General features: G+C 42.2%; 1 protein-coding gene and 1 pseudogene across 1 annotated transcript; both read right to left on the reverse strand.

The window, feature by feature from the left end:
- Positions 1-341: 341 nt before the first annotated feature.
- Positions 342-2,170, reverse strand: LOC123946085 (annotated as a pseudogene).
- An 11,015-nt stretch (positions 2,171-13,185) lies between these two features.
- On the reverse strand, positions 13,186-15,012 carry LOC123947448 (cationic amino acid transporter 3-like). Its single transcript, XM_046013667.1, has one exon. It carries the CDS (start codon positions 15,010-15,012, stop codon positions 13,186-13,188), a length of 1,827 nt encoding a protein of 608 aa, XP_045869623.1.
- Positions 15,013-72,089: the final 57,077 nt, after the last annotated feature.

The raw sequence follows: 72,089 nt of genomic DNA on the forward strand, positions 1-72,089 counted from the left end.
TCAAAACCCTGAGATTATTTTTCAGAGTCCATAGTCTCTCATGGCTCATCTATCCTTCGAATTTCCCTCAACTCCCTTCTCCTCCCCATCTCCCCATGTCCTCCATGTTATTTGTAATGTAGACAATTTTTTAAAAAAGGAGAAAGAGCAAAGGCACATCCTTCACTTTACCATAAATAAGGTGAACATCAACACCCAAATCCCAAGGGAGGCCTAGTTCTCCATGTGCAAACAGTACTCCCTATTATTGTGCAGGGGAACCAGATGGCATTCAGGCATGATAATGTCAAACCAAACATGTACTGACACTGCTGAGTTCGAGCATGACCCCTTAAGTGGGGTTAAGAGACCAGGCTTTGCTGGATGCCATAGATGAAGTAGAGAGCAAACCCAATCAGCAACCAGATACCAGCTGGGGCGCAGGTGGCAGCTGTCACCTGCATCATAAGGCAAACATTCACAAAGATGCTTAAGAGTGGGAGGAGAGGCACAGCAGGGACCTTAAAGGACAAGGAAGTGGAGGTCTGTGGCTGCCTCCAGATGACCTCACTAGTCCCAGTGATGAGCACAAGGATGAGCACAACCATGGTGGTGGGCACTGGGTCTCCAGAAAGCAGACCTGGCCACTGGGCCAGCACCAGGCAGAGGAGAGTCAGCAGCAGAGCAAGCAGTGAAGAGCAAACACAGACAATCTGGCCAGAGAGTGGGCTGGGGGTGGGGATGCCTGGAAAAAAATAGTCCCTGTGAACTCAGCTTCTCTGCTGCAGGTGCGGTCTCCTCTTGCATCTGTGCTCCATTTCCCCCATTCTCTTCCTGCACTTGTGCTTCTTTTCCCCCATTCTGCTCCTGTACCTATGCTGTATTTCCCCTATTCCTCCTCTCAGGATGATACCTGAGGATGAGAACCACCAGGGAATAAGATATGAGGGTCCCAATAGATCTGAGGTCCAGAAAATCAGTGAGTCCAAAGAAGAATACCATGATTGCTGTGACAATGCCAAAGATCAGTGTTCATGATACGGGCATATGTGCCAGTACGGATCCTGGCAAGAAAAGGAAACAGGAGGTGATCCTTTGCCATCATCTATATCATCCTATGTATGGGGAACATAAATCCCCAATAGATGCCAATGAAAATACTACAATAAATTGCAAAATCTATAACATAGTAGGCAGGGACACAGCCAAGATGGAATAATGCCTCAGGCAAGGTACTCCCAGGTTGAAGCTGGTACTAAGGAACCAAGAGTGTAAGTGCTGCAGAGACACAAAAATACACAAAAAGCAGATGAGCAGTGAAACCACAAGGCCCTTGGGGATAGAACACATGGGATTGTGTGATTCTTTGACTCTGCTAACAATAACGCTGAAACCTATAAATGCATAGAAACAGTTAGCTGTTTCACGGAGAATTCCCTGGAAGCCAAAAGGCATGAATCCTCCAGAGCCCAGAAAGCCCAAGCTAGAGGTGTCCTTGAGCCTGGCCTTTATGTTGTCCTCGAGTCTGGCCTTTATGTTGTCCTCTTCTGTGAGCTTCCAGTTGCACAGGTCCCCTTTAACAAAACCAGAGATGATGACAAAACCAAGTACCAGAAGTTTCACCAATGTAAACATTTTGAAAACTATATAGATCTCATGATACCTCAGTTTTTTAATTTCTGTGAGCAACAAAAGAAGAACCACAGCAAAATAACCTAGATTGTCTGCAAAGACTTGGAGAACATGTTGTGAAATGCTCTCATGCAGGTCTCAGATCTGGTTCTCAATTTAATATCCATGCCTTAACCACAATGAATGCATCATCAACAAAGGAGAGGATGAGATTCCAGCCTGTGATGAAGGCCTAGATTTCACCTGTGGTGAAATGGGTGTAGAGATATGCAGAGTTAGAATGGGGAACACAGGCACTAAACTCTGCATAGCATAGTCCAGCCAACAATGAAGTTAGGCCAGCCACCAAAAAGCAGATCACAATGGATGGTCCTGCTTGATTACCTACCACCTCATTAGCCAGGAAATACATACCTACAACCACTGTGTGGCCCACACCCAGGGCCACTAGATCCAGAGTGCTCAGTCTTCTGCCGAATTCAAACTCAACCACCTTTTGCTCCAGTGGACGTCTGTGTACCAGCTTTTGACTTAATCTATGAAGTGCCTGACACAGCATTCTAGCTGGAATTGAGGAAGATTCTAAAGATCAGAGAGCTATAGCAAGCCCAGGAGCCAGGAGTGTTGGGTCTGGATCAGTGAGACTGAGTTAAGCCAAGTTGGACAGGGATTGCCAAGGTCCTCTGCTCAGGCTTCAGAGGTGCTGCTTCATATTTCATCTGGTATATGTTATCCTTCCATAATTCCTAGGGAAATAATAAATATTTCCTGAACAATGATGTTCAACCAACCATCCAAAATTCAAAATTCTCATGTAGCTTGTTGCAGCCCAAGTATCACAGAAACTGACACCAAAAGACCTATAGGAAAATCAATCCTACTTTACCACCAGAAAAAGTATCCTATACCTCCCAACAGGATGCTTTTTTAAATTACATTTTTTCAGTAGACTCCAAGCCCAACATGGAGCCCAAGATGTCTCCCAATCTCACAAGCCTGAGATCAAGAACTGGGCTGATATGAAGAGTTGGACTCTCAACTGACTAATTTTCCTGGGCACCCCAATATTTTCTCTTTTTTTTACACAGCACATGACATAATCCTATTTGAGTTCATAAGTGATGTAGTTTCATATACTAATTAAGTGGTAAGACACAACAGGATGTGATGGTGTTGTGTAAGAATTCAAACATAGGATGTGTGTGCAGTGCTTCAGTTATGACACATTAACTCATGGACTAGAGGCCTCCCTGCAATTACAGACCCATTTTTTATATATTGTCAGGGATGAAAATACATATACTTGTCTCTTGGTCTTGAACTCTTAGACCTAGTATCTGCTGCCCAAGGATTGATGTCAATTTGGCCCCCCTTTTCCTCATTCTGCATCATTCATTTATGTATAGTGATGACAAAGAACATACAGTTCACTCCTTTCCTTTCCACCGAGGCCTACATGGGCACTGTGAACCCAGAGGAGGAGGGAGAAAGGGCCAGAGCCTTCATTACTACCTGCAAGGAGAGGACCAGGATGCCTGGGAAGGAAACACTGGAGAGATGGGGTCAGGAGTCAACCCTGGATTGGTGACTGAGAAGGGAAAGGAGGCAAAAAGGCTGTATTGTGAATTCTGACATTCAATAAACTTCACCCAAAGCAACCAGACAAAAATTCACTACCTTTTTTCATACCCATAGTTATGACAGTGTGATGGTTAGGGAGAAAAGAAGTAAGTCACCTAGCTCAGGGGTTCACAACCTAAACAGATTCTCTGTCTCCTCCCTCTCTAGGTTCCAGCTGAGAAGTTGAGCTCACCTCTGCAGACAGTCTCCTCACTGGCCACACTGTATTCCAGACACACACTGCACCATCTGTGATGTCAGCTGTTAGGGGTCTGGAGAAACTGCCTTGCTCTGTGAGCTTGTATTAAAACACTAATATGCAACATCTTATGCATTTTTCACAAGGAGTTATTTTTAACTCACTCAAACTGTTATCTGAATGTTTTCTTAAAGAAAGAATCCTGCATGTGGTTCCCTCTTCCTCCTCCTCCCCTGCTGCTCTTCAAATGGCCCCTTACTCTAGGGGAACAAGGTTTTGGATGAACAACTCACAGCAATGCTCAGGAAATGGATAATACAAAACAGAGAAAACAAACTCATGCAGGCCCTACTCTCATTCTACTCAGGCTGTGGAAAGACAGTCAAGGTAAGACTGACACAAAGAAGTAGAGGAGAGCAAAGAAAATAAATTGCTTCTGATACAGATTATCCAGGAAGGTGTGGACTGGAGGTAACATTTAAATTGTACTGTGATGGTTGTGTACCATTTCACTGTCAGATATTGAGAGGATGGAATTCCAAGGAAAAGATTAGCTACTAGGATGAATTTCTTAACTTTGGGCATCATTTGATATTGAACTTTTGCTCATAATGATAGAATGAAATGCAAGGACCAGTGAAATTCAAGGTAAAACTATGGAATCTGGAGACTTTGAATACAGAAGACAGGAGTCAGGACCTGGGTTCCAGCTCAGGGTCCATTTATCCCCATTCCTCTTGCACCTGATTTCAGTAAAGTGGTGTGAAGTTCAAATGGGACAGGATACCCAGTATGTCTCCATCTGTATGTCTCCCACCTTCTCTCTTCCTCCACTGAGTTCTTGATGAGCAATGAAAGGATTTCTTAATCTCATTACCGAGAATAGCACAAAGCACAGAAAAGCATATACGATACTAATTAAATTAGGTGATTTGTATACCTGGGGAAAGAGAGAAACAGCTCCTCCTTCCATCTCCACAGTCCATTTTCCTAGATCTTCTGACACTATATGTTAATAAATATCTATATTTTCTCCTTCTCTGGACAGATATGCTGTGAAATGTCAGATGGAATGTTTGTCATAAAAATCTCTCATAAAATGTTCTTCTGAGCACTGTCATTGGAAGGTAGAGGAGGAGGTTCCTATGCTCTGTCTTCCTTCAAACCTTGTGCAGGTCATTCTGCCTCCTGCTTATAGAAGCTTTACTTCAGAATTTTTAAAGATGTAAACAAAGTAAAGAGTAAAACAAACAGTCAACTCTTCTTACCAGTCTTGCAATTTTCAAAGCTCATTGCTTTTTTATGAAATTGTTTTCATGGATGACTAGTATCTCACAATCCCAACTCTAGTTTCCTTAATTAGTATAATTTTTAATTCTTTTCTTTCTGGGATGGCTTAAGTACAGAGTCCTACTTGGAAGCAAAGAAGATAATAAAGTAGCTTCTCTTAGTACCTTCCATGAGGGGGTTCTAGGAGAGGGGAGGTGGTTATGCGGGTGGTGTACATACAGGGGTATCTGTGTATTAGGCTGGAAAGAAAGGTAATGAGGGCGTTGCCTCTGGCTGCTGTTTGTCTTTCTCTGCAAAACTGGTCTGATTGTGTCAGATGTATAGGGGCTCCAAGTAGCTCAGCATCTTAGCCATAAACTCCTCAGAAAGAAAATTCACTGATGGTTTCTTGAGAGGTAATGAAAATAAATATCATAGTTTGGTACAAACAAACCAAACAGGGTTTGTGTATACACACACACACACACACACACACACCATACTCACAGAGTCTAACAAATATGCTCATATTTATAGACCTACCAAAATAAACATATCCAACTACTTGGTGCATATTTCCATTCAAATTCTAACATATGTGCACATAGTAGGTACACACACGACTTTGACATACACACATGATTCGTCCCCTTTCCAAGCTCCTCACTGCAGTTTGGGCCATAGTGAAGGTGAAGGAGAGAACATCTAAGTGTGAGTTATATGTGTCATTAAGTGTGTTTCTGACCATTTGCCACATCAAATAGAAATTATTTTTTCATTTTTCACTATTTGTAATTGTCCACTGCCTTCAGTTACCTTTACGCCATCACGTTTCAGTGATCATCTATCCCTTACTGAGTGGCTACTCCATGAAGTGTATAGCCTTTGCTCGATCTTAGTACAGATTCTGGCTTCATCACTTACTCTTTACAAGTGACTTAACCTTTCTGAGCCTTGGTTTCAACTTATGTAATGTGAGCATAATAATACTCACCTTAAAGAAATTTTGTATTAAATAGGTGATCATGTAAAGTGTTTGGTACAAAATATAGGGCATAGTACTAAACAAATGGCTGTAATTATCGTCATCACTTTAGGGACATTGAAGATAAAAGACATCATATATAAAAAAGATGTTCTTTCCTTAGGAGGTTTTTAAATCTCATCAAAGAGACAAGCTAAATACACTGTGAAAGGGAGGCCATAGAAACATAAAATACTTATTTAAACCCTGACATGCAAATTATTCTCCTAAATCCAAGACCTGTTTTAAAATTTGTAGCAGATTTCAATGCTCTATGAAGATTGGTGTTTTTCTTCTGTCACTCATCATTCCTATGCCTCACCACCTTACATACTCCCACACGTTCACCCCAGCCTTTCATTTCAGGAGTTGATTGGAGAATTCTTGGGGTGAAAATATTTTTTTGGAATTCATTTCGTACATTTCCCTGTTTCTGAGTAGGAGCCCTTCTGTGATGTTCCAAACCCAAGTGAGATAGCCAGGCACAGGGCCAGAGGGCCTGCACTCTCCCATCTCCCCTGTCACCCTCTAATCTCAGTAAATTCACCCTTCTGTTCCATCTCTATCTGTTTTCCTTCAATATTGTCTCCCTTTATCACTCATTCTGATTGGAAATGAGGTACACAAACTCTCCAAATCGTAAGAAAATTCTCAAAATCTCAAAACTCTCACCTGATAATATTATTTCATTTCCTGTCACTCCAGATCTGTGGAATTATAGGGCTCTTATGTTTTGTTATTAACCCATTAAAAAGTCATCAAACGATCCCTCAAAAAGTATCAGTTTGGTCCCTACCAGGGTATAACCCCTCATGCACTCATCTGATACCTCCTTAAAGCTTTTGAAAGATGAAAGTATCCTAATTTCCAGGACAAATAGTTAAGGACTCCTAGTTCAATTCCCCCATCCTCCATAGTCTCCTCAATTACTATCATCACATTATCATTCATTTGACAAGGGGACAGTACAAACCTGAGGTGGGGCATGACTAACACGACCTCCTCGATTCCTTTCAGGCCATGATATGAAATAAGGGTAACAGAATTGGCATCAGTCTTGATGCATTCAATGCTTGCCCCCAGGAGAGACCCCTGATGACCTGACAGACACCAGGAGTGGCACAGAAGGCATTTCCCCAAAGTGGGCAGAGTGCTAAACCCTGGCATAGTGACTGTCATGGGAGGCCTGGAGACAGGAGAGTAGCCATGGCCCACACTTCTCCCTCTTCCCAAATTCAACTTCCTCAGCCTAGGTCTCTCCTCTTGCGCTCCAAATTCCTAAGTTTCCAGACCTTCCATAGTGCTCATCTGAGGCCAGACACATATTATGGATTACCTGCATTTCTCAAACTGTAAAGAACACACAAATCATTTGGGAGCCTGTTAGAAATACAGCTTCGGTATCAGTAGGTCTAAGTTGGAGCATGAGATTCTGCATTTCTAACAAGCTCCCAAGGTGATACCCACATTGCTCCTTTATGTACCATATTTTTTTTAAGATTTTATATACTTATTTGAGAGAGAGAGAGAGAGAGAGATTGTGAACAAGGGGAAGAGGTGGACTCCCCACTGACCACGGAGACTGGGACTCAATACCAGGACCCTGGGATCATGACGTAAGCCAAAGGCAGACTCTTAACCAACTGAGCCACCCTGATGACCATGGACCATATTTTGAAGAGCAGGATCTAGATGACTGCAGTAGTTGCTACAAGTGTCTCCCAGAAACAATCCTTCTGTCCACATCCTTCTTCCTGTCTATCCTCCAGATAGCAATTAGAATCATATCTCATCCTTTTCTGATTCAGGAGTCTCACTCCATGGCACAATACACAATACAAACCTGGCTTGTAAATTCTCTTCAAGTGTGGGAACACATCCCTCACAAGTCTCATCTTTCATGACTCTTAAAGGTCCATATAACCCAGAATTACTGTCCTATTTCTTTTCCAACTCACCTATTCCCCCTCTTATATCCCAAGTTGCTCCATAGGCATCCTCCTCCAGGAAGTGTCTCTTAACCAATATCTCTTTCCCAGTTTTTACTCTCACCTTCCTTTCAAAGTAATGATGCCTTAGTCTAACATCCATTTATTAATTCCTCCCATGTTTGTCCATTTTCCTCCTTATTTGGGGTGTAAATTCTCTCTCCCTAAACAATCTTAGATGCTATTGTAAGATTTTTACTCCAATCTCTCAAAAAGTATCTAAGGGAGTCGGTAGTATATGGGTAACCCTGCCTCTAGCAGGCTTCCCTGGAGTCACCCACTCCCTATTGGGAATATGGGAAATTCCACAAGTAACAAAGTAGCCTCCTATCCTTTTCTCCTAGGGGCCTGCCCTGAAAAGGTCTATATAAACACAATAGAAAAGCCCTCCTATACCAAAGCATAAGACTCTGAGTGCATCAAGAAAGATGCGTGTTGGAGTGCCTGTGTGGGTCAGTTTGTTAAGTACCTGATTCTTGGTTTTGGGCTCAGGTCACAATTTCAGGGTCATGAGATCTAGCCCAGAGTTGGGCTCCTTGCTCAGCTTGGAGTCTTCTTAGTCTTCTCCCTTCTTCTCCCTCCCGCTCAGTCTCTACCCCCTGCTCCTGATGCAGGACTGCATGCTCGCTTGTTCTCTCTCAAATAAATATGTATGTATTTATAAATAATAAATTTTAAATTTGTATATATTTCTGTATCATTTATATAAATATATATCATATATAAACATATATAAATATATATTTATAATAAATAAATATAAATAAAATCTAATAGAAAGAAAGAGGAGAGAAAGGAAAGAGAGAAAGGAAAGATGGGACAGAAGGAAGGAAGGACAGAAGAAAGGACAGATGGAAGGATGGTTGGAAGGAAGGGGAAAGGCAGGGAAATAAACCTGTTGTGCTCCTGCTGGAGCCAGTCTCACCTTCAGGGATTCCCTGGAGTCAGAGCAGGTTGGACCCTCTATCAACTTCACTATTACAGGCCTGTCCCTATCATACATTGGAAGAGATAGAGCTGAACAGTGGAGGTCCTTTCAGGCATTCCCTTGTCCCAAGGCTATATTTTCCCTGTTACTTTTGAATGAACAACACTGTTCTTTGTTTCCCTCCCTTCATCTTTATAAATGGAGAGCCTTCAGCTGGAGTTTGGTTTTCAAAGTGGGATCCCTGGACTCTGGGAATGTCACCAGGCATCACCTAGGAACTTGTTAGAAAGACAAGTTCTGGGCCCCATCCAGATGTACTGAATTCCAAAAGCTGGGGATGGCACCCAACAATCTGTGTTCTTGTAAACACTCCAAGTGAGGTGGCACCCACTAATGTTGGAACACCACAGAACAGAGTACTAATCCTGGTCTCTTTCTACCCACCCCTTACTGAGACTTTGGTTAGCGAATTGAAGAGACAAACATGCCCAGCTCAGCCTCTTCATTTTTTGTTGGATTCCCTTTTTTATTCAGAACCATTATGCTGATAGGACACATGCATTCTAATTTAATAAAAGGAGATTCTCTGCTGTGTTAGGGAGGCAGAGGGTACTCAGCACTACTTGTGAAGAGGACTGTATATAATTTGGTGATGCAGGATTAGCAAGCCAATTAGGCTGCAGATCCAAAGCTGATGGTTTAATCATCTGATTCTATGTCATGATTATCAATAGGTTCCAAACACAGGAGGGGGAAATGGGGTGTTATATATTGGACCCCTACAGCTCCAAGTATGGGTTGTAGTGAAAAGTGGGCAAGATGCAGGTTCAGATGGTGTGTAGTAATAGAGAGACCTAGTTGAGAGAATTACAGGAACGAAGAATCAGAGGAATTCCTAGAATTTTTCAAGTAAATGGAACTTCAGAAATCAGTTGTGACCTCTTGCATTATGGATAAATAAGCAAAGCATGGAAGGAACTGAGAGGCTTGCCCAAGGTCATATTGCTAGTTAGTGATGGAAACCACTTGACTCAGGAAACCTGGTTCTTCACTGTACACTCTGTGAGCAGGTGGACCAAGGCAGACAACAGCAGAGAAACTTCACAGCCCAAGAATGAAGATAAGGCCAAGTAGAAGCAACAAACCTGGGGATTTTCAGCATGGGTATTGAGTTCAAAGCCAAAGTGCTTTGTGCTCAGAGGAAATCTCTGGCTCCAGTCCATGTTGCATGGTCTGTCGTCCCCTCACACAGCCAAGGCTCAAGCTACACATTCCACTCAGTGTGCTCTGAGCACTGTTTTGTTTTCTCATGCTTTTTGTAGTGACTTTCTTTCTGCTTACAGTATTTTCCTCTGTGTGTGCCCATGTGTGCCAAGTCCTATCCATTCATGGGGAGAGCCAACTAATCCCAATGCCATTCCTTTATCAAGTCTTCTGATTTCATCAATCAATCCTCATCTCTGTGCCAGCCACAAATGGTCGTCCTCCACTCTAAATTGACAAGACAATTTATTTGTATATTACTAATGATAACACTTTCTACTTTCTGTTACTCTATGCCTTACCCTTTGTATTAGAATATAAGCTTCTTAAGAGCAGAGGTTATATTTCATCTATTTTTTTGTCTTTTCCAGTTTCTTTCATTCTTTCTTTTTTTTTTCTGAAGTGTAATTGACATACAGTGTTGTCATATTATTCTCAGGTGTACAATATGATGATTCAACAATTCCACACATTTCTCAGAGCTCATCAAAGTAAGTGTACTCTAATAGTCTTCATTCCCTTTATCTATTTCACCCATCCCCTTACCCCAACCACTTTGGAAACCTCCAGTTTGTTCCTTGTGTTGAAGAGTATGTTTGGGTTTTTGTTTTCTCTCTTTTTAGTTTGTTATTTTTATTTTCTATATAAGAGTGAAATCATATATTTGTCTTTCTCAGCCTGACTTATTTCATTTAATGTATACTCTCTATGTCTATCTGTATTGTTATAAATGGTAACGTCTCAATCTCTTTTATAGCTAGGTAGTATTTCATTGTGTACGTGTGTGTATGCACATACTACTACATCTTCTTTATCCTTTCATCTGTCAATGGACGCTTGGGTTCCTTACATATCCAATTGTAAATAATGCTTCAATAATTAAAAGGGTGCATATGTCTTTTTGAATTCATGTAAGCACTTCTTCACAGCAAAGAAAATCATCAACAAAACAAAAAGGCAACCTATTGAATGGAAGAAGATATTGGCGAATAATATATCCAATAAGGGGTTAATACCCAAAAGACATTAAGAACTTACAAAAACACATGAAAAACAAATCCAATTTTAAAATGGGCAGAAGACCAAAATATTTTTCCAAGAAGACAAACAGATGGCCAACAGACACATGAAAGGATATTCAGCATCACTAAACTTCAGGGAAACATAAATAAAAACTACCCCGAATTGCTAAGGAAATGTTGAAAAACAAAAGCAAAACTGGTGACATCACGTTACCTGATTTCAAGCTTTCCTACAAAGCTGTGATCACCAAGACAGCATGGTACTGGCATAAAAACAGACACATAGACCAGTGGAACAGAGTGGAGAGCCCAGATATGGACCATCAATTCTATGGTCAAATAATATTCAACAAAACAGGAAAAAATATACAGTGGAAAAAAGACAGTCTCTTCAATAAATGGTGCTGGGAAAATTGGTCAGCTATATGTAGAAGAATGAAACTCGACCATTCTCTTACACCATACACAAAGATAAACTCGAAATGGATAAAAGACCTCAATGTGAGACAGGAATCCATCAGAATCCTAGAGGAGAACATAGGCAGTAACCTCTTCGATATCAGCCACAGCAACTTCTTTCAAGATATGTCTCCAAAGGCAAAGGAAACAAAAGCGAAAATGAACTTTTGGGACTTCATCAAGATCAAAAGCTTCTGCACAGCAACGAAAACAGTCAACAAAACAAAAAGGCAACCCACGGAATGGGAGAAGATATTTGCAAATGACAGTACAGACAAAAGGTTGATATCCAGGATCTATAAAGAACTCCTCAAACTCAACACACACAAAACAGATAATCATATCAAAAAATGGGCAGAAGATATGAACAGACACTTCTCCAATGAAGACATACAAATGGCTATCAGACACATGAAAAATTGTTCATCATCACTAGTCATCAGGGAGATTCAAATTAAAACCACATTGAGATACCACCTTCCACCAGTTAGAATGGCCAAAATTAGCAAGACAGGAAACAACATGTATTGGAGAGGATGTAGAGAAAGGGGAACCCTCTTACACTGTTGGTGAGAATGCAAGTTGGTGCAGCCACTTTGGAGAACAGTGTGGAGATTCCTCAAGAAATTAAAAATAGAGCTTCCCTATGACCCTGCATTTGCACTACTGGGTATTCATCCCAAAGATACAGATGTAGTGAAAAGAAGGGCCATCTGTACCCCAATGTTTATAGCACCAATGGCCACAGTTGCCAAACTGTGGAAAGAACCAAGATGCCCTTCACCGGACAAATGGATAAGGAAGATGTGGTCCATATACACGGTGGAGTATTATGCCTCCATCAGAAAGGATGAATACCCAACTTTTGTAGCAACATGGATGGGACTGGAAGAGATTATGCTGAGCGAAGTAAGTCAAGCAGAGAGAGTCAAGTACCATATGGTTTCACTTATTTGTGGAGCATAACAAAGAACATGGAGGACATGGGGAGATGGAGAGGAGAAGGGAGTTGAGGGAAATTGGAAGGGGAGATGAACCATGAGAGACTATGGACTCTGAAGAACAACCTGAGAGTTTTGAAGGGGCTGGGGTTGGGAGGCTGGGGAACCAGGTGGTGGGTAATAGGGAGGACACATATTGCACGGAACACTGGGTGTGGTGCAAAAACAATGAATACTGTTACACTGAAAAGAAATTTTAAAAAATAAAATACTGATAATAATAATAGTAATAATAATAATAATAATAATTTTTAAAATCTTCTAGAAAAAAAACTATAATGAAATATCCTTTTATACCTGTCAGAATACCTACATCTAGAAAGCCAACAAGTATTAGAGAGGATGTGGAGAAAAAGGAACCCTTGTGTACTCTTCTTGGGAATGTAAATCAGAGCAACCACTAAGAAAATGGTACCAAGATTCCTCAAAATATTAAAAATAGAATTACAATGTGATCCAGTATTCCCACTACTGGATATTTAATGAAAGAAAACAAAAACATTTTTTCTACTTTATTTTAGTTACAATTTTTTTAAGCCAGCAAGCAGCGACACACACAACTGAAAGGAGACAGAAAAAAAAGGCAGGGGAGGAAGAGTAAAGACACATCCTTCACTACACAATGAATACACAGCTCTATTAGTGTTCTCCCACCAAAATGCCATGGGAGGCATAGCTTTACATGTGCTCAGGAGTACTCTCCGTTGTTGCGCAGAGGAGCAGACAGCATTTGGGTGATGATGTCAAATTAAATATGTATTGGCACTGCTGAGTTCAAGGTCTAGAGTTTGGGCCCTAACTTCAGTGGGTCTGTGCAACCTGGCTGTGCTGGATTCCATACGCGAAGTAGATAACAAACCCAATCAGCATCCAGATACTAATTGGGGCCCAGGTGGTAGCTGACATCTGTGTCATAAGGCAAACATTCACAAAGATGCTCAAGAGTGGGAGGAGAGGCACAGCAGGGACCTTAAAGTGAAGGGGAGTAGAGCTCTGTGGCTGTCTCCAGATGACCCCAGTGATCCCAGTGATGAGCACCAGGAGCAGCACAACCATTGTGATCGGCACTGGGTCTCCAGAAAGCAGACCTGGCCAGTGAGCCAGCACCAGGCAGAGGAGAATCAGCAGCAGAACAAGCAGTGAGGAACAAACACAGACAATCTGGCCAGAGATTGGAGTGGGTGTGGGGCTGCCTGGAAAAAATAGTCCTCGTAGAGTCAGTTTGCCTGATGCAGGTGCAGTCTCCTCCTGCTCCTGTGCTTGATTTCCCCCATTCTCCTCCTGTATCTGTACTTCATTTCCCCCCTTCCTCCTCTCAGGCTGATACCGGAACATGAGAACACAAAAAGCCATCATGGAGTAAGTGAGCAGGGCCACAATTGACATGATGAGCAGAAGATCAGCAAGTCTGAAGAAGAATGCCATGATTGCTGCAATAATGCCAAAGATCACAGTGGCCATGACAAGCATGAAGGTGTCAGTATAGATTCTGGCAAGGACAGGGAACAGGAGGCCATCCTTTGCCATCACATATATCAACTGACCTATGGGGAACATATAATCCAAGATGCTGAGAGAAAGACTGCAGAGGAATAACAAAGCTACAACATAGTAGGCAGGAGCCCATCCAATATGGAGAAAAGCCTCAGGCAAGGTGCTCCCAGGTCGAATTTGGTAGTAAGGAACCATAAGTGTAAGGGCTGCAGAGACACCAAAATACACCAAAACACAGATGAGCAGTGAAATCACAATTCCCATGGGGATGGAACGCTTGTGGTTCTGGGCTTCTTCAACTCTGGTAACAATGTTATCGAAACCAGTAAATGCATAGAAACAGGTAGCTGATCCATGGAGAATCCCCGCAAAGCCAAAAGGCACAAATCCTCCAGAGCCCAGAGGGCCCAAGCTAGAGGTGCCATTGAGTTCATCCTTTCTGTAGTCTTCTTCTGTGAGCTTCCAGTTGTGCAGGTCCCCCTTAATGAAGCCAGAGATTATGACAAAACTGAGAATCAAAATTCTCACCAATGTGACCACTTTGGTTAACAGCATCGACTCCCTAAACCTCAAAGTCAGTAATCCAATGAGCAAAAACACAAGGCCCACAATAAAGAAAACTATAATCTTTGCAAGGACCTGGGGAAAATGCAATAAGATGTTTTCACTAAGGGCCTGAGAGACCTTGTACCCAAACATGTTGTCAAAAGTTGAAATCCAGGCAAAAACCATATTGGCTGTATCAGCAACACAAGAGAAGATGAGGTTCCAGCCAGTGATGAAGGCCCAGATTTCACCTACAGTAACATAGGTGTAGAGATATGCCGAGCCAGAAAGGGGAATCTGGGCACTAAACTCTGCATAACACAGTCCAGCCAACAATGAAGTTAGGCCAGCCACCAAAAAGCAGACCACAATGGATGGTCCTGCTTGATTGCTAGCCACCTCACCAGCCAGGATATACACACCTACACCCATTGTGCAGCCCACACCCAGGGCCACTAAATCCACAGTGCTCAGGCTTCTGTCAGAGTCAGTTGTAGCCTCATCTAGCATTCGTCTGCGTACCAGCTTTTGACCAAATCTGTGAAGTGTCTGACACAGCCTTCTAGCTGGAACTGAAGAGGATTCCATATCAGAGAGCTGTAGAAAGTGCAGGTTGCTGAATGTCTCAGGTCAGGTTCGGTGAGGCTGAGCTAAATGGAGTTGGGTTGGGGATGCCAAGTTCCATCGCTTCAAGCTTCAGGCTGCTGCTTCATATTTTTCTTATGTGCTGTCGCTCCATATGCCTAAGTAAACAATAAATATTTACTGAGCAATGGTATTCAACCAGTGCTCAGAAGTCACATGTCAACTCTTGCAGCCTAAGTATCACAGAAACTAATACCAAAGACATCACAGAAGAAACTGGCAGAGCACCCAGGTGGCTCATTCATTAAACATCTCCCTTGGGCTCAGATCATGATCTCAGGCTCCTGGGATCGAGCCCCACATTGGGCTCCCTGCTTCTCCCTCTCCCACTCTCCCTGCTTGTTTTCCTTCTCTTGCTGTCTCTCTGCCAAATAAAAAAATAAAATCTTTTAAAAAAAAGAAAAAGAAAAATCAGCTGACTTTCCCCCAGGAAAGTGTCAACTACCTCCCCACATTCTCCTGTTGTGCACACCACATGACATAATCCTATTTGAGTTCATCTAAGTCATGTTGGTTCATGTACTAATTAAGCTGTAAAACACAACAGGGCATGAGTGTAGTGTGCAGTTATTCATATGCAGGATATGCGTGGTACTTGAGCATGAGTAATGACACATTAATTCACAGACTAGTGGGCTTTGTTATAATTACTGAATCATTTTTAAAATATCATCTAAGGTTAGAATACAGATATTGGTCCACTGGTCTTAAAACCCTTACCCCAGTTCCCCTGGGTGGCTCAGTTGGTTAATCAACTGCCTTCAGCTCCAGTCGTGATCCCAGGGTCCTGGGATTGAGTCCTGCATTGGGCTCCCTGCTTGGTGGGGAGTCTGTTTATCCCTCTGCTTCTGCCTCTCTCTCTGTGTGTGTCTCTCATGAATGAATGAATAAATAAATAAAATCTTTAAAGAAAGAAAACAAACCCTTACACCAACATCAGTTAGCCACGGTCGGGTGGCACTTTCCAACCACTTTCTCCTCATTCTGCATCATAATTTAGCTGTACTGATGGCCAAGAATGTACAGTCTTCCCCTTCCCTTTATCCACTTGGCCCACAGAGGCACTATGAACAGAGAGAAAGAGGGAGAAAGGGGCAGGGCCTTCATAACCACCTGTAAGAAAGAGAGGACCAGGCTATCTGGGAAGGAAATACTGGAGAAATGGTGGTAGCAGCCAACCCAGCATCCAGGACTGAGATGGGAGAGGAGCCAGGAAGATAGTTTTATGAATTTTGAAATTCAACACATCTCGCCTAAATCACCCAGGCAAAATTCACTATAATTTTCATGTCCTCAGCCATAAGAGTGTGATTCAAAGGGAGAAAAATAAGTCATCTAGCTCAGAAGCTCATGACCAAAACAATTGCTTCATTCTCTCCTCTCTGGGTTCCAGGAGAGAAGGTGAATTCACTTCTTTAGACTGTCTCCTCACTAGCCACATTGTGCCCTATACACACCCTGTGATGTCAGCTGCCAGGGTCCTGGAGAATCTGTCCTGCTCTGTGAACTTGTATTAAAACACTCACTTGTAACTCCCTATTAATTTTTCAGATGGAGTTATTTTTAACTCATTCAAAACATGCTCTCAGTATGCCAAACATATTTTCTTAATGGCGGAACTGGCATGAGGGTCCTTCTTCCCACTACTCTTCTACTACATTCAAATGGTTTCCTCCCCAGGGGAGAAAGGGTAGGGAGTAATAATTCATAGCCAAGACCCTCAAAGGAGTAGTGAAGAATGGAGAAAAGAAAGACACGCAGCCCCCACTACCCTCCCTACTCATGCTTTGGTTTGACAGAATTTTAGGAAATATTATCAGAGGATTTTAAAGATAGAAAGATCAAGTCAAAATTGAGAAGGTGTCTCTATAGTGATCAAAAGGAACCCTTGAGTTATGGGTCAGACCTTCTGTCTAGAAATCCATCTATCCAGACTCCTTATTTGCCACTTACCAGCTCCAGTGTTATGATTTACCAACAATAATGTGTGAAAGATAAGGAGAGCCAATTCTCCACTCATGGAACCTGTCTATATTAATAAATGTTACTGAGGTGTCCCCCCACTAGCCCCTAGGCTTCAAACTCTTCAATGGCTCCCCACTGCCTTTCCTTCATAGTCCATCCTTCCTTCATAATCTGACTTGAGCTAATTTCTCTAGCCTCATCTAGCCTCCATCAGAAAGAATGAATACCCAACTTTTGTAGCAACATGGATGGGACTGGAAGAGATTATGCTCAATGCAATAAGTCAAGCAGAGAGAGTCAAGTACCATATGGTTTCACTTATTTGTGGAGCATAACAAAGAACATGGAGGACATGGGGAGATGGAGAGAAGGGAGTTGAGGGAAATTGGAAGGGGAGATGAACCATGAGAGACTATGGTCTCTGAAAAACAACCTGAGGGTTTTGAAGGGGCGGGGGGTGGGAGGTTGGGGGAACCAGGTCGTGGGTAATAGGGAGGGCATGTATTGCATGGAGCAGTGGGTGTGGTGCAAAAACAATAAATACTGTTATGCTGAAAAGAAGTAAAAAAAAAGTGAGAAAAAAATTTGAATGGAAAACCTTGACTACCCATCATTCATGGCAGCTATAAGCCACACATAAGTGATAAAGAATTGCTTCTTTTTGAGGATGCTTGTTTTAAAAATATGAGAATGTCTTGAGTTATAGGCAACTAATAACCCATACACAGTTAGACAAACTTCATGTTCAGGCCCTATAATCCAGGCAGGATGTCCTAAGGCAGAGGTTCTCACTTTGGGGAACAGAGGGAGGCATAATGAAGACACCTGGGGACATTTTCAAACTTCAGATCCTCTCCCTAGGAGATTCTTGTCCACTAGCCCTGCACTTCCTGTGATTACTCTAAACCACACAAGTGACAAGAAATTATCCTCAATTTCATGGGGAAGAGATTCTAGAGTTTCCTTTAAAGGAAGGCAACAAAGTTGAGTCATTAGGAGTAAGGTTCTTCATGTAGACTGTTCAGGTTAAAATCACACCTCAACCTTCCATCTGGTGACTCTGGACTAATTAGTTCTCCTCCTGGGGCTTTAGTTTCCACAATAGTTGAATAGTCAAGTAAATACCACCTAGTATAGTTGTGAGGAGTAAGTGAAATGATGCCTGTAAAGTTCTTAGTTCAGTGCCTACAAACAATATGGACTTAATATAACTTACCTAATATTTAATATTGAAATCTGATCCAAAGTCCCCCAAAGTTGATAATACTTAGTTTTTATAAATGTCTAGCCTCAAAATCATCCACTAAACAGTCAATCCTGTTAGCCCTCATGAGACAATGAAACTAGTATATTCTATATAATTTTCCCTGAAGCTCAAAGGACTCTAACTGGATACCTTCCAACATGCTGTTCCTAAACATTTCGGGGTCCTAGGCTCACTGAGTTAGACCAGGAATCAAAAATGCAAGGCTCAAATACAATGATGATGATGATGATAATGATGATGATGGTAATAGTCTCTTTGCCTGAAGATGCCTCATCTTATTTCTGGAACAGGTAGTGCTGGGTACTATAGGTGTAAGAACAATGAACACTATGGCAGAATTCTGTATGTGAGGTTCTGGCCCTACCTCGTGACTACATGCACTCGGGAATTTGCTCACTCTCTCTAAGCCTCAGTCTCCTCAGCAAAAGGGACCTCACCTGACCTCCCTCATTGGATCAGCATGAGAATTCAGTGAGGAAATAAAAATCATCACACACTGTTGGTGGGAGTGTCACTGGGGCACCATCCTGAAGCGCTATCCCAGTGGAATTAAGAATGCACACACCCTCCCATGATGTGCACACCCTAAAGAGACTCTCTCCTGAGTCCATAAGGAGACCATGTGAGCACATTCATTACAGGATAGTTTGTGTCGGCTGAAAGTGGGAGCTGTGCCAGCAACTATTCCTAGAGGAATGTATAAGTAAAATGTGCCATGTGTGCACAATGAAATGCTACACAGCAGTAAGCGATAATAAAGCAGAATTACAGACAGCAATTTGGGTAGATCTCAGAAACTATGTTACATAGCAAAAGTAAAGACAGAATGAAATGTATGGTACAATGCCTTTTTTTTTTAGATTTTTATTTATTTATTTGAGAAAGAGCATGAGAGTTGGGAGGGGCCGAGGGAGAGAGAGGAGTAGGCTTCCCACTGAGCAAAGAACCCAGTGGACACTTGGGGTTCCATCCAAGATCCCTGAGATCATGACCTGAGCTGAAGGCAGATGCTTGACACACTGAGTCACCCAGGCACCCCTAGTACAATGCCTTTTGTGTACATTTAAAAGACAACCAAAAAACATTGTATATTTGTCACAGATACACATACATCTGTTAAAATGTCAGGACATACCTCTGTTCATTTTCCTCCACTGGTTTCCCTTTTCATTCAGAGTAAAGCTGAAGTCTGTATTTACAATGGCCTGTGAAGTCCAAGTATTTGTCACTGACCCAGATACCACTTAACCTTTGTTTCTCTCTCTTCCTACTCATTTCTCTCTAGGCACTGGGCTCCTAACCATTCTGGCATCCTAACATACCAAGTAAGACCCTACCTCAGGGCCTTTGAACTGGCTGGCCCCTATAAATGCATCACTTCTGGCCCAGATAGCCACATGGTTGCTCTCTTAACTGAATTTGGTGAAATAGCAGGATTATTGGCACAGCTTTCCTGAATCATCAAACACATAACTGCAATCTTCTCCCAACTACAGACAATAGACCTGATCCCCAGCCCTTATTTTTTTCCCCTATTACTTATCACTAAGATACTGTATGTTTTACTTATTTATTTCTTCATGACTTGTCTCACTGAAAAAGAATGTGAGTTCCAAGAAGCAGGGAGATTTTTCCCCACTCTTTTGATCCTGGCTGTATTTCCCATACCTATAATTGTGCCTGACACATAGTCATCACTGTATTTGTTGAATGGACAAGAATATGGGATCCTGGGTGGCTCAGTCATTAAATGTCTCCCTTCTGCTCAGATCATGATTCCAGGGTACTAGAATCAAGCCCCACATTGGGCTCCCTGCTCAGCGGGAAGCCCGCTTTTCCCTTTCCCACTCCCCCAGCTTGTGTGTCCTCTCTCACTGTCTCTCTGTCAAATAAATGAATAAACTCTTTTAAAAATAAAAAAAAAACTGTTAAAGAAAAAAAAGCCACCATGAAAATTGGGGCTGTGAATCAGACAACAAAAGGAAATTAAAGGCATCCAAATCGGCAAAGAAGAAGTCAAACTATCACTCTTTGCAGATGATATGATACTATATGTGGAAAACCCAAAAGACTCCACTCCAAAACTGCTAGAACTTGTACAGGGATTCAGTAAAGTGTCAGGATATAAAATCAATGCACAGAAATCAGTTGCATTTCTGTACACCAACAACAAGACAGAAGAAAGAGAAATTAAGGAGTCAATCCCATTTACAATTGCACCCAAAACTGTAAGATACCTAGGAATAAACCTAACCAAAGAGGATAAGAATCTATACTCAGAAAACAATAAAGTACTCATGAGAGAAATTGAGGAAGACACAAAGAAATGGAAAAATGTTCCATGCTCCTGGATTGGAAGAATAAATATTGTGAAAATGTCTATGCTACCTAAAGCAATCTACACATTTAAGGCAATCCCTATCAAAATACCACCCATTTTTTTCAAAGAAATGGAACAAATGATTCTAAAATTTATATGGAACCAGAAAAGACCTCGAATAGCCAAAGGAATATTGAAAAAGAAAGCCAAAGTTGGTGGCATCACAATTCCGGACTTCAAGCTCTATCACAAAGCTGTCATCATCAAGACAGCATGGTACTGGCACAAAAACAGGCACGTAGATCAATGGAACAGAATAGAGAGCCCAGAAATAGACCCACAACTCTATGGTCAACTAATCTTCGACAAAGCAGGAAAGAACGTCCAATGGAAAAAAGACAGCCTCTTCAATAAATGGTGCTGGGAAAATTGGACAGCCACATGCAGAAAAATGAAATTGGACCAGTTCCTTACACCACACACGAAAATAGACTCCAAATGGATGAAGGACCTCAATGTGAGAAAGGAATCCATCAAAATCCTTGAGGAGAACGCAGGCAGCAAACTCTTCGACCTCAGCCATAGCAACATCTTCCTAGGAACAACGGCAAAGGCAAGGGAAGCAAGGGCAAAAATGAACTATTGGGATTTCATCAAGATCAAAAGCTTTTGCACAGCAAAGGAAACAGTTAACAAAACCAAAAGACAACTGACAGAATGGGAGAAGATATTTACAAACGACATATCAGATAAAGGGCTAGTATCCAAAATCTATAAGGAACTTAGCAAACTCAACACCCAAAGAACAAACAATCCAATCAAGAAATGGGCAGAGGACATGAACAGACATTTCTGCAAAGAAGACATCCAGATGGCCAACAGACACAGGAAAAAGTGCTCCACGTCACTCGGCATCAGGGAAATACAAATCAAACCACAATGAGATATCACCTCACACCAGTCAGAATGGTTAAAATTAACAAGTCAGGAAATGACAGATGCTGGTGAGGATGCAGAGAAAGGGGAACCCTCCTACACTGTTGGTGGGAATGCAAGCTGGTGCAACCACTCTGGAAAACAGCATGGAGGTTCCTCAAAATGTTGAAAATAGAACGACCCTATGACCCAGCGATTGCACTACTGGGTATTTACCCTAAAGATACAAACGTAGTGACCCAAAGGGGCACGTGCACCTGAATGTTTATAGCAGCAATGTCTACAATAACCAATCTATGGAAAGAACCTAGATGTCCATCAACAGATGACTGGATAAAGAAGATGTGGTATATATACACAATGGAATACTATGCAGCCATCAAAAGAAATGAAATCTTGCCATTTGCAACGACGTAGATGGAACTAGAGGGTATCATGCTTAGTGAAATAAGTCAGTCGGAGAAAGACAACTATCCTATGATCTCCCTAATATGAGGACGTGGAGATGCAACATGGGGGGTTAGGGAGATAGGAGAAGAAGAAATGAAACAAGATGGGATTGGGAGGGAGAAAAACCATAAGTGACTCCTAATCTCACAAAACAAACTGAGGGTTGCTGGGGGGAGGGGGGGTTGGGAGAGGGGAAGTGGGATTATGGACATTGGGGAGGGTATGTGCTATGGTGAGTGCTGTGAAGTGTGTAAACCTGGCGATTCACAGACCTGTACCCCTGGGGATAAAAATACATTATATGTTTATAAAAAAAAAGAAATAAATAAAAAAAAATTTTAAAAATTGGGGCTGTGTATCTTGTATCCAAGGTTAGCAAAAATTATCCAAGAAAATCAAATGAAAATAGAATCTCTATATTTTCTCTTTCTGGTTGCATCTTCTCTAGAAGTCTGTGTCCAATCAGGGTCATTAATTTATTAATTCAACAAATATATTGGCCCTATTTATTCAGTACTATGGATAAAGCAGCAAAACAAACAAACAAAACAACCCACAAAAATCCCTCCACTCAAATTGCTTACATTCCTGTAGTAGGAAGCAAACAGAAAACAAAAAAAGTAATACAAATATATATTGTGCTGGATATGCAGCTAGTGCAGTAGAGAAAATGAAAGTAAGAAAAGGCTAGGATGTGCTCAGAGTGGGTTTTGTGATTTTAAAATGGGTGGTTCAAGACAGCCTCATGCTCACATTCTTGTGCAGCCCTCATGACCATCCATCATCAGAACTTGTTCATCTTCCTCAGCTGAAGCTTTGTACTCATTAAACAGTAACTCCCCATTCTTCCCTCCCCACAGCTCCTGAAGTCCACCATTCTACTTCGTCTATATGAATCTGACTACTCTAGGTGCCTTCTAAGTGAAATGCTACAATATGTCTATTTGTGACTGGCTTACTTCAATTAGCATAATGTTTTCAAGGTTCATCCATGTTGTAGCAGATGTCAGAATGTCCTTCCTGTCTAAGGATGAATAATATTACATTCTCTGTATGTCCTCCATCTTGTTTATCCATTTATCCACTCATAGGCATGTGAGTTGTTTCACCGATTAGCTATTGTGCAAAATGCTGTTATGAATATGGGTGCACAAATATCTTATGGAGTCCTTGCTTTCAAATACTTGGAATATATATCCAGAAGTAGGATTGCTAGATCACATGAATGAAGTATATTTAATTTTTTGAGAAATCACCAATTGAGAAATTTTCCACAGTGGCTGTACCATTTTACATTCCCACCAGGAATGCACAAACATCCCAATTTATCCACATCCTCATCAACACTCATGTTCCTTTGTTTTTGGTTTTGTTTTGTTTTGTTTTGTTTTGTTTTGTTTTTGATAGCCGCCATCCTAATAGGTGTGAAGTGGTATTTGTCTATTTTTGAGGAATAACAATGAGGCCCGTGGGGCCAGGACACAGTGAATGAGGGGGAAGCAGTAGGGAATGAGGTCAGAAATAAATCAGGAAGCCAGATCCTTCACCTAGAGTCCCTGAGTCACTGTGAGGACTTTGGTTATTACTCTTGGTGTGATGGAAACCCTAAAAAAGTGATAGGTTCACATGTTGTCTATCAATTTTCATGTTCTCAAAGCTAGATATTGGGCTCTCAAACTAAGGAAAGGCCTCCTCCCGGGATTGAAAATAGGGCATGAAGACAGGTTTTTCAGATCCTGTATGTATAGATATTGATGCTTCTGACAACACAATGAGGGCTGAACAAGCTGTGTGCTTCCATCTGTCTCCCTCTCCATGTGCCAAAGAAGAGATGCCACATAGCTACCCATGGGGGAGTGACATGATGGGTTGTTTTCACTGAAGCTGTTCAGTTTATGGATAAACTCTAGGCAGACTTCACAGGTTGCCTCAAATCATAGTCCCCAACTCATTTCCCTTCTCTGTGAGTGATTCAGGGGAGACAAGATGGCAGGGAAGTAGGAGGCTGCACCTTTTCAACCTGTACCCTAAAGTGAGCTGATAACCTACCAAAGAACTCTGATAACCCATGAAATCAACCTGAGATCAGAATTATACACGTCTGGATCTCTACGGGGGCAGAAGACACCAGTGGGCAGGTAAAGTGGAATGGGAATGTCAGACTGATATGGGAAGATAAACAAAAGGGGGAGGGAGCAACCAGAGGCAACAGATTGGAAAGTAATACCCCAATACGAGAGTGCCCTGTGACTAGGGACCAGCATTAACTTGGAGTCTGGTTGAAAGCACTCAAAAAGAGCAAAAGATTGTGGGGGGGGGGGGGATTGTGGGAATTGGGGCGGTCAGGGAAAGGGGCTTAAGTCCCTGGACCCAGGACAGCCTCCCCTGTCCTGAGTCTGTGCTGAGCCAGAGAGAGTGTGGCAGAGAAACCAGGTCTTGGTCCCTGAGTCACCAGCGCGCCTGAGAATGCATGGATCCAGCTCCTGTGAGGGGCTGGGAGCCTTGCCAGATGGCAGAACCTGAGACATGTGCGCCCCACACTCTCCCCCAGGAGAGGTGCGCGCCAGCCCAGCACTCTTAGACCCGGTGCTTGCCACCAGCGCTCTCGGACCCGGAAGGACCAGGCGCAGCCTGGCTCTCTCAGACTGAAAAGACCTGGCACTCCCATCCAGGCCAGCAGGAAAATCTCAGTGTGAGATCACTGCTTGGAACCTCTGTGGTGGTCTTGAGCTGCCCAGACAGCTGCCACCACCATGGTTTTGGGTACAAGGAGGAGATCCTGCATCCCCAGGGACCGCGACTCAGAACCTGCTCTGCCAGCCACTCTGCAACACCCACGGGGAGCAATCTGAGGCTTCTCTCTGAAAGGGAGGTCAGGGTGCAGCTTACTTTCCTCTAAACCTCCAAAAACCATCAAAAACTGTCAAGGCGAGAGAAAAAAAAACCGAACAAACAAACATAAAAACATCCAGAGAACAAAAGCCTAAAAAACTGGTTTCTCCAGAGCCCACCTCCTTGAGGGGGCCTGGAGGACTTAACTCAGGGAACATCATTGACTGAAAACCCACGTGGCAGACCCCTCCCCCAGAAAACCAATCAGGAAGGAAAAAAAAAAAAAGACGACAAGAGAACAACCACCACTACTTCACAGATACAACTTTTATTTTTAACTAGTTGCCACTATTCTGGTTCATTTTTTTTATATATAGATAAATTTTTTAACCTATTTACCATCACAGTGAGATGTCCAGTACATTAAATTCCATAATAACCTTCTAACCTGAACTTTTTTTTTCCATTTTATTTATTTTTCTCAGCGTAACAGTATTCATTGTTTTTGCATAACACCCAGTGCTCCATGCAAAACGTGCCCTCCCTATTACCCACCACCTGTTCCCTGAACCTCCCACCCCTGACCCTTCAAAACCCTCAGGTTGTTTTTCAGAGTCCATAGTCTCTTATGGTTCGCCTCCCCTCCCCAATGTCCATAGTCCCCTCCCCCCTCCCAATCCCACCTCCCCCCAGCAACCCCCAGTTTGTTTTGTGAGATTAAGAGTCATTTATGGTTTGTCTCCCTCCCAATCCCATCTTGTTTCATTTATTCTTCTCCTATTCCCCTAACCCCCCATGTTGCTTCTCCATGTCCTCATATCAGGGAGATCATATGATAGTTGTCTTTCTCCGATTGACTTATTTCACTAAGCATGATACCCTCTAGTTCCATCCACGTCGTCACAAATGGCAAGATTTCATTTCTTTTGATGGCTGCATAGTATTCCATTGTGTATATATACCACATCTTCTTTATCCAGTCATCTGTTGATGGACATCTAGGTTCTTTCCATAGATTGGTTATTGTAGACATTGCTGCTATAAACATTTGGGTACACGTGCCCCTTCGGATCACCATGTTTGTATCTTTAGGGTAAATACCCAGTAGTGCAATCGCTGGGTCATAGGGTAGTTCTATTTTCAACATTTTGAGGAACCTCCATGCTGTTTTCCAGAGTGATTGCACCAGCTTGCATTCCCACCAACAGTGTAGGAGGGTTCCCCTTTCTCCGCATCCTCGCCAGCATCTGTCATTTCCTGACTTGTTAATTTTAGCCATTCTGACTGGTGTGAGGTGATATCTCATTGTGGTTTGATTTGTATTTCCCTGATGCCGAGTGACATGGAGCACTTTTTCCTGTGTCTGTTGGCCATCTGGATGTCTTCTTTGCAGAAATGTCTGTTCATGTCCTCTGCCCATTTCTTGATTGGATTGTTTGTTCTTTGGGTGTTGAGTTTGCTAAGTTCCTTATAGATTTTGGATACTAGCCCTTTATCTGATATGTCGTTTGTAAATATCTTCTCCCATTCTGTCAGTTGTCTTTTGGTTTTGTTAACTGTTTCCTTTGCTGTGCAAAAGCTTTTGATCTTGATGAAATCCCAATAGTTCATTTTTGCCCTTGCTTCCCTTGCCTTTGCCGTTGTTCCTAGGAAGATGTTGCTATGGCTGAGGTCGAAGAGTTTGCTGCCTGCGTTCTCCTCAAGGATTTTGATGGATTCCTTTCTCACATTGAGGTCCTTCATCCATTTGGAGTCTATTTTCGTGTGTGGTGTAAGGAAGTGGTCCAATTTCATTTTTCTGCATGTGGCTGTCCAATTTTCCCAGCACCATTTATTGAAGAGGCTGTCTTTTTTCCATTGGACATTCTTTCCTGCTTTGTCGAAGATGAGTTGACCATAGAGTTGAGGGTCTATTTCTGGGCTCTCTATTCTGTTCCACTGATCTACGTGCCTGTTCTTGTGCCAGTACCATGCTGTCTTGATGATGACAGCTTTGTAATAGAGCTTGAAGTCCGGAATTGTGATGCCACCAACTTTGGCTTTCTTTTTCAATATTCCTTTGGCTATTCGAGGTCTTTTCTGGTTCCATATAAATTTTAGGATTATTTGTTCCATTTCTTTGAAAAAAATGGATGGTATTTTGATAGGGATTGCCTTAAATGTGTAGATTGCTTTAGGTCGCATGGACATTTTCACAATATTTATTCTTCCAATCCAGGAGCATGGAACATTTTTCCATTTCTTTGTGTCTTCCTCAATTTCTTTCATGAGTACTTTATAATTTTCTGTGTATAGATTCTTAGCCTCTTTGGTTAGGTTTATTCCTAGGTATCTTATAGTTTGGGGTACAATTGTAAATGGGATTGACTCCTTAATTTCTCTTTCTTCTGTCTTGTTGTTGGTGTACAGAAATGCAACTGATTTCTGTGCATTGATTTTATATCCTGACACTTTACTGAATTCCTGTACAAGTTCTAGCAGTTTTGGAGTGGAGTCTTTTGGGTTTTCCACATATAATATCATATCATCTGCGAAGAGTGATAGTTTGACTTCTTCTTTACCAATTTGGATGCCTTTAATTTCTTTTTGTTGTCTGATTGCTGAGGCTAGGACTTCTAGTACTATGTTGAATAGCAGTGGTGATCATGGACATCCCTGCCCTGTTCCTGACCTTAGCGGAAAAGCTTTCAGTTTTTCTCCATTGAGAATGATATTTGCGGTGGGTTTTTCATAGATGGCTTTGATAATATTGAGGTATGTGCCCTCTATCCCTACACTTTGAAGAGTTTTGATCAGGAAGGGATGCTGTACTTTGTCAAATGCTTTTTCAGCATCTATTGAGAGTATCATATGGTTCTTGTTCTTTCTTTTATTAATGTGTTCTATCACATTGATTGATTTGCGGATATTGAACCAACCCTGCAGCCCTGGAATAAATCCCACTTGATCGTGGTGAATAATCCTTTTAATGTACTGTTGAATCCTATTGGCTAGTATTTTGGCGAGAATTTTTGCGTCTGTGTTCATCAAGGATATTGGTCTGTAGTTCTCTTTTTTGGTGGGATCCTTGTCTGGTTTTGGGATCAAGGTGATGCTGGCCTCATAAAATGAGTTTGGAAGTTTTCCTTCCATTTCTATTTTTTGGAACAGTTTCAGGAGAATCGGAATTAGTTCTTCTTTAGATGTCTGGTAGAATTCCCCTGGGAAGCCGTCTGGCCCTGGGCTTTTGTTTGTTTGGAGATTTTTGATGACCGTTTCAATCTCTTTACTGGTTATGGGCCCGTTCAGGTTTTCTATTTCTTCCTGGTTCAGTTGTGGTAGTTTATATGTCTCTAGGAATGCATCCATTTCTTCCAGATTGTCAAATTTGTTGGCGTAGAGTTGCTCATAGTATGTTCTTATAATTGTCTGTATTTCTTTGGTGTTAGTTGTGATCTCTCCTCTTTCATTCATGATTTTATTGATTTGGGTCCTTTCTCTTTTCTTTTTGATGAGTCTGGCCAGGGGTTTATCAATCTTATTGATTCTTTCAAAGAACCAGCTCCTAGTTTCATTGATTTTTTTCTATTGTTTTTTGGTTTCTATTTCATTGATTTCTGCTCTGATCTTTATGATTTCTCTTCTCCTGCTGGGTTTAGGATTTCTTTCTTGTTCTTTCTCCAGCTCCTTTACGTGTAGGGTTAGGTTGTGTACTTGAGACCTTTCTTGTTTCTTGAGAAAGGCTTGTACCGCTATATATTTTCCTCTCAAGACTGCCTTTGCTGTGTCCCACAGATTTTGAACTGTTGTGTTTTCATTATCATTTGTTTCCATGAATTTTTTCAATTCTTCTTTAATTTCCTGGTTAGCCCATTCATTCTTTAGAAGGATGCTGTTTAGTCTCCATGTATTTGGGTTCTTTCCAGCTTTCCTCTTGTGATTGAGTTCTAGCTTCAGAGCATTGTGGTCTGAAAATATGCAGGGAATGATCCCAATCTTTTGATACCGGTTGAGACCTGATTTGTGACCCAGGATGTGATCTATTCTGGAGAAGGTTCCATGTGCACTAGAGAAGAATGTATATTCTGTTGCTTTGGGATGAAATGTTCTGAATATATCTGTGATGTCCATCTGGTCTAGTGTGTCATTTAAGGCCTTTATTTCCTTGTTGATCTTTTGCTTGGATGATCTGTCCATTTCAGTGAGGGGAGTGTTAAAGTCCCCTACTATTATTGTATTATTATTGATGTGTTTCTTTGATTTTGTTATTAATTGGTTGATATAGTTGGCTGCTCCCACGTTAGGGGCATAGATATTTAAAATTGTTAGATCTTCTTGTCGGACAGACCCTTTGAGTAGGATATAGTGTCCTTCCTCATCTCTTATTATAGTCTTTGGCTTAAAATCTAATTGATCTGATATAAGGATTGCCACCCCAGCTTTCTTCTGATGCCCATTAGCATGGTAAATTGTTTTCCACCCCCTCACTTTAAATCTGGAGGTGTCTTCGCGTCTAAAATGAGTTTCTTGTAGGCAACATACTGATGGGTTTTGTTTTTTTATCCATTCTGATACCCTGTGTCTTTTGATTGGGGCATTTAGCCCATTAACATTCAGGGTAACTAGTGAGAGATATGAATTTAGTGCCATTATTAGTCTGTAAGGTGACTGTTCCTGTATATTGTCTCTGTACCTTTCTGAGCTACTACTTTTAGGCTCTCTCTTTGCTTAGAGGACCCCTTTCAATATTTCCTGGAGAGCTGGTTTGGTGTTTGCAAATTCTTTCAGTTTTTGTTTGTCCTGGAAGCTTTTTATCTCTCCTTCTATTTTCAATGATAGCCTAGCTGGATAGAGTATTCTTGGCTGCATGTTTTTCTCGTTTAGTGCTCTGAATATATCATGCCAGCTCTTCCTGGCCTGCCAGGTCTCTGTGGATAAGTCTGCTGCCAATCTAATATTTTTACCATTGTATGTTACAGACTTCTTTTCTCGGGCTGCTTTCAGGATTTTTCTCTTTGTCACTAAGACTTGTAAATTTTACTATTAGGTGACGGGGTGTGGACCTATTCTTGTTGACTTTGAGGGGGGTTCTCTGCATCTCCTGGATTTTGATGCTTGTTCCCTTTGCCATATTAGGGAAATTCTCTCCAATAATTCTCTCCAATAGACCTTCTGCTCCCCTCTCTGTTTCTTCTTCTTCTGGAATCCCAATTATTCTAATGTTGTTTCGTCTTATGGTGTCACTTATCTCTCGAATTCTCCCCTCATGGTCCAGTAGCTGTTTGTCCCTCTTTTGTTTGGCTTCTTTATTCTCTGTCATTTGGTCTTCTATATCACTAATTCTTTCTTCTGCCTCATTGATCCTAGCAGTGAGAGCCTCCATTTTTGATTGCACCTCATTAATAGCTTTTTTGATTTCAACTTAGTGAGATTTTAGTTCTTTAATTTCTCCAGAAAGGGCTTTTATATCTCCAGAGAGGGTTTCTCTAATATCTTCCATGCCTTTTTCGAGCCCGGCTAGAATGTTCAGAATCGTCATTCTGAACTCTTGATCTGACATATTACCAATGTCTGTGTTGATTAGGTCCCTAGCCTTCGGTACTGTCTCTTGTTCTTTTGTTTGTGGTGATTTTTTCCGCCTTGTCATTTTGTCCAGATAAGAGGATATGAAGGAGCAAATAAAATACTAAAAGGGTGGCAACGACCCCAGAAAAATGCACTGTAACTAAATGAGAAGAGACCCCAAATTGTGGGGTGGAAGGGGATAAAAAGAGGTTCAGAAAAAAAAAAGAAAAAAATTTAAAAAATAAAACAAATAAGGAAAAAATATAAAAAGAAAGAAAAAATATATATATTTAGATAAACTAGTCAAAAACGTTAAAAAAGAAAAGGGTAAAAGTTTTAAAAAATTTAGCAGAAGAAGAAAAAAGAAAAAAAAATGTGAAAAAAGAAAAAAAGAAAAAAAAATTGAAGTAGCCGCAAGACTAAAGAATCATGGGGAGAAAGCCATGAGTTCCGTGCTTTGCTTTCTCCTCCTCTGGAATTGCTCTGCTGTCTTAGGAATTGAACCTACTTTCCTTGATAGATGAACTTCGTCCTGGCTGGATATTTTGTTGATCTTCTGGGGGAGGGGCCTGTTGTAGTGACTTTCAAGTGTCTTTGCCCGAGGCGGGATTGCACCGACCTTACCGGCGGCCGGACTAAGTAATCGGCTCGGGTTCGCTTTTGGGAGCTTCTGTTCCCTGAACGCTTTCCGTAGAGTTCCGGAGGACGGGAATGAAAATGGCGGCCTCCTAGTCTCTGGCCCGAAGGAGCCGAGAGCCTGGGGCCCCACTCCTCAGTGCGCCCCCAGAGGACAGCACCCAATCACTCCCATATCCTCAGCCTCTAGCCGCGCTCTGAGCTCACCCAGCCCGCGACCAGTTCAAGGTAACCCCGAGCTGAGAGTTCAGTCCTCGGCTCTGTCTCTGCAGCCCGCTTCTCCGTTCTAATACCTGCGAGCTCTGCGACACTCTGACACCCCCGATCCTTCTGTGACCCTGCGGGACCTGGGGCCATGCTGACCCTGCGTGGGCTTCACCCTGCTTTAGCCTCTGGAGCAATGTTCCTCAGTGGAACAGACTTTTAAATGTCCTGATTTTGTGCTCCGTTCCTCCGCCGCTTGCTGGGAGCTGGCCCCTCCCCCCTGGTATATCTTCCCGTCGTTTCAGATTCACTTCTCCACCAGTCCTACCTTTCAGAAAGTGGTTGATTTTCTGTTTCTAGAGTTGCTGTTCTTCTTCTCTTCGATCTCCCGTTGGATTTGTAGGTGTTTGCAATGTTTAGATAAGCTACCGAGCTGATCTCCTGCTACCTGATGTAGTCTCAGCCTGCTACTTCTCTGCCATCTTGACCTAGAACTCCCTAACCTGAACTTTTTGATACATACACCCATGTTTTTCTTTTGCTTTTCTATTTTAAAATTTTTTTTAAATTTTAGTTTAGTTTAGTTTATTCTTTTTTATATTTTTATTTTCTAATATTCATACAGAGTTAAACTTCAAGGTAACCCCCTTTCCCCAATGAATGCTACCCCTATAGGTAAACCAATTTTTAATCCCTCTTTATCTTAGGAAAGTTGAGTCCTTTAACAAAGATATCAAGATACATCCAGGAAGAATCAAAATAAACTTCCCCACCCACACTGAGAATTTATAACCACTCTCCCATCTTTCTCTTCCACCAGTGTTTCTGTGCATTTGTGTTTGTCCTGATAGTATACAAATCTTATACTTGGGGTTTTTTTTTAACAAGGTTCTTCCTTTTTTTTTTTTTTTTTTTGCTTTTATATATATATTTTTTTCTCTTGTCATATACTTTTATCAGTCTTTAAGTTTGTCTGGTTTTGTTTGTATACTTCATAAATCTTTTTTTTTTTTTTTTTTTTTTTTTTTTTTTTTTTTTATACTTCATAAATCTTACCTTGGAGCCCATTTGGGCTGAGCCTTCTCTTTTATCTTCCCTTTTTTTCCTGTATCTCAGTCTCTCTCTCTCTCTCTCTTTTCTTTTCTTTTTTCTCTCATTTGGGTGGGGAATCCTGATTGCTCAGAAGCGTTTCAGGGTGCACCTTGACTGCACCACAGTCAATACATCCAGCTACATCCGTTCAGTCATCTCTCACCAAAATGACTAGGAAGAGGAATGCCCAACAGAAGAAAAATACAGAGGATGGGCCTTCTGCAACAGAGCTAATGGCTATCGACACAGACAATATCTTGGAAAAGGAATTCAGGCTAACAATTATCCATGCAATAGCTAGATTGGAGAAAGCCAGGGATGACCAAATGGAATTGATAAGGGCAGAACTGAAAGCCACCAGGGATGATGTTCACAAAGCTCTCAATGAGTTCCAATTGAATCAAATTCTCTAAAAGCTAGGGTAACTAAGACAGAAGATAGAGTTAGTGATCTGGAGGACAAACAGATAGAGAGAAAGGATCAGGAAGAAGCCTGGAACAAAAAGCTTAGAAGCCACGAAAACAGAATCAGGGAAATAAATGATGCCATGAAATGTTCCAACGTCAGAATTATTGGAATCCCTGAAGGGGAGGAGAAAGAAAGAAGTCTAGAAGATATAGTGGAACAAGATCTACATGAAAATTTTCCCAATCTCACAAATGGAACCAGCATTCATGTACTAGAGGCAGAAAGGTCTCCCCCCAAGATTATAGATTCTTTTTTTTTTAATTTTTATTTCTTTGACAGAGAGAAATAACAACTAGGCAGAGAGGCAGGCAGAGAGAGAGGAGGAAGCAGGCTCCCTGCCAAGCAGAGAGCCCGATGCGGGGCTCGATCCCAGGACCCTGGGACCATGACCTGAGCTGAAGGCAGAGGCTTTAACCCACGGAGCCACCCAGGCGCCCCAAGATTATAGATTCTAAAAAAACATTAAGGCACCTGATAGTAAAATTGAAAAATCATAATTGTAGATACAATCTCTTGAAAGCTGTTAGGACAAAGAGGCTCCTTACCTACAGAGGAAAGCCTATCAGAATAATGTCAGACCTGTCCACAGAGACCTGGCAAGCCAGAATGGGCTGGCAAGATATATTCAGGGTACTAAATGAGAAGAACATGCAGCCAAGAATACTTTATCCAGCAAGACTGACATTCAAAATGGATGGAGAGATAAAGAGTTTCCAAGACCGGCAAGGCTTAAAAGACTATGCAACCACCAAGCTGACACTGCACGAAATATTAAGGGGGGGTCCTATAAAAGAGAAAAAATCCCAAGAATATCATTGAACAGAAATATAGAAACAATCTACAGACAGAAAGACTTCAAAGGTAACATGATGTCAATAAAAACCTCTCTCTCAATAATCACTCTCAATGTGAATGGCCTAAAAGCGCTCATTAAATGACACAGGGTTGCAGATTGGATAAAACGACAGGACCCATCCATATGTTGTCTACAAGAGACCCATTTTGAACCTAAGGATACACCCAGACTGAAAGTGAAGGGATGGAGAAGCATCTTTCATGCCAATGGGCCTCAAAAGAAGGCCAGGGTAGCGATTCTCATATCAGATAAATTAGATTTTAAACTAAAGACTGTAGTCAGAGATACAGAAGGACACTACATAATTCTTAAAGGGACTATCCACCAAGATGATCTAACAATTGTAAATATCTACACCCCCAATATGGGAGCAGCCAATTACATAAGAAAACTATTAATCAAGATAAAGAGTCACATTGATATGAATACATTAATAGTAGGAGATCTTAACATACCTCTCTCAGTAATAGATCATCCAAACAGAAAATCAATAAAGAAACAAAAGCGTTAAATGACACATTGGACCGGATGGACCTCATAGATATATACAGAACATTCCACCCTAAAACAACAGAATACTCATTCTTCTCAAGTGCACATGGAACCTTCTCCAGAATAGACCACATACTGGGCCACAAATCAGGACTCAACCGATACCAAAAGACTGACATTATTCCCTGCATATTCTCAGATCACAATGCTTTGAAACTGGAGCTCAATCACAAGGAAAAGTTCAGAAGGAACTCAAACACCTGGAGGCTAAAGACCACCTTGCTTAAGAATGCTTGGATCAACCAGGAGATCAAAGAAGAACTTAAACAATTCATGGAAGCCAACGAAAATGAAGGCACTTCAGTCCAAAATCTATGGGATACAGTAAAGGCGGTAATAAGGGGGAAATACATAGCCATCCAAGCCTCCCTTAAAAAATTTGAAAAATCCAGAATACAACAGTGGTCTCTACACCTTTAAGAGCTGGAGAACCAACAAAAAATCAAACCAACTCCACATGCAAGAAGGGAAATAATCAAGATTAGAGCAGAGATCAATGCGGTAGAATCCCTTCTCTGTGAGCTCTTTGCATAAGTCCTGGGTTACTTTTAACCCTTCAAACATGTATAATAAAAATTGGGGTAAGATCTAGAAGAAGGCTGCTCTTCCTCCTCTCCTCAGAAAATTAAGAAATCTAAGGGGCAGGGAAAGTCTTAGGTCATCCATCCATGTGTTCATTCAATAAATACTATGCACCTTCAAAATGAAAGTGCTAGTGCTTGATGCTACAGATACAATGGAGAGGAAAAAGGCCTGTTCCCTGCCTACATGGCACTCATTGTTGTTAACGTATTCTCATATAAAATTCCTGCCAAAAATGTGTAAGCTGAAATCTAGTGATAAAAGCAATCACTTTACACAACAATTTTCTACACAAACTTGACTTTCTATAAAACAACTGACCTATGCTGTTCAAAACTGTCAATGTCAAGAATGGCAGGTTGGGGATCTGTTGCAGGTTAAAGAAGAATAAAGAGACAGGACAGTGAGATTCAATGCAGATCCCTAAATCTCCTTTCAGGGAGAGATATTTTAGGATAAAAAAAAATTAGAAAATTAACAAACTTTGAATACAGACCATATTTCATACCTATATGTTAACACAAAAACATTTGAGAGAGCAAACAAATATGGCAAAATATTAACAATCGATCAACCCTGGGGGAAAATAAATGGGTATTAAATGTACTTTCTTACAACATTCAGAGTTTTGATATTTTTCAAACTAAAAATGGAGTAGGAAAATAAGAATGTCCCATTTGTAAAGGTTATGGATTCTCTTTCCCTGAATTCTCTTTATAAACCAATAGGCCTGAACTCTAAGAGGCATTGGGGAACATGTGCAGAGGCTGGAGGCAGAGAAAAATGGTATCTGGCAAATGGGTACAAGGTATATATGCAAGACTTAGGGCTATCGACAGAGGGGTTAAAGAAAAAGAATTTGAAAAGTTGCAAGTAATGCACAGATATGATTTCACTGAGCCCAAATAATAACCCAATGAAATAAGTATTATTATTTACACTTAGAGACTGAGAGGTTAGGCAACTGTCCCAAGATCATACAGCTATTATAAAGAAAAGATGGAATTTCAGCCTGGTTCTTTCTTACTTTAAAGACCATGTTCTTTCTCCTGTGGCACTCTACCTCCATGAAAAGTCAAGACTCTACGGCATGACTATTAAAGGATTATTTGAGCCAGTTCTTATCTTTCTTTCCAGGTAACTCTCTGCTGATGTTTTTCTTTACTTCCAAAATACATACTAATGTGCCAGAGCTGGAAGTCCTGGGACCATTAAATCTGAAAGCTCTATCTAAACAGTGTCTACCAAAATCCAAAACCTAACCTAGGGCCAAAATAACTATGGACTATCTTTTTGTTTTTTAATTTAAATTCAATTATCCAACATGTAGTACATCATTAGTTTCAGATATAAGATTCAATAATTTATCAGTTGTGTATTACACCCAGTGCCCATTACATCATGTACCCTCCTTAATGTCCACCACCCAATTACCTCATGCCCCCAACCACCTTCCCTCTAGCAATTCTCAGGTTACTTCCTATCGTTAAGTGCCTCTCATGGTTTATCTCCCTCTCTGATTACTTCCCATTCAGTTTTCCCTCCTTTTCCTAATGGTCCTCTGCACTGTTTCTTATATTCCACATATGAGTGAAACCATACAACAACTGTCTTTTCTTATTTATTTATTTTTCTCACCACAATACTCTTCAGGTCCATCCACATCTATGTAAATGGAAAGTATTCACCCTTTCTGATGGCTGAATAATATATTGCATATGTACCACATCTTCTTTATTCATCCATCTGTCGATGTACATCTGGACTCTTTTCATAGTTTGGCTATTGTGGGCATTTCTGCTATAAACATTGAGGTATAGGTGGCCCTTCAGATCACTCTCTTTCTATCTTTGGGGTAAACAACTAGTAGTGCAATTTCTGAATCATAGGGTAGCTCTATTTTTAACTTCTTGAGGTATCTCCATACTGTTTACCAGGGTGGCTGTACCAGCTTGCATTCCTACCAACCATGCAAGAGGCTTCTGCTTTCTCCACATCTTCACCAATGTTCATTGTTTCTCGTCTTGGTAATTTTAGCCATTCTGACAGGTTGTGAGGTGGTATCTCATTGTGGTTTTGACTATCCTTTTAGATGCTAAGATAGATTCCAAAGGATTCCTGTACGTATGCCAATAGATACAGGATTACAGCTAATTGTAATTCCTGCCTACAACTTTAGCTCGTCTCCTTTTGCTTGGTTCTTAGTGGAAATATAGGATAATAAATCTCTAGAGGCCAAATATAAGTCATTCTCCCAAACTTCCTTTCATTATCCTATTGTTTCTACATTGTATTTCAAATATGTTCTAGTCACTGCCTCAGATTTAAGAAGAAAAAGAACCATCTTCAGTGCACTTAGAATATGGTAGAGGGAAAAAAATTGAAACCTTGATTCATGGTGTAAAGGAAGGTGGGGTTGGTGAGCAGACATTTTCTAAAATGTGAGCCCAATAGTGGAAGATAGTTTCAATTTCCCTGAAAATCTAAATATCTCCTGGTTTGGTCTTCCCAAACCTCAGCAACCCATGGCTTCCAGATGCTGCTGGCACACATCATTAGTGAACATCTGTCACAAAAGACAGCCCCAGCTGGAACAAAAGAGGATAGGAAGGCAGATGGTGCCAGTTGAATGAGGGTAGTTTAACAAAACATCTTCTTAAACTTCCTATTTCACTTGGCCATTTGCTCCCCAGACATGGATGCCAATCAGGAGCATATGGAAATGTTCTGAGAAAATAGCAATCTCCTCTCTGTGCCTAACCCAGAAGAACCTATATCAGAAAAATTCCAGCTTACCAGTCACTCCAAAATGTGATTAACCACATTCCACAGCTATAACATCAGAGTAATACTGGAAAATAGATTTCAGCTATGTCAGATTGATCATTCTGGCTTGACTATTGTCGACAACCAGAGTTTACCTAATAGAATATATAAAATGGGCACCAGTGTTCTTCATTTTGACCCATATCTGTGATCAACTCTAAGCTCAAAGCACCTAGGGCATTGTTAGTATTTCTTAATCAAAGATGGAAAAAGCACCAAGACCAATGGGTATCAGGAATCGGGAAGACATCTTTGTCTATTTTTTAATCTCCTCGTTATTTTTTAAAGTTATTAATGAATATGCATCTGAGATAAGGAATAATTGGTATTCTGAACATGCTATTAGCATAGGAAGATCAACAGAGAAGATAAAATGATTGCCTCTATATTATGGGTTCAAAAAGAAGAAAATCACAAATATGTCCAGAAACAAGAGGACTGACAAAGCTGCTTTTATGAATCCTAATTTTAATCAGGGATATTGCATAATAATTTGGAATAAATCTAAGAAATTCTGACTGAACTCATTGGTTTCAGATATTTGGGAGTCACCAACCTAGCCCTCAATTCAATTCAAATGAAATCATGTAGACATTTCGCACCTTGTTCACACTAAACATCTATAGTTCCTATAGTTTGCAAGCTCCGGATATCCAGGGCCAGCCTCCTACCATGCTCCTTGGTCTACCCCTCTGGTCCATACATTTGGTAACTCTAAACAATGAGATCCTCTCAGCTATCACTCAGATTCACCCAGCAGCCATTACAGAGTGCTGCCCTTGAAGCAGGACAAAGTCCTAAATCAAATTCTTTTTGATCACTACATTGTACCAGACAACTGAAATGTGAGTGCTATCTCCTTTTGGAAAATGATGCTTTCCTCAGGTCCTAAAAAGACATACAAATGCAGACATGGACACACACTCACACACACACACACACACACACACACATACACATATGCACTCGCAACCAGACCTGTTCTCTATTAAACCTAACTTCGTTTTTTAAAATAATTTTTAAAGATTTTATTTATTCATTTGACCAAGAAAGGGCAAGCACAAATGGGGAGGGGCAAAGGGAGAAGGAGAAGCAGGCTCCCCACTGAGCAGGAAGCCTGATGTCCGGTTTGATTCCAGGACCCTGGGATCATGACCTGAGCCAAAGACAGAAGTTTAACTGATGGAACCACCCAGCTGCCCCTAAACCCAAACTTCTGAGATTGTATTTCTAAATCTTCTCACTATTCTTCTACCACTAACTCCAACTACTAACATTTCTTTGGCTCCTGCTCAAACAGGACAAATGTTTCTCCACACATGCACATCTTGCTGGCATCAACATCAGCTCTCACACAGACTGTTCCTCCCTACCTAGACCATGCCCTTTCTAAACCCTGTTGGATATGAACCTCCTTCTGGAATTGTTGGTCATGCCTACAGATAAATATCTGATCTCTCCAGTAAGCTCTCCTTGGTCCCTGCTCTCCCCTTATTAAGGTCCACTGGTAAACTCGCTGTCCTAGAACTCTGCACTGGGAAAACACCCAGTTAGGGAAAAGGGCACAAGTAGTAGGTGACAAGGTGTCGCCCAGGAGCAGAACTTCTGTCTGATGACACTCTCAGATTGCCTTTCTTTTCCCAGCCAAATCCTGAGGTTAATTGGCCACAGCCAAGGAAGTACCCCAGGAGGTACAGCCCAGTTTGGCGAAGTTAGAGTCTGACACAGGAACTGAGGTCCAAGTCTCTTTCACCACAACGAAGGGAAGGTACAAAGGAAGTAACTCAAGTCAGCCAAATATGGTTGGTTCCAGTGTCATCTCCTTGATGTGCAACAACTGAAGAAACAACACAGAATTTTATTACTTTCACTGCTTTACTTTATTTGTAAAATAAGTTACCTAATGCTCTGGCATCAGGCAACATGACACAACACTCAAACTGCAATAACTACATGTAAGGCTAGCTTGCAGAAGGGAGGAGCAGACAATGGTCAATTGATTGAATGGTGTGTGGAATAGGATTTCACTTGTTTCAGGATGATAGAGGATTGAGTATCCATGAAGTGCCCTTATATTGTAAGCTCTCAGAGAAAAGAACTTTCTCTATTTGTTATCATTTTTCAGATACTGTCTGTAAATAACTACACAGATGGGTTTGGTGTAGTTTAGGTTGGGTCTAAAGTGAGAAACTGGACTGTACCTCAAGTTGAAACCACAAAGTGTTTCTAAATGAGAAAGGGCAAATCTGATCTATTAAGGATCCAAATTTTAACTAAGTATAAATGAACACAAACACAAATTCCAAGTAAGAAAATGCCAACATGGCACTGATTCTTTGTGCAAAAGAACTCAAGAAAATACAAAATTTTTCTTCCCCTAAATTATCAACACCACCACTATTACACCCAAATCATCACTCACTCAGTTGCACACAGTGCAAATAGAAAATTCTCCCTCCTGGGAATGTACAATTAAGGGAATTTCACGAACACCTCTGAAGCTGCCAAACCAAATAAAAGATACATAAACTATGAACCAAGAAGTGTATTCCTCAGCCAGAAATGAACAGTCAAGGCAAGGGCATGTCAGGATCCCAGATTACTTCCTAGTTGATGGAAGGTAGAAGTAGTAGAATGGTGGTAAGACTAGCGAGTATCTTCTGTGTACCCTACTCTGGTCAGTCTGAGAAGGCTGCATGAAAGGTGAGGAATTACCCCATCTTGGCATTGTGTATAACTGTTTCCCAGGAAAACATCAATTCAAGCTACATCTTCAGTTTGAGCCATGATCCAATAAATAAAACCCCTTAGGCCTTCCTTCCATGGCCCCCACCAAGAACACAAAACAAGATCCACCACACCTTGAACCAGTAAACCCATTTACCCAAATAGATGGAACCAGTTAAATATGTTCCACGGATATTACCACAGGTCTAGATACCAAAATGTAATAATAATTATTATTATTATATTTAATATTTATATTATTATAGTATTACATAATGATTATATTATATAGTATATACAGTATATCATATATATTATATATTATAATAATTATATTTATTTTATAATAATTATATTTATTTCATTATATAATATATAATATCTAAATAATAATTATATTTATATACAATTATGTACTTGTGTCATTTATATATAATAATTTGTTTATATATTATTATATAATAATTTATTTAGATATATGATAATTATATATAAAATATATAAAAATTATTATAGTTATTATTTTCAGTTTGGCTCATTGCAGGAAAGGAAAAGAGAAAGAAACCATTGCAGTAGTAGTAAATGTGCAATTTCTCCCCTGAGGAAAGAGAAGTACAGGTCAGAGAGCTTCCCTGAAACACTGGAAAGAAAGCTGAAGTAATCAAATTCAGCCCCTACTAAAGAAAACAAATATCCAGGGCACCTGGGTAGCTCTGTGGGTTAAGCATCTGCCTTAGGCTCAGGTCATGATCCCAGGGTACTGTGTTCAATTCCCCCATTGGGATCCCTGATCAGTGGGGCATCTGTTTCTCCCTCTTCTTCTGTCCCTCCACCCCCTTCTGTGCTCTCTCTCAAATAAATAAATAAATAAAATCTTTAAAAATAAAAGAAACACTAGTTTAAAAAGAAAACAAATATCCAAACTTATGTTCCAGGAGTCTTCTGAGTAATTCACCAAATGAATCACTTACCAGGCATCCTCCGACCTATGATCTTACTTTATACTGTATTCTGTGTGCTTATTATTTGGAACAAGCCTTTATTTCACTTTCTAAAATAAAAGCTCTGTAAGGTAGAACCTGCTTTGTATTCTCTCCATCAGACTAAAAACTCATATTCTGCATGTAAATTTTGCTAGGTGCAACGAAACTTAAACTTGAAGGTAAGGCAGCTCCCAAACTGTCTGCCCATTAGACCAAGAGGAAACACAGCCACCTCCTCCAATTCCCCTACCTACCCTAGCACCCCCAGCACTACACCTGTCAAATGCCATCCCAGTTTGGCAGAGGCTGAATTCCAAGTCAGTGAAAATCTATTGTGATGCAGACTAACGTTGTTCCACACCAAATCCATCCAGCCAAACATAGCCCAAAATCTATGTAGATAAGACCAAAACATTTTTGCTTCCTTCCCACTCTACCTATGGAGTCCCTGCTACAAGCACACACTATACTAGTATCATTGCATAATTATTAGGGTCAACAGGCAGGCAACCAGAACTTCTCTAGAGGCTGTATGGACTCCATATTGCCTAGTATCATTCTGGGATGGTTGCGAACAAGGCAGCTTTTCTTAGTCCTTCTGTGTAACTTCAAAGAGGACAGAGTTAAACGCAACCTTCCTCATTCATGATTTGAAACATTCAGTTTCAGTCACAATCCAGTGTTGGAAATCCTCAACATTTCTATCACACCAAAACAAGATGATAACTGGGTAAGTCAGAAAACCTGAGCTTTGGCTTCTATAGGCCTTCAGAAACTAAACGGGCTACCAGAAAGAATCAGAATGAGATTTTCCAAGCAAGATCAGAAGGAGACCTGGAAAGCCAGGAAGGGTATGCAATTAAAAGATTAGAAATTGATGTGATACATTGATGTCAACAGTGAAAGTCATTTTTTTCTTCTCTCTCTGATTCTCAAATTCCGTTGCTCAACTTTCATCCTGTCAACACAAAACACCTAATCAAAGTCCTCAGGAACAAACAATAGAAGGAAATCCATCTGCCTGTTCACCTTATATTCCAAACCATATCTGGAATTTAGGAAGGCTTTTGTCTACAATGAATACAGATCCATACTCATATTTTTCCTGGAAGCCTTGCTAAACAGCTTCCCCACCGCCCCAACTGCAAATCCTTTCCTTTCTTCGTAAGCACAGAATCTAGAAATCCATCCAGTGTTTCCATCCATCACTATACTCGGTCCCCACTTTTAAACTAGCCATTGTGAGTGGTCAGAGCCCCTTGTCCTTCTTCCATGCACTTACTCCCAACACACACCCTCAGTAATACACTGCATACAGTGTGTCTTAGGAAAGGCCAGCTGTCTCCCTGGCTATATTCCTTCACATCTCTACATGCATCCTTGGCTGTCTCTCTGTCCTCTCTCCAGAGGGTGTTTCGTCCTCTCATAACCCTAGGTAGCTGCTCCACAGGGCCACCTGCTACCTTAACCTGTTTGTTTTGTTGTAGGAAAGACACCACATCTTATGAGTCGTATGAAAGTTGCATCCTGCTTCAATGTCCTGAGCTGCTCTCCAAATATAAATCCGTATGGCTTTTCCACCAAGACACATCCACCTCACCCCAGTCAGGCAACATAATCTACAACAAAGAGCTTCCCCCTCCACTTTTTAAGCAACCCTCTTTATCCCTCTTCCTAGTTCTTTCTTATCCCCACTCTGCTTTGTGATTTCTGTGATAATCAAAGAAAAAAAGACAAGAATAAAGTAAATGAACATAATCCAAAAATCATATTGATCAACTTGGAATATACTTGGTGAAGAAATTTGCCTTTCCGACAACTATCATATGATCTCCCTGATATGAGGACATGGAGAAGCAACATGGTGGGGTAGGGGGATAGGAGAAGAATAAATGAAACAAGATGGGATTGGGAGGGAGACAAACCATAAATGACTCTTAATCTCACAAAACAAACTGGGGGTTGCTGGGGGGAGGTGGGATTGGGAGAGGGGGAGCGGGGCTATGGACATTGGGGAGGGGAGGCGAACCATAAGAGACTATGGACTCTGAAAAACAACCTGAGGGTTTTGAAGGGTCAGGGGTGGGAGGTTGGGGCAACCTGAGGGTTTTGAAGGGTCAGGGGTGGGAGGTTAGGGGAACAGGTGGTGGGTAATGGGGAGGGCATGTTTTGCATGGAGCACTGGGTGTTGTGCAAAAAGAATGAATACTGTTACGCTGAAAAAATAAATAAAATGATAAAACAAAAAAAAAGAAATTTGCCTTTCCACATGATTTTTGCTTTAACCAAAGGTAAAAGGAATCTTCCTCCTTTTTTTTTTAATATTTTATTTATTTGACAGAGAGAAATCACAACTAGGCAGAGAGGCAGGCAGAGAGAGAGGAGGAAGCAGGCTCCCTGCAGAGCAGAGAGCCCGATATGGGGCTCGATCCCAGGACCCTGGGATCATGACCTGAGCTGAAGGCAGAGGCTTTAACCCACTGAGCCACGCAGGAGCCCCAGGAATCTGCCTTCTGGAAGCACATAACACCTATCAATTGATAATAGACAGAAGTAGCCCAAGAACTCTTAGAGGGCAGGAGAAAGATGACCTAGAAGTACACATTCGCCACATATATTAATAACACAGGAGTCATGCATGGATAAGTGTTGTCTGGGCTTCTGGTGTTGGGGTGCAGCCTACAGTGTTCATAGCAGTGGGGTAGGGAGGAGAGAAGAGAAAGGTTTAAGACTCTAAGAGCCTTTGAAATTAAAGAGTTGCAAATATGTTTGTGATAACAGCAAACTGATTCTAGAAAACCCAGTGTATCAAAGACCATGAGTCGGTCACACCCTAGAGGACCTTGGTAATCTTCCCTCCTACAGCCTGACCTGGCCTATAATCAATCCCCACCACAGCTTTTTAAAATTAGATAAGAATGGGTGCCTGGGTGGCTCAGTGGGTTAAAGCCTCTGCCTTCAGCTCAGGTCATGATCCCAGGGTCCTGGGATCGAGCCCCGCATCGGGCTCTCTGCTCAGCAGGGAGAATGCTTCCTCCCACCCCCCACCTGCCTTCTTTTCTGCCTACTTGTGATCTCTGTCTGTCAACTAAATAAATAAAATCTTTAAAAAATAAAATAAAATTAGATAAGAAAATCAGGGAGATATCTTCAGAAGCTGTAAAAACAGATACTCAGTTCCTTGAGCCTGTAGGAAGAAGCCCCTCAAATCCTCTCTGGTGATGGAGGACCCCCTTATCACACTGGACTATTCTGCAAAGTCTACACCAATGTCCTCTTTAGGAAGACATGACACAGAGACTTTCAGACTCTCCAGTGACAAAGGAGGCAAAACATGGAGGAGGCAGCAAGCCAGATGGAAGAATCTTCATTGATTCAAAGAACGTGTCTAAGCGTACTGTGTGCTGGCCCTGTGGGAGAGACAAGATGAAGAAAGCAAGCTCTGCACCAGGTCAGAAAGGAAAGTCCAGGAAGGAGGGCAGGGCAAAGAGGTGGGAAGAGTACTGAAGGAGAAGTTCCAAGGAACAAGCCCCCTTAACTCATATTTTCCTCAGCAGAGGTGAGAACATTTCTGGTCTAAGGAGAAGAGAGTGTAGGCCTCTAAATCATTCTGACCCCAGCAAACCTCCCTTTCCTTCCCAATCTCACAAAAATTCTGGTGTGTGCCCCCCAACCCAAAGTTTATCTCTGGTACCATGAAATACCCTCTGCTGAAACTCCACAGGACTTGGACAACCAGAGGCACTCCAAGCCCAACCTTCTTCCTCTATGGCTCTTTCTCACTTTTCTTCACAACTCTAAAAACAGGAGAAATCACTTACCTATGGCCTTTTTCTGCCTTAGAGGAGAAAGATCTGAGAAGGAATTGCAAGTCAAATCCTGGGAGGGAGAGGAGCTTCGCCAAGCACAGTCAGGACTTAGAGTGGAGCTCAGCCTGTGTCCCTTGGAAGGCAGGGCCCTCAGGAGGTGGGGCCATGGGCAAGAAGGGCCCTGGCAAGGTGGGGCTTTCTGGGAGGCGCTGCCTTTGGGGAGTTGTGGCTTCAGGGAGGTCTAGGCTATGGGAAGTTCTTTAAACAAATAAAGAAGCACCCATTAGCTCCTCTCTTGGAATATCCTTTTAGGTTTCTCTACCATCACCATCCATCCCTGCCCCCTCACTCATGTTTCCCATCAGTCCACAAATAAAACTAAAAGGGAACTGGCTTAAGCTTCCCCATGAGGGATTCCTGAGACAGTCATTCAGCATCCCTAGCATACTCTAACTGAATATGCATTGAGCACTGTGCTGTCTAAAGTAAAGGAAAAGATAGAGACCCTGCCTAGAGAACGTGCAGACTAGACATTCAAAACATCCAAGACCTTGAAACAGTGACCAAAGGGAGGTACCTCCTCCTTCCAGGAACATTAGTCTTCAAACACAGGCAAGATTTCACAGAGATGGAGAAGACCTACTTAGAGACCCAGGGCTGAATGCATAAGTGATGGGGCCAAGAAGCCTTGAGTCTCAAGGTAAAGGGGCACGACTGCTTCTACTTGATACCGCCTCTAAACCCTAAATTACAAGCTCTAAAGACAGGGGAGGATGTGGAGGCAGGGAGAGAAGGAGTGGAGGCAGGGGAGAGAAGGATTGCAGCAGGACTCTAAAGGGACAGAATCCATACTAACTATACAAACACGGAGCATTGAAACTGGAGCAAAAAGAATTGCTCCTGATTTCAGAAAAAGCTCCTACAAATCACACTGACCCTGCCCTAACACATCTGCAGGAGGCATGGGCCAAGGGCACTACCTGAGCACCTCTTGTGTTCCAGGTGCTGTGCTTGGTGGGGGAGGAGTGACCCAGCCAAGACAAAGGAGCCAGAATTCCTAGAGGCAAAGGGGGCAAGACTGGAAGGATGGCTGTCATGACAGAACTGTAGGAGAGGGGCATCTGGGTGTTTGATCTGTGCCTGTTCCAACAGTCCTGAGTTGTCCTTTCTTCCCTCAAGCTAAAATTTTCTCAAATGTGCCTCTTCTTGCCAGAAAAAGGGTGAGTGCTGGGGGAGGGTTTCCCTGTCCTTGCATCTGATCCCAAGAGCAATCCCTTCCCCTTTCTTAAGTTTTTTGTTTGTTTCTTTGTTTGTTTATTTAAGTAAGTTCATGGTGCTTGAACACACGACTGTGAGAACAGGAGTAATCTCTTCTTTCTCCCTGTGCTATTCCCTGCCTGCTGGGTAGAGGGTGGTGGTTGAAGGAAATACCAGGGCCCCCAGATAACCACCAGGTAAGGAAAATAACTGACCCAGGGTGGGGGGGTAATGCATAGGATGTATAGCTGGAACAATAAGTCTCTCCTGGAGGATGAGTACATAAGAGGGTACCTGTCTGTTCTGGCCCATCCTGTTTATTTCTCCTGCAATATCTGACCCTTGATGGGGGGGTGGAGGGAAGAGGGTGGTGTCAGGGTTGTAATCCAGAGACAGGGAAAGAGGCTCAAAGACACGGAGATAAGAAACAAGGAGAAGAGATGAAAGGGAAGGCAAGAGAAGGAACACAGATGGGGGAGGTAGAGAAAGGAAATAGATGGGATGAGATGTGCTTATAGAAACTAAAAATCACACAATGTGAAACTCAAAAAGATGTGATAGGAAGAGAGGACTACTTAGTGGTCTTTTTAACTGGATCTGGAAGTGGCCTCCACATCACCACAGGTTCGGCTGTGGTGTTCCACACACTCTCCTTCTCCTGACTCTGCTTGGCCAAGTTCCTTACCTGTCTCTGGATTTGGCTTCTACTTTCCTCTCAGGTCCATAGCCACTGGCTATAGAAGCACTATAGCTTTGATCAGAGGGTATTTCATGGCACCAAAGATGGACATTGGCCTGGCAGTTACAGACCAGAAGCCTTGGAGTTTGGGAAGGACAGAGAGATTTGCTGGGGTGAGAAGGGCTTAGAGGCCTACATTCCGTTCTCCTCCAGACCAGGAAGATTCTCAGCTCTGAGAAGGAAAATATGAGTTATGAGAGGTTATTCCTTGCTGCCTCTCCTCCAGCGTCCTTCCCACTTCTTTGCCCTGCCCTCATTTCTGGACTTTTCTTTTTGACCTGGTGCAGTTTTTTTCTTCATCTTTGTCTTTCCCACAGGCCCAGCACACTTTATGCTTACACATGTTCCTGGAATAAATGAAGATTCTTCCATCTGGGTCTGCTGCCTCCTTCAGGTTTTCCCTCGTTTCGCACTGGAAATTCTGAAATTCTCTGGTTGTATCTTCCTAGGGAGGACATTGGTATGGACTTTGCAGAATAGTAGGTTCAGTTTGATAAGGGGGTCCCCATTCACGAGAAAGGATTTGAGGGTCTTCTTCCTCCAGGCTCAATAGCTAGATATCTCTTTTTACAGCTGCTGAAGGTATCTCCTTGCCTTTCTTATCTAATTTTAAAAAACTGTGAGACTAAAGAATGCAACATGGAGGGTTTAGAGGGTAGGAGAAGAATAAATGAAACAAGGTGGGATTGGGAAGGAAACAAACCATAAGTGACTCTTAATCTCACAAAACAAACTGAGGATTGCTTGGGAGAGGGGGGTTGGGAGAGCAGGAGTGGGGTTATGAACATTGGGGAGGGTATGTGCTATGGGGAGAGCTGTGAAGTGTGTAAACCTGGTGATTCACAGACCTGTACCCCTGGGGATAAAAATACATTATATGTATATAAAAAAATAAAAATTATTAAAATTTTTTTTAAAAAGACAAAAACAGAAAAAGAAAAAAACTGTGATGACATAAGAGACTCTTTAATCTCACAAAACAAACTGAGGGTTGCTGGGGGTGGGGGGTAGGGAGAGGGAGGTTGGGTTATGGACATTGGGGAGGGTATGTGTTATGGTGAGTGCTATGAAGTGTGTAAGCCTGACGATTCTCAGACCTGTGCCCCTGGGGCTAATAATACATTATATGTTAATAAAAAATTAAAAAATAAAACTGTGGTGGGGGTGGATGATAGGCGGTCAGGGTGTAGGAGGGTAGATTACCAAATTCTCCTGGGGCGTGGCTGCCTAGTGGTATTTAAAACATTCTGTGAAGTCTTCTCTGAGTTCCCAAATATATTATAAATGATCCAGTGCTAAACAAACATTTCAGCTTGATGGCTCTGTTCTTTCTCTTGGAATCTATTAAATGTATGTACATGGCAGGCATATGTATTCATTGATAGAGGCTTGGAGATCAAGTCTGAAATGGGACTCACTTCCTCGGTCTCCAAGAGGAAGTTAAATTCGCTTTTACCAGAAAACACATTTGCAGCTCTTTAATTTCAAAGGCCCTTAGAGCCTTAAAATGTTCTCTGTCCAAGAGCCCCACCATTACCACGTACACTGTTGGCAGTATAAAGCAAGATCAGAGAGAAGGAAATGTCAGATTGAGAGGCTAGGGGTACAAAGGGCTAAGAGACAGGAGGATGGTGTGCACAGCAGGTCTGGAGAAAAGCTGAGAAGACATCAAAGTTAAGGATGAGGATGTTTTAAAATGCCTAATGCATTCAGGTTTATAAATCTCTACAACTGTACAGAATTCTGTTGCATAAATCTCATTTTATTCTCAATAACAAGCTAAAGAAGCAGTCACTGGTATTACTATTTTACAAGAAATGAAACTAAGGCACAGAGAGGTTAAGTAACTTGCCTCAAGTTACAGAGCAGGTGAGGGAACAGAGCAGAAAATCACGTGACTGCACTGTGGTGCCCCCTCCTGTAGGTTCTGACCTGGGAAACAGACAAACTCGGAGCCTTGTTGTGTAAGGGATAACTGCTTCACCTGAGAGCAGAAGATCTGCTTCTTGGGGACAGAGAGAAGGAAATAAAGGTCAGAGCCTTCAGTCTTCCCATGATACCCCTGGTGCCCATCTGTAACTCTCTCAGTTATCCTGTTTCTTGACCTCCAGGGGTCTCTTCCCCAACCTGCTCAGGTGCTAGCTGCTGTGTTCCCCCAGTCGTGGCTCAATGACCTGTGTGGTCCAGGCCAGCCATCCTCACAGTCTAGGCCAGGAAATCATTCTTGCTCCCAGGGTTCTGCCCACCCAGTCTGGGGTTACTATGGAGGTAGTACCCTGGCACATTTTACATTGTGGCCCTGTATCCAGCAGACCCTGCCTCCTGTATCCCTCTGCCTCCCTCACACACATTCCCCAACACACACACACACACACACACACACACACACACGCTTACACATTCCCTCCTCATCTGTCTCCTGCATTCATATTCCTTTCCCCCCAAGGTCATGCGCCTTCTAAGAGCTCTGAATTCTCGGATCCATTCCTCTCCAAGTTCCTGATTCTTGCTAACTGACTATCATTCTCCTTGTCTCCTGGGAACCTTCTAGACTTCTGTGTCTTGCTCCACATTCGCTCCTGTGGTCATTGCAAGACTCCCATCATCTGACTCATGGGGTCCGGTCCAGCTGCCCTTGACGCACTCAGCTCACACACATTTGCTGAGGGAGTGCCCAGAGCACTGTGTCTGTCTGTCCTGCTGTCAGCTTCCTCTTCTCCACTGTCAGGGAGCTCCCCGAGGCCAGGACCCCTGCTCCTCCTTTTGGGTCTCCCCTGGGTGCCCAGCACACACAAAGAGGGTGGAGTGTGGGGCTCACTGCTTTTGCTCCCAGGGAGAAAGGAGGAAACTGAGAAAGGAACCCAAGCAGGAAAAGCACCTGAGCCTGCACAGCCCTGCGAGCTCAGTGTCAGGGCAGCAGGCAGCTGGAGGGAATCCATGTCTAGGAGGCACTACTTTCCTTTAGAAACCCCAGGGCACCTGGGTGTGTGTGTGTGTGTATGTGTGTGTGTGTGTGTGTCCACAGGCTCCTGCCACACAGGAAGGGGAGGGGAGGCTGTGGGTCCCAGGCTCCAAGAGTGCAGGTCCTGTCTGGGAGGGAGAGTCCTGGGGGACCTGGGTTCTAGGCCCCCCCCCGCAGCACGCAGGAGCCCATGACCACAGGGTCAGAGGCCAGCCAGTGCAGCCACCACAGGATGGATGCAGGTTGGACTTCGGGCAATGCCTCCTTCCACACTGGGTGTGAGTTGGCTCATTCACATGGTTTCCTGTGTTCTGCGGTTCAACCCAGTCCCAATCCTCCCTTCTTTTCCATGCTCATGGGCATTTCCCGGGTTCAGAGTTTAGAACTTATAGAAACAAATGGAATTATTGGTATTCAGTTGGTTTGGGCTTACACAGTCTATTACTTTCCTTCTTCTCTCTTTTAAAAACTTAATTTGCCTCCCGGCTAAGGGCCAGGGGAGCAGAGTGAGGAAGGGCAGACACGAAGCTGGGTGCCGAGGCTGTGGCCTTCCCACCACAGTGCTGATGCCCACTGCAGCCCCATGAAGGATTTCCCGCAGCCCTGACAGGCATTCCCCACCTGGAACAGGTGAGTGAGTCCAGGTGAGGAGGCTACACAGGGAGGAAAAGGGCTGGGATCTAAATTAGCCTAGACCTTCTGTTTCCCCACTGCCCCCCACCACAAGGGAAGTCCTGGCAGAGCCCGAGAACGAGAAGGCCAAGCCTGCAGCTTCAGGATGGGGAGGGAGGAGAGGAAACAGGCCACACTGGATCTCTTGGGCCCGGACAGAAGAATCCCATGGCAGGGGTGAGTGCAAAGCCCGGGGAGCACACCTGTAACCCAGCTAGAAAAGAGCCAGTGCAAGACAGAACCTGGGCAGAAACACACAGAGGGCAGGGAGGAGGTTGATAGGGGGCAGCAGAAAAGGGCAGAACCTGGGAGGGTAGAAGGAGAATTTGCAGGGTGAGGCAAGGGTGGGTGTGGGCAGAGAAGAAGGGCAACGATGTGGAGGAACCAGGCCTGCTGCAGAGTGTCTGGTGTCAGGGAGGGAGAGATAGCAGGGTCATGGGGAGGAAAGATAAAGGCTAGGGGAAAGGATACAAAGCAGGAGGGAGGGAGGGAGGGAGTCTGTGGAGGTGATGTGGGCCTGAGGCCAATAGAGGAGCCCAGTATTAGAGGCAGGTTACACAGAGAGGGGGAGATGGAGTCTGGGCCAAAGGGGAGTGGGGTGACAGGACTGGGGAATGAGTGAAGGTAGGGCATACACATATACAACAGATAAGCTCACGTGCACGCGTGCGCATGCACACACACACACACACACACACAGCCTCTCCTCCCTCAGAGAACCAGGTCCTGAGAGGCCATCAGAGCCTTTGACTCAGAGAGCTTGTACCCACCTCTGCCACCTCTACCTTCCCCTGCTCCCTGCCTCCCCAGTTGCCCCCACCTCTTCCTTTCCCTTCTCTGGCCCTGTCTCCCTCCCTCTCTGTAAACACTTCTCTGGCTGTCTCCTCACCCTGGCCCTGTGTCCATGAATCTGTCTCTGACTGTGTGAATCCATGGCTTTCTCACCCCTTGAGCCTGGGCCATTCCATGTCTCTGAGACTGTGTCTGTCTCTACTATCTCTGGCCTCTGGGTGTCTCTCTGTGTCTGTCTGGGTCTTTTGCTCTGCTCTCTGGAGGCTCCTCTCTTTCCCCTCTCCTGTCTCTGGTTCTGTCTCCCTGTCTTTCTGTTCCACTGAGGACTCTGTCTCTGTTGAGTGTCTATATTGGTCTCTTGTACTCTTCAGGGTGCTTGGAACAGCTCTATCTTCCTGGTCCCACTCAGTAGGACTTGGCCGGAATTTACTGGGCCTTTCTGTCCTTGTCCATGTGTCCATCTCTCCTCTTCTCCCAGTGTCATGACAGGGTTGCGAGTGGGCTGACATATATAATCATCAAACACAGTCGTGCCCACATTCACGCCACTCTAGTCCTTTCTTCTAAGGACCCAGAGCCCAGTCCTCTAGATCCTAGAGATCTAGAATATTCAGAGGAAAGCAGGGAAATCCACAGGAAAGTTATTTCCAGTGTCATGGCCCACACTGGAGTTCCTCTACTCTATCCCCCCTCCTACCACCAGTCCTATCTAGGACTATGACCCACACCCTGGGAGTGCCACATGCAGAGATAACTCAGTCCTTCACACAACCAACACTTCAGAGCCCCTACCTGCCACCCCCACCTCACCCACACCCCAGGCTTGCAGCTGAGGCAGACACATAGAAGAGTAAGACCTTCTGCCCAGTGGTGGGAGGAAAAGAGCAAGAGCTCAGGAGTCAAGGACCTGACTTCAAATCCTACCTTTGCCTCTTCATATGCTGTGTTACCTTTGGCACTTGACATAAGCTCTCTGAGCCTCAGTTTCATCACCTGTAGGCTGGGGTCAATAAAATTTACCTAGTATTTTGTGAGGATGAAAAGATAGCTAAAACTTTATTCTACAATGTGTCCACTGTGGAAAGTGACCCCATTCTATTGTCCAGCCATTGTGGGGAGTGCCTTCCCAACACATTTCTAGTCCTGCTGTCCCTGACACAGAACCCCAGACTCCTTCAGCCTCAGTCCTTCCGTTGCACACATCTCCAGAAAATTGATACCCGATGTGGCCAGCTCCATAGGACTCCCCTACCCCAACCCTGGTCCTCACCCCTCTACCATGCTTCTTGTACATTTGCAGGTTGGGTTTTACATAATAACTCTTAATTGGCTGACCATGGCCCAGATGTTCACAATGGAGCACTGAGCCCTCACATCAGGACATGAAGTGCTAATCATCCCCCAGGTAGCTGTCCCAGGGAAAGTTGTTCCTCTAGTCTTTAAGTATTAGCCAGCACCCTGAAACCCCAAGATAGATTAGCTAACCTTTCCTTGTATCTCTATAAATCATGAATGCATTCCTACAAAAGAACAGAGCCCTTCTTCACATCATGAAACAGAATCCAGACAATGGTGTACAACACCCATCCCCCTGCCTCACATCAAGGAAACACAATTTCTTGCACAACCTCAGACTGCTGAGATAACACCTAGAGCTGATACCATCCAGTTTGCACATAATCAAGAAATGTTAGGGACCACTGCACTCCCTTTAATGATTGACTGCCCTAAACTCCTTTAAACCTCCTCTGCCAGGCAGTAACCTGGGAATGACTTTGGACAAGAATCTGCCTTCCCTCCAGGTTCTGTGCTCCTGAACAAAACTTGTATTCCTTTCCAATCAATCCTTCTCTTGGCTTTTGACTTTTGGGCAACTGGCAGTCAAACCTGGGTTTTGGTAAGAAATTTTGATGAACCCGCCTAAAGCCAACACCCCTGTGGCATTCAGTTTCCTGGGAATCCCAATGTGGAGCAGTTGGCCCATAACAGGCCAGGGCTTCCTCCTCTGTCTCCTCGGCTAGTAACCTGGACCACCTCAGGAGGTTAACTGCTCCAAACCAGCTGATTTCAGGGAGCGAATCTGAGGTACTGTTCCTGCAGCTGCCCAGACTATTTTTTTTTAAGATTTTATTTATTTATTTGACAGACAGAGATCACAAGTAGGCAGAGAGACAGGCAGAGAGAGAGAGAGGAGGAAGCAGGCTGTCCGCAGAGCAGAGAGCCCGATGCGGGGCTCAATCCCAGAACCCTGGGATCATGACCTGAGCCGAAGGCAGAGGCTTTAACCCACTGAGCCACCCAGGTGCCCCAGACTATTTTTGTCTCAGGGAAACTCCCTGCTGATCCCAGACCCATGCTAGCTGCCAATTTTGCCCTTTGGTGTGAGTGGAAAGGAAAGGAACGTTTGGGGAAATTGAAGAGATTCTGGACAAGATAAGTCCCTCAGAGTACACATTGAAGCAAGTTTCTCATTTGTGAAACACTATGTGTTTTTGTTTCCTTGCCCATGCTTTTCCCATTAGAAAGGCAGGGCTTTCAGGTGAAACTAAAAAGGAGTTGAATAAGGGTCAATTTATTTAGAGTTTGGAACAGATCTGTTTTGGTGTGGGGGAGGTGCGTTCCATTGTGTTGTGTTGTGTTGTGTTAATTTTCTGTATAGTAGAAAGTATTATCTTTATCCTGCAAAGTGGCCCAGTGGAATAAGTGGAAGAATATAGCCAGAAACCTATGACTAAAAAAAATATAATTTCTCTTGTGACACCACCTTGCCATGTATGTTAAGCTCAGAGGAAACATGACCATGAAGTGGCTCTCTTGGATCTCTTTCTCCCATTGGCTTGCCTCCAAATAGGGAGTTTTGGTTTGGCTTTGTCAGCTTGTCTAGAGAGGCCTCTGGTTCAGTCAGTAGAACTCTGACTTTGGGGGAGGAACCAGAAACTAAAATGCCATTTATTTGGTTTGATCTGTCAAGCCCCCAACTTGTTGGGGAAAAGGAATGCCAACAGAAGTTCTCTGGACTTCATAGAGTCATACTTTTGTTTCTTCTGTGTTCTTTCTGAATTCTAGCTCAAGAATATGGGGACACTCCTTCTGTTCCCAAAGAAAGCCCAATAGGACATATTTTAAATAAATGGTGAAGATGACTGAAAAGCAATCAGGAAAAAATACTGTTTGCAAGAGGAAGAGAAAGGAGACCAAAAGAATACAGGAATGTTAATCTGACCTTTGGTTCTGCCTCTGGCCTTTCGGAGGCACCCTTGTAAGATCTGTAAGGAAAGGATAAGAAATGAGGACATATTTCTCTTGGGGTATGGAAAATAATTTGTCCTAAAATGAATTAGTTATTTAGAGAGCAAAGAGGAAGACAAATTCTGAATGAAAAAGAAAGTTGTAGAAGGTTTTCAAAGGGAAAGTTTGGAAATGAATTTTATGTGTGGTCAGGACTGACTCAGATTGAAATGAGTGGGTTTAAAAAGTACACTGATATAAGATTGAGATTCTTTTATTCTCTCTGTTAAAAGACAAAGTTTTTTTGGATTCTTGGCCTTCTCTTGATAAGTTTTGTAGGCAAATGTGTATTCCTTTTTTCTTTTCTTTGCCCAGAAAACCAGAGAGTCTATGTTTTGTCTTTATGAGGTTTTTCATTACTTAAGATAACTAAAGTTTTTCAATATTAAAGGAACTAAGTTTTGCTAATGACTATATACCCTTCACAGAACTTCTTAAGGCCAGCTTGGTTAAATAGATCCTTAAATATGAAATTTTCTAATTACCTGTAATCCTACATAGGTGTGTGCTTTAGAACCCTCTGAGGTTTTGAACAAACTTTCCAAGATTCAAATTCTCAATGCAATCTTTTTGACTAATTAGACTTGATATTTGGTATGTTAAATTACATGGGAAACATTATCAAATAAATTGATGATGAACTTTAGGTTGTACTGTATGGGTACATGCTATAACTGTTTTAGAAAATATATGAAATTCCTATAGTTTTAAGATGTCCTGTTATAGGGTCATCACTTGACATTCTAATTACTGAAAGTGTGTGTGTGTCACAGAAATAGCCACATTTTCTTGTTGACTTCATTAGAGTGAACCTCCATGAGATCTTGAACCATTTTCATTTTTTTCCATTCTTTTTCTGTTTTTATTTTTGAGTCTTTCATTATTTATAGTTACTGTTATGATGCTTTTGCAAAATGCCTTTCAACTTCAAGGAGATTCATGGAAAAGACTTTGGACCAATAAAGGGTTTGATATCTTTGAGATCATTAAAGTGGGTAAGAATTTCCAGAAGTAATGGAAAAGCTGCATCTAAACACAAATGAATTATTAAGATGGGGCTTAATAAATTGAAGAAGATGATTATAGTTTTTATGACTCCTCCTTGAAATACTGCTGGTTATCCTGTTGGCGCTTCCAGATTTAAGGAAACTTTCTCTTAAGAAATTGTGCCTGAGCAGACATTACTCCAAAGAAGACACACAAATGGCCAATAGACACATGAAAAAATGTTCACTAGTACTCAGCATCAGGGAAATACAAATAAAAACCACAATGAGATACCACCTTACAGCAGTTAGAATGGCTAACATTAATGACTTGGGATACACAGATGTTGGTAAGGATGTGGAGAAAGAGGAACACTCTTACACTGCTGGTGGCAATGCAAACTGATGCAGCCCCTCTGGAAAACATTATGGAGGTTCCTCAAAAAGTTAAAAAGAGAACTACCCTACAACCCAGGTATTGCAGTACTAGGTATTCACACAAAGGATACAACATAGTGATCCAAAGGGGCTCCAGGACCCCAATGTTTATAGCAGCAGTGTCCACAACAGCCAAACTGTGGAAAGAGCCCAAATGTCCATCAACAGATCAATGGATGAAGAAGATGTGTGCATTTTTTTTGTCTGTAATGCAAAATTACTCAGCCATCAAAAAGAATGAAATCTTACCATTTACATCAACAGGATGGAACTAGGGGGTATTATGCTGAGCAAAATAAGTCAGTCAGAGAAAGACAATTATCATATGGTTTCACACATATGTAGAACATAAGGAAAGTGCAGAGGGCAATAGGGGAAGGGAGGGAAAACTGAATGAGAGGACATTAGAGAGGGAGAAACCATATGAGACCCTTGACTCTGGGAAACAAACTGAAGGCTATGGAAAGGAAGGTGGGTGGGGGGATGGGGTAACTGGGTGATGGGCATTAAGGAGGACCCATGATGGTGTTATGTTCAACTAATATATAATATATAATAATAATTCAACTAATATATAACTAGTTGTTATATTCAACTAAAGAATCATTGAACATTACATCAAAAGCTAATGTCCTCTATGTTGGCTGTTAAACTTAAATTTTTTTAAAAAAGGAAAAAAGAAAGAAAAACTTATACACATACAAAAATAAAATTGAATACAATGAAAGGAAGCCAAAAATGAAGAATATATATATATGTATATATATACATATATATATATAATGTAAATGTAAAAGTGAAAATTAAGAAAGACTTTAAAAAAGAGTTGATAAAGTAAGAAACTAGCTGAAAGGAAAAAAAGAAAAAAGGAAATTTTAAACTGAAAGATTAAAGAATCATGAGAAAAAAACCTTGAATTCTATAAATTCTTTTCCCCTAGCATTAGAATTTTGCAGTTTTGGAACCTATAAATTTAGTCTTAGGTGGACGTTCTTGTTGATCTTCTGGGGCAGAAGCCTGTTGGTGCTGATTCTCAGGTATCTTTCCCCAGGTTGGAGCAGGGTGTCAGGCTCAGTGTAATGGGCTCTGGATAGTTCTATGTGGCTTTTGTTCCCCGAAGGTGTTCCATGACCCTTTAGAGGATGACAATGAAAATGGTGGCTGCAGAGTCTCCAGCCCTGGAGCCAAAATTTTAGGGCCCCACTCCGCAGTGCACCCTCAAGAAAAGCTGTGGATCACTCTTGTCTCCCTGGTCTCCCAACCTGGGACAGAGTGTTTCTCTGGGACATGATCCTGTTTCAATTCTCCAAACCCTGCAGACACCTGTGGTGTGCTCCTATGCTGCTCCTCCCAAGGGGAGAGCAGGGGGGTCTCACAGGTTCTGCCGCTTGCTGCACCCCTTCTTGGAGAGTCATCATGGGACCATGACCATGCCCTGGTTCCCAGTCTATGGCATCACAGAGCTGAAAGCCCACTCCTGGGCTCACTGATTATAGCTGGCTTCACTGCTTGGATGCCTGGGAACTCTGCCACACTCAGGCATCCCCAGTCTTTCTGTGACTCTGGGATCCTGAAACCATACTGTCCCACCAGGGATTCCAACACCTGAGCACCTTTCAGGCAAGGACGTCCCTTACTGGAGCAGACTTCTAGAAGTTCTGATCTTGTGCTCCACTGCTCATTCACTTGCTGGTAGCCAGCTTACAGATGCTCCCTTCCCCCCATGGTCTATCTTCCCATATATCCCCTCAGATCCACTTCTGTGCACCTCTTACCATGAAAAAATAGGGGATTTTCTCTTTGTAGAGCTGTAGCTATACTTTTCTTAGATCGCCAGCCAAATTCACAGGTGTTCGTGATGTTTTGATACCTATCAGCTGAATTCAAAAAGAATTCATTTCAAGAAGAAATGAGGGTCCCCGTCTCTTCCCCGATCTTCCCTCAAAAAACCTAATAAAAAGATTTCTTAATCTTATTACTGAGAAAAGCACAAAGCACAGAAAAACATATACCACACAAGTTGGGTAATTTGCATACCTGAAGGAATGAAGAAAACCCTCCTTCTTCCATCTTTACAGTTAATATGTCTCCTAACACTAGGTGTTTTTGGATCTGTTATCAAAGGAACAAGACAGAGACATAGTGAAAGTTATGTAGAGCCTTATTCAATGCCAAGCATTAGAAGTCAGACACTGGCCAGGGTTGCCTCCTGCCTGATCTGGCTGGTTTTATAGGGCATAGCCACAGACCCAAGGTACGTGGCTTCTACTGTTAAGGCGTTTACTCCTGGAATTGATACCCAGAACTGATACCAGGAACTACTGGGGCATTTATTCCCAGAATGAAATCCGTGGATATAAACAACAATATGGCTATCTAGGCAATATGGAGTCACTCCGGCTAAGCAGGCCCTAATAGTTAAACAGGTTTTAACATTAAATGGGCCCTAACATTTCCCCCTTTTCTTTGGAGATTAGTCAATTCCTTGACTTTTCAGCCAGTTCTCAAGGGTGAAAACAGGCTGACCTGAGGTGTTGTTAACCTTGAGTGTTGTTCCATCTGTTGTCTTTCTGATTTTCCACTGGGCCATTTTAGGCCGATGAGGTGTCCCCTGGCTGCTGCTGAGTAGGAACAGGGTTAAAAATGATAGATATGAAACCCTTTTGAGTCTTAGTTTTAGTCCACAGTTGGTGGGGTCCACTGGCAGTGGTTCCCATTTTTGGGAGATGTTCTTGTTTTTGGCTCGTTTGACATGATATGCGTACTGCCATGGGGGTGGTCAGGATGACAGTAAATGGTCCCTTCTAACAAGGATCCAAGTTTCCCAGTTGGTGGTGGCGTATCCAAACCAAGTCTCTGGGTTGGTAAGAATGTCGTTTCACTTCTGTCCCCATCTCAGTGTAGGCAGCTCAGATCCCTGCATGGGCTCTTTTTAAGACAGACTGTAGCACCTGAAGTGACTGGAGTACAGACTGATCAGTCATTTATGTTAGACAGTTAGGGCAACCTTTTGTAATTGTGGACAGAGTGGAGGGGGTCTCCCAAACATTATTTTAAGTGGAGTAACCTTGTTTAAGTAGGGTGTACACTGGACCCTAAGGAAGGCAAAAGGAAGGAGATCCACCCATCCACTGGCAGTTTCCAGAATTAATTTTGTTAAGGTCTCTTTAAGAGTCCAGTTCATTCTCTCTACTTGTCCAGAACTCTGGGGCTGGTAGGAACAGTGTAGTTTTCAATTAGTGCCCATGGTCTTGGCCAACGTCTGTGAGACTGAACTCACAAATGCAGGGCCATTGTTTGACCTGATTGCGAGGGGCAACCCAAACTTAGGAATTATTTTTTTCTAGCAGCTTTTGGGTATTATTTCTGCCATCTTATGTTTGGCAGAAAAAGCCTCTACCTAGCCTGAAGGTGTATCCATAAAAACTAACATATATTCGTGTCCAATGGTTCCGTTATTATTCCTACAGAATATTAGGCAAGATCATCTGAACGAGCTATTGTGCAACTTCTCTGAAGTTTACCTTAAGTTCTCTAGCTTAGATAAACAAACATTTAAAGACAACCAAATCTAGAATTTAACATCTTTAAAGGTATGTTATTAAAACATAATTTTTCTCTCTAAAATAATCCTCATTTCCAGAGATAGCCAAATCAGGACTAATTTAGTTGAAAAACAAGTCCAGCTTTAACAAACTTGCCCTAATTATTTACATAAGCTCAGCAAGAACAGTGAGTGATTATATAGATTTTTTTAGAATGTGCTTTGCTGGAACTCCTTATACGGAATCTCTAGGTTAAACTTGTAATAGCCTCTCCAGGCCAGAAGCCAAGCCAAGTACTTGCCATCAGACATGCCTGCAATACCTGTTGATTTGGGTGAATTCCTCTTTCTGAGGTCCCCAATGTATCCTGGGGTTCCTATACCTGCCATAAAGTGACATTTTTTACTCAGCTGGTGAAGCTGCTGGGAACTCTGTAAGCAAGTTATCAGGCCAACAGTTTAAAGGGGCTTTATGGCTCCAGGTTTTATAAAGTCAACCTTAGTTCCTTTAAACTATTTGGTCATATCTGAGTCTTTTTAAAATATGACATTCCAATCAATACCTTGGTAAAATAACCAGTGTTTCCAATGGTGTCCTGCTACAAGGAGAACAGATTTTTATTGAACTTATGCAAATGACTGATTGCCATGGAAGAAAGAATTCTTACTGAGACCTTTTGAGTTGCAGAGGTTCAGATAGAGAGAAAAGTTGAATGCTTTGATTTGTCTACAAATAAATACTTTTATATTTCTGTAAGTCACAGACATCTTAAGAAAAGAGTTTCCTTAGTCTGGAAGAGCAAACATTAGAGAATCAGCAGTGTTTAAAATAACACAAAACATTAAGAGACATAACATTACAATCTTTCTGGTCATCTAGTCCCATGTTACTAATTCTGGTTTAGTTTGAATGTAGCTCTTCTGGAAATTTTTACCCATTTCAGTTCCAGGATTTCAACATATAAACCAACAAACTTAACTTAGTTCAAATACTGACTTACGTTTCACCTGGACCCATTCCACTTTTAATGTTTACCTGACACACGGGTGGGAAGATCTGGAGTAGGAGGGTTTTAGGTCCAGGGGCTGCTCTTCTTGCTCCTTGACAGTGAAGAGGGAAGGAACCATGGTGTAGGAAGCACCAAGGATGGTCTAGAGGCCAGTTATGCAGGCCACACCCAAGTTGGTGCAGAAAAAGAAGGGGAAGACAGAAGGAAAAACTGCTGCCAGAAGGCAGAGAATGGATTCCATTTTAGAGAGTTTTACTGGGTAAACCTTGTCACCCAACTGGCTGATTTTACCTTGAAAATCCTTGAAATGTTAGAGAACAAGACTTAGGGGTGTCATAGGTCCCTTACTCTCCACTTGCTCCATTTCTTTAAACACAACAAACAACACAACAGAAGTCAAGACAAAGACAGCCGCAGATCCAGTGGCACTTTTTTGACAAGATATCAAGTCTAAGGGAGTGCAATATGTAATCCTAACTCAAAAGCATACAACCTGCCACTCGTGGGGATTTTCTCAGCCCCCTGACTGCCTAGGGGAACTCTATCCCCTGACAGGACCCCTGACCACCTAGGAGGACTTGAACCCCCTGGCAATCAACCAGTGGAGGGATGGGGTGTCCCTGCATCCACTCCAGCCCTGGGGAGCAATGCTGCATTCAGCTTTTCCCCGGTGGGCTATACCCCTGAAGCTCTGCAACCAGACAGACAGACCAGATCCTGCAGAATAAAATCTCAAGATCTTACCTCCAGAGGCCTTTCCCAGAAATTCTGATGCTGACTCAGTTCTCATCTTTTGATCACGGATGAGCCCCCAGAATGCTGGGGTCCGTAATCAAAGGAATGAGACTGAAACAAAGCGCAAGTTATGCAAAGCCTTATTCTATGCCAAGCATTAGAAGTCAGACTGACCAACCAGGGCCGCCTCCAAAGAGAGTGACCCCCTCCCGATCTTACAGGCTGAATTTATAGGGCATAACCACAGACCCAAAGTATGTGGCTTCTATTGTTAAGGTGCTTACTCCTGGAATCAATGCCCAGAACCGATACCAGGATTACTGGGGTGTTTATTCCCGGAATGAAGTCCATGGATGTAAACAACAATATGGCTACTTAGGAAATATGCAGTTGCTCTGGCTAAGCAGGCCCTAATAGTTGAACAGGTTTTAACATTAAATTGGCCCCAACAGATGTCAATAAACATCTATATTTAGTCCTTCTCTGGACAAGAGATGCTGTTAGATGTCAATGTAAAGTGAAATTTGTCATAAAAAATCCCTCACAAAGATATCTCCCAAACGTTGGTGTTGGAGGTGGACGAGGGGCTTCCTAGGCTGTGTCTGCCTTCAAACCATGTGCAAATTGTCTTGCCTCCTGCTTCCAGGAGCTTTGTTTCAGGTGTTCTAAATAAGGAACAGAGACATTCAACTCCTCTTACCAACCTTGCTTCGGCCAGACCCCAGTACTTTCTATGAAATTAATTTCACAAATGACCAGTTTCTCACTATCTCTACTCTAGATTCCTTCATTAGTATAATTTTTAATTCTCTACTTTCTGGGATGGCTCAAAAAAGAGTCCCACTTGGCAACAAAAAAATAAACAAAATGGCTTCTTCTAGTACCTTCCATTAGTGGGTTCCAGGAGAGGGGTGGTGGTTACACAGGTGGTGTTTCTCTTTCTCTGCAAACCTTTTCTGACTGTAGCACAAGTGTGGGTTCCACAGCAGTCCAGCATCTTAGCCGTAAACTTCCTAGAAAGAAAACTCTTTGAGGTTCCTTTGAGAGGTAATGAAAAATAAATATCACGGTTTGGTACAAACACACTAACCAAGTCAGGAGTGGAAGACAACTAGTTCCTTATGGCTGGCTGAACTCCTTCTGGATTTTTGTACACACACACATAGTACACACCATACACAAAAAGTCTAAGAAATATGCCTGTTTATTGACCTACTGAGATTAAACATACCCCACTCCTAGGTGTATATTCCATTCAAATTTAGACACACATGTCTATATATTTGGCACACACATGATTTGCAGTGAGGTGTGTCATGAATATATATACAAGCCTCTCCCCCTGGTATGGGGTCCAGTGAAGGTGAAGAGGGAGAGTCTGAGTATGAGCTGCATGTGTAATTGAGTGTGTCTCTGACTACACGCCATGAAACACTTAGTCTTTGTTTTTCTTATTACTCACTATTTGGAATTATCCACTACCCTTCAGTTACATCTACACCATCAAGCTTCAGTGATCATCTATTCCTCACTGAGCCACTAATCCATGTAGAGTGTAACTCAGGGCTTAACAGCCTGAGCTTTGCTCAGTCTTGGTACAAATCCTAGCTTCACTACTCCCTTGGCACAAATGACTTAACCTTTCTGAGCTTAGTTTCAATGAGCATAAAACGAGCATAAAAATACTCACCTTGTGCAACTTTTGCATTACATAGGTGATTACATAATATTTTTGGAACAAAGTACAGGGTGTAGTACTCAGCAAATGGTAGCTATTACTATCATCATCATTTTGTGGAAATTGGACATAGAAAGAAGAAATACATAAAGGCAATGTTTTGTTTGCTTAGGGGGTTTTTCAATCTCATCAATGAGACAAAATACATATATGGAAAGTGGAAGGACAAGGAAACTTAGAACTCTTATTTGAGTCCTTTAAAATGCAACTACTGGGCGCCTGGGTGGCTCAGTGGGTTAAGCCACTGCCTTCGGCTCAGGTCATGATCTCAGGGTCCTGGGATCGAGTCCCGCATCAGGCTCTCTGCTCAGCAGCAAGCCTGCTTTCCTCTCTCTCTGCCTGCCTCTCTGTCTACTTGTGCTCTCTCTCTGTCAAATAGATAAATAAAATCTTTAAAAAATAATAAAATAAAAAAAAATAAAAAAATAAATTGCAACTACTTTTCCTAAATCAAATCCCTGTTTGAAATGTCACCAGATTTCAATGCTCTAATGAGATTTTTTTGTTCTTATGTCACTATCATCCCCACGTCTAACCACCTCTAATACCACACATCCACCCCAACCTTTCATTTTAGAAGTTGACATAGAATTCCTGGAATAAAAAGATTTTGAGAGTTCATTTTGTGCATTTCCCCGTCCATCTGAAGCTTTCCACACACAGCCAGAGAGCCTTCATCTTCCCCTCTCCCTCCGTCACCCTCTAATCTCAGAAAATTCTTCCTCATGCTCAATTTCAAGCCTGAAACAGCATACAAATTACTTGGGAGCCTGTTAAAAAGGCATAAGAATATGCCTTTCAGTAGGTCTGGGTTGAGGCCTAAGGATCTGCATTTCTACAAGCTCCCAGGTGACACTCATGCTGCTGATCCATAGGTCATACTTTGGAGAACAAAGATCTCCATGCCTGTAGCAGGTGCTACAATTTTCTCCTGTTGGGCTCCATTATCAAAGGAATGAGACTGAGACAAAGTGAAAGTTATGCAAAGCCTTATTTTATACCAAGCATTAGAAGTCAGACTGACCGGCCAGGGCCGCATCTGAAGAGAGCGACCCCATCCTGATCTCACAGGCTGGTTTTATAAGGCATAACCGCAGACCCAAGGTATGTGGCTTTTATTGTTAAGAGGCTTACTCCCAGAATCAATACCCGGAACCATACAAGGAACTACTGGGGCATTTATTCCCAGAATACAGTCCATGGATGTAAACAACAATATGGCTACCTAGGCAATATGGAGTCGCTCTGGCTAAGAAGGTCCTAATAGTTAAACAGGTTTTAACATTAAATGGGGCCTAACATTTCCCCCTTTTCTTTGGAGATTAGTCAATTCTTTGACTCTTCAGCCAGTTCTTGAAGGTGAAAATGGGCTGACCTGAGGTGTCGTTAACCTTGAGTGTTGTTCCATCTGCTGTTTTTCTGATTTTCTACTGGGCTGTTTTAGGCTGATGAGGTGTCCCCTGGATTCTGCTGAGTAGGAACAGAGTTAAAAGTGACCAAGTTATGAAACTCTTTTGAGTCTTAGATTTAGTGCACATTTAGTGGGGTCTACCAGCAGTGGCTCCCATTTCTGGGGGTGTCCTTGTTTTCAGCTCATTTGACATGACATGCATGAATCCAGGCCCTGATGCCTTCTATTTTTACTGCTGTGGGGGTGGTCAGGATGACAGTGAATGGTCCCTTTCAGTGAGGCTCCAAGTTTTTCATTCAGTGCTGACATATCCAAACCAAGTCTCTGGGTTGGTAAGGATGTGGTTTTATTTCTGTCTGTCTCCATGTAGGCAGCTCAGATCCCTGCATGGGCTCTTTTTAAGACAGACTGTAGTGCCTGCAGTGACTGGAGTACAGACTGATCAGTCATTTCCATTAGGGAAACCTCTTGTAGCCATGGGCGGGGTAGAGGGAGTCTCCCACACATTATTTTAAATAGGGTAACCTTGTTTAAGTAGGGTGTATATAGCGCCCTAAGGAGGATGAAGGGAAGAAGGTCCACCCCTCCATCACCAGTCTCCAGAATTAACTTTGTCAAGAACTCTTTAAGAGTCTGGTCATTTTTTCTTGTCTGGAGTTCTGGGGCCGGTATGCACAGTGTAGTTTTTACTTAGTGCCCACAGCCTTGGCCAATGCCGTGAGACTGAACTCACAAATGCAGGGCCATTGTTTGACACAATTAAGAGAGGCAAGCCAAACATAGGAATTATTTTTTTTTCTACTAGATTTTTGGTTACTATTCCTGGCATCTCGTGTTTGGCAGAAAAAGTCTCTACCCAGCCTGAAAACGTATCCACAAAAACTAACATATATTTGTGTTCATAATTTCCTGGTTTCATCTATGTGAAATCCATTTTCCAATAAATTCCTGGTTCCTTACCCTCTTTTTCTTTTCCCTCTTCCCATTCTAGTTTCTCCTGCATTGACTGCCTGACATTGAGCACATCTACCAACCACATCCTGAGCCATATGACCTAATTTAGACACCTGGAACTGCTTGCCCATAAGTTCCTTAAGCTTGCGTGTCCCCAAATGGGTGCCCTGATGTATTTGGCTTACTAATTTTTTTTCTAGTCTTTGAGGAAGAATTAACTTTCCTGTTCTAGTCTTAGTCCAATCCCCTTCATAGTCTAATTTAGTCCCTTTCTGTAAATATACTTGCATCCTTGACCAGGAGGGCAGTGACAGCAATTATGCAGAGGCAAGGGAGGAACCCAGTCACTACTGGATCTAGTTTTCTGCTAAGATAGGCTACTGGCCTATGCCAAGGCCCCGGAGTCTGAGTTAAAACCTCTTTGGCCATCCCTGCATTTTCATCCACATACAAGTGGAAGGGCTTCGTAACATCTGGGATGACCAATGATGGGGTACTCAGTATGGCTATTTGTAATTCCTGAAATGCTGTCCTGAATTCCTGTCTCAGCTGTCCACTTTACCATAGTGAGTTCTCCCTTAGTCAGTTTGTAGAGAGGTCAGGCACTCTCTGCAAAACGTGGTATCCATAGACTACAGTAACTCAATGTCCCAAGAAACTCCCTAACTTGTCAGGGTGTGGTGGAGCTGGGGTATCAGGTGATTACCTTTCCTGTACTCAGACAGTGAACGCACTCCTTCATGGAGATCAAAGCCAAAATTAGTGGTGTGGCTCTGACAAAGCTGTGCTTTTGTTGCTGACACCCAATACTCTTTCTCCTGCAGAGTCTATAAGAGAGCTCTCGTCCGCCTCAAGCATGACTTATAGTCCTCAGTGGCTTTCTCTGCTATTCCCACTAACTCAGTCAGATTTTTTTTTCAAATCCTTCAATTTTCTGAAGTTCCCTCCTTATATCTGGGGCTGACTGACGGGCAAAGGCAAGATTGTTTAAACGAGCTATTGTGCAATTTCTCTGAAGTTTACCTCAAGTTGTCTTGTTTAGGTAAACAAACATTTAAAGACAACAAATTCTAGAACTTAATATCCATAAAGGTGTGTTGCTGAAACATAATTTTTCTCTCTAGAATAACCCTCATTTCCAGAGATAGCCAAATCAGGACTAATTTATTTGAAAAAACAAGTCAAGATTTAACAAACCTGGCCTAATTGTTTACATAAGCTCAGCAAGAATAGTGAGTGATTATATAGATCTTTTAGAATCTGCTTTGCTGGAATTTATTATAAGGAATCTCTCGGTTTAACTTGTAATAGCCTCTCCAGGCCAGAAGCCAAGCCAAGTACTTGCCATCAGATGCAATACCAGTCAAATTGGGCGAATTCCTCTTCCTGAGGTCCCCAATGTATGAGGTTCCTGCACCTGCCAGGAAGTGACATTCTTTACTCACCTGGTGAGGCTGCTGGGAACTCTGTAAGCAAGTTATCAGGCCAAAAGTTTCAAGGGGTTTTATGGCTCCAGGTTTTATAAAGTCAACCTTAGTTCCTTTAGGCTGTCTTGTCATATCCGAGTCTTTCTCAAATATGACATTCCAGTCAATGCCTTGGTAAAATAACCAGTGTTTCCAATGGTGTCCCGCTACAAGGAGAACAGATTTTTATTGAACTTATGCAAATGACTGATTGCCATGGAAGAAAGAATACTTGCTGAGACCTTTTGAGTTTCAGTATATGTGCTGCCGAAGCAAGCACACCTTTTGAGTTTCAGAGTGTTTGGATAAAGAGAAAAGTTAAATGCTTTGATTTGTCTACAAATAAATACTTTTATATCTCTGTAAGTCACAGACATCTTAAGAAAAGAGTTTCCTGGGGTGCCTGGGTGGCTCAGTGGGTTAAAGCCTCTGCCGTCGGCTCAGGTCATGATCTCAGGGTCCTGGGATCAAGCCCCACATCGTGCTCTCTGCTCCGCGGGGAGCCTGCTTCTTCCCTCTCTCTCTGCCTGCCTCTCTGAGTACTTGTGATATCTCTCCCTATCAAATAAATAAAATATTTTTTAAAAAAAAAGAGTTTCCTTAGTCTGGAAGAGCAAATATTAGAGAATCAGCAATGTTTAAAATAACACAAAACATTAAGAGACATAACATTGCAATCTTTCAGTTCATCTAGTCCCATGGTACTAATTCTGGTTCAGTTCGAATGCAGCTCTTACTTCTGGAAATTTTCAGTTCCAGGATTTCAACATATCAAAGACCTGTATTTGTCCTGAAAGTCTCCCATATGAATTTACTTTAAGGCAGAATTTGTTTTATAAGAGAATTAAAACAATTACAAATGACAAAAACTCAGAATAGATATGGTTAAATATCAAGTGATGACCCTTATCAAAACATTGAAAATTTAGGAAATGTATAGAATCTCTATAATAGTTATAGAATTTACCCAAAATTAACCCAAGGTTTATCATTGTTTTAGCAGTACTTCCTGAGTAACTTAGCATACCAAGGGAAAAGCCTTATGAGTCAAAGAGATCTCATTTATAATTTAAATCTTGTTGACAATTGTTAAAATCTAAGTTTTAAAGCACATGCCTACATAGGATTATGGATGTTTAAGAACTGATAAAACAAAACATAGAAACGGGTTTCTCTGGGCAGGCAAAGAGAAGACATTTTCATTCTCTCTTTAACAGCAGATCAATTAATCTAAGAAAACTTTGTCTTTTTGAACAGAGAGAAAGCAGATTTTTTTAATACCAGTGTCCTTTTAGTTTACATAATAGTAATCATTTACTTGAGTAGATCACCAATATAGATTTGCCATGACACAGGGCTTTAGTCTTCCTTCCTTAAATACTATACCTCATTTGAACAGAAACATTTTACAGGAAAAGATTTATAGTCTTTTTTTCCTTCTTGTGAATAAATCCACCAAAACTGATCTAATGTGGTCAAGTTTTCAACATATTTCATTGTTTTCTTTTAAACCTATACACCCCAAAGCAAATAAAAGTCACTATCCCCAAGCCTTTTATGACTTACGTATACCCTCAAGTTTAGTTTTTACTATCTCCTTTCATGTTCTGGTGCAACCAGACATTTTTACTTTAAGACAAATCTATTTACTCTCTTAGGCCCTCTTTTTGGTATGTGTACAATTTTTCTAAACTGACTATCAGTCAGCTGTCTTTTCTCTGGTTTTTCAGGCAACATTAAAACTTTTAATAAAAACCTTATGACATTTTTCTTTTGGTAGTCCATCCTGAACATACCTTAAAAATATATTTTTTTCTGAATATTTTCCTTCACAAACATTTTACAACTTTCCTTTGCATCCAGGTTTTGTCCCAAGCCATTTTTTTTTTCAAACAACCATCTCATTTAGGACAAAATTACCTTTTATCTTTAACAAAATGTATTCCCACTCCTCATCTTTCTTATGTATTTCTACTTTTTTATATAGGGTTATTTTCCTTACTTCCATCAATCTTAGTTACAGTTAGCAGAATTTTCTATTCTTAGAAACATTTCAGTCTCTAGTGATGGTTAAGTATTAACCAATTTTGAATAATTACAGCAGAATCTGTAGATGGCAAATTTATGAATCAGTTAAGCACAAAACATGTTTACCAACAGATTTAAATATTCTTAGTTTCATTGCAGTAAGAAGTCAAAGCACAAACCTACATCAAGTACTCAATGCTTTAGCATTTTATCCCATTTGGTTAAGACCTAGATGTCTGTAATTTAATTCCATTTGTCATCGAACCAAAACTTTAAAGTTTCAGGTTACCACAGACTTTGAAAGTTACTTTAACAATTACCCATTAAAACTTTGAGACAGACAATTAACCATCAGTTCAGTTATTTCTTTGCTAACAGATTTTAACAAATAGCATGAGCTTACTTGACCTTCAGTAAACTTTGAATGAAGTTTCACATTTATTGCTGTAACTTTAAAGACCTGACTATATTAATTAAACCAACAAACTTAACTTAGTTCAAATACTGATTTACGTTTCACCTGGACCCACTCCACTGTTGTTTACCTGAGACACGAGTGGGAAGATCTGGAGTGGGGGGTGTTAGGTCCAGGGGCTGGTCTTCTTGCTCCTTGACAGTGAAGAGGGAAGGAGCCATGGTGCAGGAAGCACCGAGGATGGTCTATAGGCCAGTTATGCAGGCCACACCCAAGTTGGTGCAGAAACAGAAAGGGAAAAGAAGAAAAAACTGCTGCCAGAAGGAAGAGAAAGGATTCCCAGTTTTAGAGAGTTTTTCTGGGTAAACCTTGTCACCCAACTGGGTGGTTTTACCTTGAAAATCCTTGAAATGCTGGAGAAAAAGACTTAGTGGTGTCATAGGTCTCTTACTCTCTGCTTGCCCCATTTCTTCAAACACAACAAACAACACAACAGACAACAAAAAAACAGACCCAGCAGCCCTTCATCAACCAGATATCAAGTCTAAGGGTGTGCAAGATATAATCCCAACTCAAAAATACAATCCGCTGCTGGTGGGGGATTTTCTTGGTCCCCTGACTCCCTAGGGGACTCGAACCCCCTGGCAGGTCCCTGACCACCTAGGGGGATTCAAAACCACTGGCAATCTCCCAGTGGATGGATGGGGGGTCCCCGCATCCACTCCAGGCCTGGGGAGAAATGCTGCATCCAGCTTCTCCCTGGTGGGCTATACCCTGGAGCTCTGCAACCAGACAGACCAGATCCCACAGAACAAAATCTGGAGATCTTACCTCCTGAGGTTTTTCCCAGAAATTCTGATGCTGTCTCAGTTCTCATCATTTGATTGCAGATGAGCCCCCAGAATGATAGGGTCCATTATCAAAGGAACGAGACTGAGACAAAGCAAAAGTTATGCAAAGCCGTATTCTATGCCAAGCATTAGAAGTCAGACTGACTGGCCAGGGCCACCTCCGAAGACAGTGACCTCCTCCCGATCTCATAGGCTGGTTTTATAGGACATAACCACAGACCCAAGGTATGTGGCTTCTAGTGTTAAGGCATTTACTCCCAGAATCGAAACCCAGAACCATACCGGGAACTACTGGTGTGTTTATTCCTGGAATGAAGTCCATGGATGTAAACAACAATATGGCTACCTAGGCAATATGGAGTTTCTCTGGCTAAGCAGGCCCTAATAGATAAACAGTTTTTAACATTAAATTGGCCCTAACATCTCCCAGGAAGAGTCTCTCTGTCCACATCCTTCTGTCCATCTGCCTTCCAGATAGCTGTGAGAATCATATCTCATCCCTTCCTGATTCAGCTTTCGGATTCAGCACATTATAAACCTGGTTCATAAATTCCCTTCAAATGGGAAAAATTACATCCCTCACAAGAGTCTCATTCTTTCATGATCCTAAAGGTCCATGTGGCCCAGCATTACTGCCCCTTCTCTTTTCCAACTCACATGTCTCTCTTTTATTTCCCAAACTGCTCCATAGGCATACTCCTCCTGGAATTCTGTCTAGACCAATACCTCTCTCAGTATCTATTCATATCATCCCTTCCAGACTAATGATTCCTCAGTCCCTGTTCAATTACTAATTCCTTCTATTTCAGTGTTTTTCCACCCATCTGGGCTGTAACTCCTCTCTCCCTAAATAATCTTAGATGCTGTCACAATGTTTTTGCATTGGGCCTTTAAAAAGCACCTAAAGGATTGGGGAAGTATATGGATAATTCGGTCTCTAGCAGGCTTCCTTGGAGTCACCTAGTCCCTTTTGGGAACATGAGAATTTCTGCAGGTAAGAAAGTAGCTTCCTACCCTCCATCCCAGGGTGGGCCCCATACATAAATGCAACAGAAAAACACTGGTGCTTCTATTCCAACCATAGACTGCAACAAGAATGATGCCTGTTTTGCCCACCCTGGAACCAGTCTCATCTTCTGGGTTTTCCTGGAGCCAGACAGAGCTGGTTGGGCCTTCCATCAATTACACTCCTTCTGTCCTCTCCCATAGCACCTGGGGATAGATGGATCTGGACCAGGGGTGATTATGTCAGGCATTCTCCTAACCCAGGGTTGTTCTATTCCTGTTGCTCTTTGATGGAACAAATCTGTTCTTCACTGTTCAGGAAGGGGAGAACCTATCCCTTGCCCTGACCAAGATTCCACTCTGATGAAACAGGCAGAACAGTCACCAGAACTCAGCCATGCAAAGGCAAAATGAGCAGTGCCAGTACATAGTTCTGGGTACAGAGACAGATGTAGTTCTAGATATAGCTCTGGATGGATAGAAATGCTTTTTGTCAAGGAAGTTTCTCAGAAGGTAGTTTAAAGGACTGGCACAGTGCTAGCCTGAAAGGAAGGAGAATGTTCTGTACCAAAGAAGTGTGTGTCTCAATTCAATTGAACATGAATTTATTAAATGCTCATTATGTTCCTGGCCCCCTGCTGGATGCTCTGAGAATGAGCAAGACATACTCCTTACCTATA

Source organism: Meles meles, chromosome 7 (genome assembly GCF_922984935.1).
Source record: "Meles meles chromosome 7, mMelMel3.1 paternal haplotype, whole genome shotgun sequence".
Lineage (NCBI taxonomy): Eukaryota > Metazoa > Chordata > Mammalia > Carnivora > Mustelidae > Meles > Meles meles.

Bases quoted from the DNA above. Each gene is read 5' to 3' on its own strand.
- LOC123947448 (XM_046013667.1), bottom strand. From the start codon at position 15,012: ATGGAATCCTCTTCAGTTCCAGCTAGAAGGCTGTGTCAGACACTTCAC.